General features: G+C 31.8%; 4 protein-coding genes across 7 annotated transcripts; all 4 read left to right on the forward strand.

Moving 5' to 3' along the window:
• The first annotated feature begins 2,242 nt into the window (after positions 1-2,242).
• Positions 2,243-6,785, forward strand: LOC114736104 (protein DETOXIFICATION 14-like). 2 transcript variants are annotated; one of them, XM_028923879.1, is made up of 7 exons: positions 2,243-2,347; positions 4,756-5,048; positions 5,163-5,707; positions 5,808-5,897; positions 6,004-6,060; positions 6,208-6,446; positions 6,541-6,785. In XM_028923879.1, the coding sequence occupies exons 2-7, from the start codon at positions 4,797-4,799 to the stop codon at positions 6,783-6,785; spliced, it is 1,428 nt and encodes a 475-aa protein (XP_028779712.1). In that variant the 5' UTR covers positions 2,243-2,347; positions 4,756-4,796. The 2 variants fall into 2 exon arrangements, with proteins under 2 accessions (XP_028779712.1, XP_028779719.1); XM_028923886.1 differs by lacking the exon at positions 2,243-2,347 and adding an exon at positions 3,989-4,014.
• Positions 6,786-17,979: 11,194 nt separating this feature from the next.
• Positions 17,980-23,153, forward strand: LOC114736084 (protein DETOXIFICATION 14-like). Of its 3 annotated transcripts, none has more exons than XM_028923866.1 (9): positions 17,980-18,064; positions 18,181-18,231; positions 20,604-20,883; positions 21,016-21,560; positions 21,661-21,747; positions 21,921-21,977; positions 22,122-22,360; positions 22,468-22,673; positions 22,802-23,153. In XM_028923866.1, the coding sequence occupies exons 3-9, from the start codon at positions 20,635-20,637 to the stop codon at positions 22,865-22,867; spliced, it is 1,449 nt and encodes a 482-aa protein (XP_028779699.1). In that variant the 5' UTR covers positions 17,980-18,064; positions 18,181-18,231; positions 20,604-20,634; the 3' UTR covers positions 22,868-23,153. The 3 variants fall into 3 exon arrangements, with proteins under 3 accessions (XP_028779699.1, XP_028779695.1, XP_028779703.1); XM_028923862.1 differs by lacking the exons at positions 17,980-18,064; positions 18,181-18,231 and adding exons at positions 19,963-20,060; positions 20,211-20,385; XM_028923870.1 differs by lacking the exons at positions 17,980-18,064; positions 18,181-18,231 and adding exons at positions 19,963-20,060; positions 20,211-20,385 and having other exon boundaries at positions 20,607-20,883.
• A 13,446-nt stretch (positions 23,154-36,599) lies between these two features.
• Positions 36,600-39,603, forward strand: LOC114736053 (protein DETOXIFICATION 14-like). Its single transcript, XM_028923836.1, has 8 exons — positions 36,600-36,620; positions 37,264-37,572; positions 37,695-38,239; positions 38,340-38,429; positions 38,550-38,606; positions 38,779-39,017; positions 39,134-39,339; positions 39,517-39,603. The coding sequence occupies exons 1-8, from the start codon at positions 36,600-36,602 to the stop codon at positions 39,601-39,603; spliced, it is 1,554 nt and encodes a 517-aa protein (XP_028779669.1).
• A 10,013-nt stretch (positions 39,604-49,616) lies between these two features.
• Positions 49,617-52,813, forward strand: LOC114736075 (protein DETOXIFICATION 14-like). Its single transcript, XM_028923855.1, has 7 exons — positions 49,617-50,015; positions 50,143-50,687; positions 50,801-50,890; positions 51,251-51,307; positions 51,425-51,663; positions 52,091-52,296; positions 52,434-52,813. Exons 1-7 carry the CDS (start codon positions 49,677-49,679, stop codon positions 52,500-52,502), a joined length of 1,545 nt encoding a protein of 514 aa, XP_028779688.1. The 5' UTR covers positions 49,617-49,676; the 3' UTR covers positions 52,503-52,813.
• The last annotated feature ends 9,521 nt before the right edge of the window (positions 52,814-62,334 follow it).

Below are 62,334 nucleotides of genomic sequence, written 5' to 3' on the forward strand. Positions count from 1 at the left end.
AATATATATTAAATAGGGGTAAGGTTGAAAAGTTAATAGATTTTAAGATAGAGTTAATAAAGTTTAAAATTTTTCTTCATTTTAGAGTAAGATAAAAAAGAGTTTAAAAAAAAAAGCCATGTAAGTTCATAAACTTTATTTGTTGACAATCCTTTTGATATTTAGGTTAAGACACTCACTACTTAATAAATAATCATGGGTTAAAGTATAATTTTGATCTTGATCTTATTTTTCAGATGCAATGTTGTCTATAATCTTTTTAGTTGTGCAATTTTACTCCTCATGGGTAAAACTGCACCCAAAAAAAAATAACAGAATCAAAATTGCACCACTAAAAAGATCAGAGGTAAATTTGCATATGAGAAATAACATCAATGTTAAGATTGCATTTTAATCCAATAATCATTTAATCAAAACATCACAGCTCATTACACCTTGCTCTCTTATTTTGCCTCCTGCCCCTCCTTCATTTGTCATTGGCCCTCCTTAGCTAATATCTGCAAGGAAGACAAGCTTGTTGAAGCAATTACAAAATTGTTTTTAAAAATTAAATTTTTCATTTTGCCTATCATCATATACTAGGTATCATTATTAAATTCTTTTATATTACATTTGAATGTAAACGGAGGGCATTTCTGAATCAACCCATTACATATTGGACAAAACAATAGATACAAAAACTTATATCAAGGACTTGTATTTTATTCTCACTCAATATATAGGAGTAGTTCAAAAAGTTAAGACATGTATTTAAGTCCTCATCACAATGGTAAATATCATTATACTTATCATTGTACTAAGATCTATTCCGTTCAAGTTAATTCTGATAGTCTTTATTTAATTTTTTTTATAATTTTTAAATTACGTATACATTGAAATATTATTTTAAAAGAATAAAAAATAAAATTCAATTTGAACCATTTAGATTAGGCGTAGATCATTTGTAGTGGTGATGGATTCTTCATACTCATCAGTCTATTTAGCGCTTAAAGCCCTATTAATGACATAAATAAGGATCGAGGGTTATATTCGTATCATTGTAAATAATATTATTACCGGAAGGAATAATTCTTACCACTTTTTAATTAACTGGAAGACAGCTAGGCAGTTAATTATTAATTATTAGTTGTGCTAACAAAGGCGCCAGCGACAAACGAATATCACAGCATTAATTGAGACAATCAGCGCAAATTTAGGATGTTTCTTGTCAGATAAATGAATTGAGGGCCATCGCAATATAATCCTTTTGATTGCTCCTTTTATCGGATTTAAAACTTACTTCTAATATGGTTTATACGAACTAAAAAAATTTAAAATTTTATTAATTCTTATTTAAATTTAAAATTTTTTTATCTCTATTTAATATACATTATATTTTATAAGAACAAAGTCAATATAATAATAAATAAAAGATAAAATTATACATTTATATAAAAAAATTTTCTCTACCCTATAAATATGGCTAAAAAACTTTTTTTTCTCTCTACCTTATAAATAAAATTAGAAGAATATATATTTCAAGTGAATATGCCATAATTGAGCAATCCTCATGATCTGCCTAATTACTTATTATTATCATTTGGAAACCCGATCAAGCACGTGATCCTATGGCCTATGGATGAAAGAAGGGCATTGGTAGTAATGGACACATATATAAATATAGATATATATATATATATATAGATTTATAGAGAGAGAGAGAGAGAATACTGCAGAACCTATCCCAACCAGCGTCAGCACAAAATAAATAATTGTGCATCATGCATTATTTGTAAGGCTCAAGAATTAAAAGTCATTCTTGTCTTTTCAAAGTTTGTTTTTAATATCGCATTAAAATTGTTAAAAAAAGTAATATTACTGTTTTCATTTGAAAAAGCTAATGTTAACTAAAAAAATTAACATTAACTGAATGTCAATATTATTAATGGAAATGATAATATTATTTTTTTAATACTTTTGAACAATATTTACAAAAAATTAAATATCCATATTTCTGTATACTTTTAAGATTGGAAAGGGAAAAAAGAATAAAAAACCTTAACCCCATTTATAATTCTATTGTCGTGGACTCGTGGTATGGGATTAACAATGTGGCTTTACTATTGGTCAGATTTATGAATGCGGCAGTCGGGTCCCACCAAGCGGCCGACTTACACAGCATCTGTTAGTTTCATTATTATATAAATATGACCTTCCCATCTGTTCGTCTTCCTCACTCTCCTTCGTCTTTCTCTGATTCTCTAAATCCATTTTTGTTTTTCCTCAAAGCTGCCGTGGTTGCTGCTTCAAAGAATCTGGGATCATCTTCAAGATTACGTTATATCGGATTCAGAAGCTTGTTACTGTGGTAAGTCATGATTCTTCAGATTTAGAAACTATTCTGTCTTTCTTCAGAAATTTTCCTGCATTAAAGTAGAGCTTTACACGACCAGCAACTTGAAAAAAAATTAACTCATAACTTACAAGATCATAAATTTGAATCTCACTGCTGATATGAGAATTTTATTGGTAGACAATTTGTAAATATTTTTACAAATACTTTTTTAGTCTGAAGATATACCCTAATCATAGTAAACCTATGAGGCTCAACTCACCTAAAATTTCTTTTCACAAAGAAAAAAAAAACAGAGCTTTGAATGTGAATGGTTCTAGATCATGCATCTTATACGTACTTCAATATATATATTACCTTCTACTCTTGATGTATAAGATTTACTTAACTAATTTTAAAAAAATAAAAAAAATAGTTAAGTTATTGGTTTTTCTAAATTATTTCTTAAATCATTTGCATTGAAACTATTATTTGATAAAAACTCTCCTAATATATATATAATTAATAAGAATACTTTGGAAAACATAAAAATGAATTGATATTTTATATATATGATCAAATTCAATTTTTAACATAAAAATGAAGCTTTGAGCATGAAGCAGATCATTAGTGCGTCGGGTCCTCATTTGGTTGCATCGGATCCTCTCATCCAACTACATACATACACGTATATGGCATCATTCTATTCATATGTCCTGTCATCTACTTTTTTTTTTTTTTAACTTCATAGTTTTAATATATATTACCTGCTATTATTAGAATAGACCAGCTACCGTATGAAGGCCAAAAATAAATAAGAGTAAGCTTAATTCATTCTCCGTTTAATAAGTGGGACCCACCCATTTGAATGAGTACTGACTATTGACTAATAATAGGTAAACTAGGTTAGGTCCTCCCACCCACAACACAACGCCAATCATCGGCATTTTTACTAAAATACTTTATATAAAAACAGTAAAAAAAATTAAATACTATTTGATGAAAAATATTTATAAGGATACTACATTAAAAATCATTATTCGTAAGAACGAGTATAAGTTTACAAATCTGACACATTATTTTAATAAAAAAATCAAACTCGTTCTGAGCTTGAACGAGTTTTGCTGCACGGCGGTCTCTCCATATGACAAGATGGTCAGTTGAGTAAGAGAAGGAAGGACTTGGATTCTCTCCACTACCTTCTCATCCTTTTCCTCTCCATTACCCTTCTTTTCTCTTCACAACCATTGGATCAAAATTTTAATCGTCCAGATTTAACATCTTATAAAAATAATGTTATTAAAAAAATAAATAAATAAATTTAAACTGTTAAAATCTGGTCTGAAGAGTTTACAATTGTAATAAAAAAATTAAAAAAAATTGTTCTATAATAACAGTCTATAGTTATGAACTGTTCAGATTAGATTTTAACAGTTTAAATTTATTTATCTATTTTTTATCATAATATTTATTTTTATAAAATGTTATAAAATATTAAATCTGAACCATTAGAGTTTTGATCTAATGGTTGTGAAGAGAAAATGAGGGTGGTGGAGGGGAAGAGGATAGGAAGGGTAGTGGAGGAATCCAATTCCAAAAAGGAGATGGAATGGGGGGAAAATTGCACAGTATAGCTTTTTCTTCTCTCTCTCTCTCTCTCTCACATATTCAAACAATTATATGAGCAAGTGCCAGGTGACTAGGTGAGCGTACGGGTCAAGCTTTTTTTTCCCTCACTGCCTTTTACACTGTAACTAATGATAGGTGTTTGATTTTTATGGGGAGTATAAGTGTATCTACATATATGCCTATGAACAATAATTAAATTAAAGTTAAAATTAAATATAAATACTTGATTTTGACCTTCTTTTTGCTAATAATCTTATGAATCAATGTAAATACTTGGTTAATATTCGTGTTAAATGTAAATTACTTGTAAAGAGAAGCTTTCATCATAAATGCAACTCATTTGTAGTATATTCAATGTTTATTTTTTAATTTTATTTTATTTAAGTTTTTGAAACATCATTCTCTTTATTTTAATAATTTTCTTATTATCTTTAACATAAGACACAAATAAGGGTATAAGGTGTGTCACTATGGTCTCTAATATAAGTTATTTGTAACATATTATGACATAAACAGGAAAAATATGTGTCAGTATTTGTGTCTAGGATGGGATCGAATTTGTGTCTAAGATAAAATAGACATTAAAATTATTAAAATAAACATTAAAAATAGAAAGTTAAAGACGCACAAATGCATGCATGCACACATATGTGTCTACTTCTCTGAAAATAATTCCCATGCCCAGGTTTATCCCATAGCTAGATCCGTCTCTTCCCGGAAAATTAAAGTTGTTTTATATTTATTTATGTCATTTAAGAGTGATTATATATTTCACAAATTAAAAGCCTTAATTGATATCTCTCTTGCTGTTTAAGGTTCGCAAAATAGTGCCTTCGAGTGAGATAGAGGAAGGAGAATGGAAAGAAGTCTCTTAGAGAAAAACACAGACTTGGAGCACGAAGAGGATCATCTACCTATAACATGGCGTGTGTTTTCAAAAGAAGTGAAAGCAGTTTGCTCTGTGGCAGGCCCTATGGTGGCTGTGAATTCTTCAACCTTCTTTCTGCAAACCATCGCTTTGATGATGGTGGGTCACTTGGGAAAACTTGCTCAATCTAGCACCGGTGTTGCCATTTCACTTTGTGCTGTCACTGGCTTTAGTGTCATAGTAAGTCTCCCACTTGCTGTTTTACAAATACAAAATTGCATTTTGTATTGTGGGGTTTTATAATTTTGCTTGATAGATAGCTAAAAATTGCATTTTGTATTGTGTGATTCCTAGTTTGGATTGGCTTCTGCACTTGAAACGTTATGTGGTCAAGCCTACGGAGCAAAGCAATATAAGAAGTTTGGTGTTCAAATTCAAACTGGCATCTTCTGTCTTATTCTATGTTGTCTTCCTCTCTGTGTCTTATGGCTTAACTTGGGGAAGCTACTGGTTTTACTTGGTCAAGACCCTTTAATTGCAAATGAAGCAGGCGAATTTGCAGTTTGTTTGATTCCTGCCCTCTTTGGGTATGCAATACTTCAAGCACTAGTTCGATACTATCTTATGCAGAGCTTGATCTCTCCTCTTGTTCTCTCTTCTTCATTTATCATATGCTTCCACGTAGCTTGCTGTTGGGCATTAGTTTTTAAATCAGGAATGGGTCGCTTTGGAGGAGCTTTTGCCATTGGTATTTCATACTGGTTGAATGTGATCTTACTTGCTTTGTATATGAAATTCTCTGATTCTTGTGCAAAGACTCGGGTTCCAATTTCCATGGAGCTTTTCCAAGGCCTTGGAGAGTTCTTTCGCTTTGCTATTCCCTCGGCTATAATGGCTTGGTATTCATCTTCCCCACTTAATAATATGTCTTTCTCTGTATTTTATATTATGCCTTAGATAATGTTATTGATATAGATACTTGATGATTGATTATTTCAGCCTCCAATGGTGGTCATATGAGGTGACTACACTGCTCGCTGGTCTTTTACGTCCAAACCCAGAGCTTGAAACTTCAATTTTAGCCGTGTGGTATATGCTTTTTCTAAATTTTTCAGTCTCCTAAATCTGTCAGAAGTATTAAAATAATGATACAATACTATGAATTCCTTATACTCATTTTGTATTTGGTGAACAGTGTTTCAATGAATGTTACAATCTATTCGATACCAGAATCAATTGGTTCAGCAGCAAGGTTCGTATCACATAACATTCATCAATGCTTATTAGACTTTCTCTTCATAAAGTCTCTCTCTCTCTCTCTCTCTCTCTCTCTCTCTCTGTGCCTGACATAAAGTCTCTCTCATTATATTGCTGACTTTTTGTGATTGGTATTATTCAGTGCGAGAGTTTCAAATGCATTAGGAGCGGGAAGTCCACAGGTGGCAAGATTGTCTGCCTTGTGTTCGAGGATTCTGGCAACCTGTGAGGCTCTTATAGTGAGCTCAATCATTTTTGCAAGTCGGAATGTTTTAGGTCATGTTTTTAGCAATGAGGCAGATGTGATCCACTATGTCACAGACATTGCTCCTCTTTTAGTTTTGTCTTCTTTTATGGACTCCTTACAAGGCACCCTTACAGGTAAAATCTTTCATTCCAATACCGTTCAAAACACAAGTACGTACGTTCTTATTGCATTCAAACTTCACATAAATCTAATTCTCGTCGAAAATAGGGATTGCCAGGGGAAGTGGGTGGCAGCATATAGGGGCATATGTGAATTTCGGAGCTTATTATGTTATTGGCATTCCACTAGCTGCAATCTTGGGTTTCTGGTTAGACATGAGAGCAAAAGGCCTTTGGCTTGGAATAACGACTGGTACAATCTGCCAAGTGATTGTGCTAATGATCATATTAAGTTGTACAGATTGGATGAAAGAGGTTTGTTCTTCACTACTTTTTAAAATACCTCTCCAATAATTGATGACCATCTTCACTTTTGATCAGGTTTTGCAACAAGTTTTCGACATTTATGAATAGTGCTTGTATTTTGAGTTGTTCTCATTGTGGGAGAGTTTGAATTTTGCAGGCCAGAAGGGCTAGGGAGAGGATGTTGCAGAAAACTTTGGCAGAAGAAGAAAATGTTTTGGTTTGAGCAAACACCAGAGTGTATTTTTGGAACGACGTGGTCATACCTATCAATTTGTTTTGCATTTTTGCGCATATATATAGCTTTTATTTGTCCTTTACTTTTGGGCTAAATAAAAGGAAAATCATTCTTTTACATTGGATATTTGATATGAGGCCATTAAGAAAAGAAAGAAGAGGAGTTAAAGTTGGCTAAATGACGTAATATTTACGATGATCGCCTTCACGAGCACGCGTGATCTTTGTTGGATCACTTGTTTTGATGATAACAAAATTGTGGGTTTAGGTTTGTTTTGCATAATTAATTGAGAAGAAGAAGAAGAAGCATGAAGACTGCAAGGACCTTATAATTAAATATTAAGTGATTTTATATTTTTCTTAGGGTCTCTTGTAAAGTTGAGAGCTTTGTTTTTGGAAATGCATGATCGTCTTAAAATGTTTTGAAAATCTGAAAGTCAGGTACTTTGTGCGGAAAAAGAATCTATAAAATATTCATTTCTGCCCTCTAGAATTTTAATTCCCTATCCATATATAATGCATGAAGCCTTAGCATTGTGTTTTAATTAGCGATTGAGCTCTTAAATGTCTTGTCAGCGATATGTTAGTCCTACAGCCAAACATATTTTATTATACTACTACATCTAGAATAAGAACTAGATTGCTAAGTTATACATATGAAAAAATTAATTAAATTAGTTATTTGTAATAAATAGATAATATCTTCTCCAAAATATTCATATTAATCATGTGTATTATTAAAATGAAAATCCTTTAAGATATGTAACATCATGGGGACTAATTTGAAAAGAAATAAATAAATATAAGAGACAAAATAGATTGAGATACTCCTCTGATTCTTCATACAAAACCTAATTTGAGAGTTGATGTTAGCCCTATATATAAAAGATTTATTTCACATATTTACCAATTTTTTTCTAAGTTAACCTTATTGATATTCTCTTAATAATAATCAAATAGGAGAGGTAGGAAAGGAATCAAGGAAGAAGTTTAGGGTGCTTTAAAAGAAATATATCATATTAACTTATTTAACTGATATTTTTAATCTTCTCAAATTAGTTAACAAGATCTTACATTAAGAGCTAGAGTAGTATTATATTTATAATCAAACTGAATCTCTAATTAGCTCTTATAATTAGAATTAAATGAAGTATTATTGATTCAATTGAGTCACAACCATATCTTCCGTAAAAGGCTTCTACACATTAGACTTGTATGTCTGATCATTGTACGGTACCAATGATCATGATCGTTCCCAGCTTTATTGCCCCGTTTCTACAGGGTGACGCGCGCCCCCCACTCATTTCTTTAACCATAGATAAAAATAAATATTCTTCTTACTCTTAATATAAGATCTACTCCTTCCGTTCTTTATTATAAGAGACATTTGATACTTATAGCATGTTCCTATATATAAGAGACACTTAAAAGTTGTCTCTACTTTTTCGTGTTGATTTCCTATTTTACCCATATTTATTTTCTCCAACTCACACACTCTCTCCCTCCCACTTCTCTTTCTTTTAATAATTTAATTGTTCTTTCTCATACTCTCTCTTCTTATTAATGAGGGCATTTTTGGGAAAAGAATTATACTTTTTACACATTGATTGTTCTTAACTAATTTTAACTATTTTTTTTATTAACGTAATTTGGTTATTTGTCTCTTACAATAAGAAATGGAGGGAGTAATTTTTAAGTTGGTTTTAATCCTAAATATAAAATTCATTTTTTATATTTATCAATTTTTTTAAATTACTCTTATGGATACTCTTTAACCATAATCAAGTAGAAGATGGAGAGGAGATATTAAGAAAATGATTATGGTGTTTTAAAAAAAATGTGTCATTTTTCTTATAATTAATTAACTTACTTAACTTCCTTAATCTAATCAAATTAGTTAAATGGATCTTATATTAAAGACCAGAGGAGTAGTTTATTTAAAATTTGATTCCAATCTTTCACAACCGTAGACTATTTAGAACTAAATTTTAAAAATAAAAAATAAAAAATATACTTTATAAAATAATTAATAATAGTTCACAGTTATCATTTGCGAACCATAATCAAACTTCTTTTTTTTTTATGCGAGAATTTTAGACAGGGGTTCAAGCTTAACCCAAGTTAATAGGAGAGTGTTTGAATAGCTCCTTCGAGATAATACTAATGTCGGGCAGGATCAACTTACATTATACTTTCGGGTGTTAACTTAGACATCCTTATTCTAGAATGCCTCCCAAGGTGTCATAATGGGAAATCGAACACCCACTTTTTTAGATGAGAGGGTGTGGTTCCTACCGCTGAACACACGACAATGAGTACCATGATCAAATTTTAATGATGGGTCAAAGTTTGGTTTTGTCTTAAACATTTTTGCCTAGAAAACATGGTATCTGGAAGTTTTTTGAGTTTAATGTTATCTAAAAATATTAAAACCAAAATAATGTCACTTTGCTCTAAAGTTAGAGATGATCAAGCAGACCGGTCCGCTGAGGGTTAGAACTCATACATGTTGTAGAACTCATGCGTGTTGCTCCTATAAGGATCCTTTCCTAATGAATTAACATTTAGCCAGCCCACCTTCTTGAGGGATGGGTTTGCGGATTAACTTGCCAACCTCCATTTTTTTTATTATATATTTTTAAATTAAATTACAAATTTTTATAAACTAAAATCTTCTTATATTATATTTTCATATAATTACGTAATTAAACTAATCTCAAAACTTAAAATATAAACATATAATTTATTTTTAATAGTTATTTTATTAGTATAAAAATGATAAAACAATAAAAAAATAAGAAATCAAATTTAGTGAAAATGATAAAAAAAATTTCTTAGTAAAATTAAAATAAAAATTGAAAAAAAAAAAAAGAAGCAGGCCAACCTGCAAGTTAAATTGGAACATATGTTCTACTTCCCCTTTTAAATTGAAATTCAATACAAGGCAATTCATATTATACTTTTCCTTGTTACATAAAACAAATTGCCCGGCTTCTTCTCCTCCCTTGTGCCTTCCATATCCACTATTTTGTCCACGGATCACCATATAGGCGCCTAATCTCTCCAAGCTAAGCAAAGATTGACAAAGTAGGGACAATTTTTGCCTCTGACCTTTCTACTTAGTGGATGAACCTGTCAATAAACAAATGAACAAGTTATTTCATCTATACCCATTATTTAATAATAACAAAAAGCAGAAGAATCTGAAATCAATTTTTTACTTATACATACGCATCCCACGTGGCTGCATCACCAATCACACAACTTGTGTGAGTATCCCATCTAAATCCATGTGCGTTGACGCCTCACAACATTCCACACACCAGCTCCCAGTCTTGACGATGCTTCCTCATGCAAGGATGTATATGTGTCCTTCCCTTTAACCGATAGTCTGGAAGCCTTTCTTCCATCTTATTACGGTATACAAAATAAATATATAAAAAAATCTGTCTTGTTTTGTGAAAAAATATTTAAAAAAAAAACTTTTCCATCTTGCCAAGCACATCTCCAATAACCATGACTATAAGTTGACCCATCTATAAACTTTTCACTTAATCGCATGCCCCAGAGTATATCAACAAGAACTTTAATCTCCTGACCACCCCACATGCGCGTTCTGTTTCCTGTGACATTCACATCTATTCGTACAACAACCGATTGGGAAAAAAGAAAGGTTCATTTCTCAAAAATTACCTCTCGTCGCCGTCACATTGTTTATGGTGGCTGCTGTTTGAACATGTTTGTCGTTGCTCCCTGCTCGTTCCGTCATTTTCCTCCTTCGTTCGCCTCTTTCTTTGGGCACCAACAACAAACATCTTCCTCCTTTTGTTATTTATTAATTCCATTCATTAAAAGGGTAAAATGGTCTTTCTCTAGCATTTTCTTACCCACTTTCATTCTACCAAATATTAAATTTTTCATCCCATTCTTTTCCGTTTCAACTTTTTTTTCTCTACCAAACAAGTTCTAAGGGTCCGCTGGCGCAACAGCCAGCTGCCTTGGCACATGACCCAAACGCAGACACTCCCATGCACTCACTCCGCTGCACTTCACGGTTCACCCGCATCCCTTCATGTGGACGGAGCAAGCGTGATATGCATGGGGCCCAGATCAGAACAAGGTTATTACGCAAATTTATCCCTAATTTTATTTTTCATGACCATTTACTTTTTTAATGATACAATTTTATTCTTAATCTTTTAAGTATATTTTAATTTATTTTTTAAAATTTTATATATGTTTTTTAAAACTTTTCATTGCGTGTATAAGAGGATGTTGTAATTATTTTCCACTACATAGGATTAACATAGACATTTTAAAAAAAGAAAACTTCATATTTTTTATGAATAAATAACTTTAGTAATTTATCAAATAAAGTACATATTTACCTAATTGGTAAATCTAGATTGAATGAAGTATATTCAAGATAAGACCAATACATAATAAATTAGGCGTAATTATACGAATTTTTTTTAAATTTAGAAATATATTTAGTCAAGTGCTGAATTTCTTTCCGTCAGAAAATGTTCAAGTTTTATAAATTATTTCCAGTAATTTAATTTTAAAAAGTAACCTGCACTCTTCATTTTTTTCTGTAAAAATGAATAATACTTATTATGTTGAATTTAGTTTTATAAATGGAATGAAAAAAAGTGTATGTGACAAAAAACTTTGTCTTATCAATCTTTATTTGAGTTGTATTTATGGAGAATTGCAATAGAGTTTTATTGAAAAAAATAACTATTAAAAAGTTTTAATAACAAGTAAGTTATTATTTTTTATTCTAAAACTTATCATTACAAATTACTTAATTGTATTGAGACCTTATAGCAATTATATCATTTCTTTATGATCTTATTATAGTTCTTCTATTTTAAAAAATGATGTCTTATAATTAAAAATAGAAACAAGGCGGTGTATGTATATCAATTTTTTTTTTTAAAAAAAATGTGAATGGAAAGAAATACAAAAGAAAATTGCGGGTCCCAGTTACAAATGTTCTTTTGTCTTGCTTCACCTAAAGGCTGCTGGCTAGGTCCCCGTTTGCCAATGAAGGGCCTGTTTGGGTATCCCAAAACCGTGGTTTCAGAAGCACTTTTCCGCAAAACGAGATAATCTCCTCCACATATTTACTTCGTAATCCGTAAAAGCACTTCTGAAACCATGGTTTGGTTTCTATTCAAACACACCCGAAATCCTTCGGCTATGATAGAGACAGCTGGCGGGCCCCACCTCCGATTTTGTTTCCTTCCTCTGACACACCATGCGGCGGCAGAATTAGCTAGACTGCACCGTTTGCACGTGCCCTTAATTTAAAAAAAAAACCAAAAAATCTCGATTACAAAATTAACCTAACTATGAAATAATCAAAAGGGAAAATTGCAAATGAAAACCTCCAATATATAAAATTGTGATTTCAACTCTCAATTTGAAAAATAGTAAATAAGGATCCGGTTCCACTTTTGTAAATATGAAATCTTAGTGAAATATCTGAAATGCCTCTAAGCCAAATGACAAGTTAATTATGAGAAATGACAAGTTCACTTTAACGAATGACAACTTCAGTAGACCAAATCACAACTTGACTGAGAGTATGTGAAATGACAGGTTGACTATGTGAAATGACAAGTTCACTTTAGCGAATGACAATTTTAATAGACCAAATCATAATTTGGCCGAGAGGCATTTCAGACATTTCACCCCATTTCATATTTGCAAAAGTGGGACCCGGTTCTTATTTGCTATTTTTTAAATTTAGGATTCCAAATCACAATTTTACATATTGAGAGTCTTTATTTGCAATTTTTTCTAATCAAAATGCCCCTTTAGTGGAGGTGAAAAAAAATAAAACGTGAAATCCCAATGTGATGTAAAATTATATATTGTAGTCTGACTAATTCATGTCAATTGAAGCAAGTCATCACGCTTTAATTAAGCCAAATATATTTTCTACTTTTAGAAACCTCAAATCTCATAATTAAATAGCTATAATCATGCTTTCTATGATGAACAATATCCACTTCTTAAATAAACCACATGGTATGATCACGTGACATCTGAAAATTGAAATTGAAATGATAAGGAATTTGACTAATTGAACTTGAGTCCTAAACAATGGGTAACTCTATTAAGAAAAATATAATATTGTCTTTCTTTACAAATGTCTTGCGTTTAAATAGTCATATTCCTTTCCATTATGATCAATGCGTATGGCAAAACAAAATGCTTAAATCTCAAAAAGTCTTGTAAAAAGTGTTTGGGATCCCAATATCACAATCATGTGTAAGACTATTTATAAATTATTTAAAGCAAATTACTAACCCAGCAATATTTTTTCGCGGCGTGAGATCCTGAGCAGCAATTCCCCCCTCTGATCCCCAAAATAGATGTTCCAATTCCTTACCTAGATAACTAATTTTTTAATATTTAAAAAAATAACTAAATTAGTTATTTGTGGTAAATTGATACTGTTTTCCCTAAAATACTTTTATTAATCATGTGTATTTGAATAGTAACTCTTTAACATATGCAATCACTATGAAGATTATTAGTTAAGGGCAAAATGTAGACATATTGAAGATAAAGTAGATTAAGATTATATATATATAGTTAAAATCAAATTGAATTTTCAACTAACTATTATATTAAATTAAAAACCAGAAGTAGTATTTTACTTTCCTAATTCTTAGTATAAGATTTATTTAATTATTAATTTTGAAACAAAATTAATAAATATGATGAATAAAATAAATTAAAGCTTGATATTCCTACATTTTAAAATTGGAGGAGTATAAGCGTTTTAAGAATATTTTAGTAAATTCAACAAGCCGAAGGATATGGTAAGTAAGAAAGGTTTTCTGAATGAGAGGCTCTTATGGGAAATCTGCTGCTCACGCCAAAAGCGCACTTTCCTTCCCTGCCCGCTCGGGCTGGCTGGCTGGCTGGCTGTCCTGCCCGCACATAAATCGCTCACATGGCTTACCAGAATTCCAAACGCACACTTCTCACTCACATTTCACACACACCTTCTTCTCCAACGCACCCCCACTGGCGCCACTGGTATACTCTTTTTCTCAGTAATTTCTCCTACCGGTATATATGCACAGGACGAATGTTTGTCTGTGTGTATATGTATATTTGAGTAACTCGACTTTGTTTTTGCCATCTATCTAGGTTTCTCATTCTTGCCGTGGCATCTTTTTAGGTCCTGTTTCGTACGAAGCATTGAAAACAAGAGATTGAGATTAGGATTGCAATTAAAAAAATTATTAAAACAGTACTTAGCATGAGTAATTGTTTGCTATATGGGATTAGGCAAACCCATAAAGGTGGGATTGAGGAATACCACTTCCCCTCATAGTATTCTCCAATCCCACATACATTGCTTTAGCTAATCACATATATCAAACAATCTCTTATACTAAACACTCTCTTAATAGATTTTCTCAATTGTAATCTCAATCCCAATCTATCATTTTTGTTGCTTCTTACCAAACACAACCTTAGGCCATGTTTGGTAGGAGGGATTGAATGAAAACATCATTTTTTTAAAAATGATTTTTTTAATTAGTTTCCACTGCAGAGGATTAAAATAGACATCTTAAAAACACATCATTTTTTCTAAATGAATAATTTAACTAATTTATTGAATAAAGTACATGTTAACGTGATTGGTACATCTAGGATTGAATGAAGTATGTTCAAGAATCAAGATGAGACCAATACATAATAAAGTGGGTGTAATTATAGGAATTTTTTTAAAAAAAATTTAGAAATATGTCAATTTATATTTATTCCAGTGTTGAATTTCTTTCCGTCAGCAAATGCTCAAGTTTTTGTAAATTATTTGAAGTAATTTAATTTTAAAAAATAACATGCACTCTTCAGTTCTTCTATAAAAATGGATAATTGCTTATTATGTTGAATTTAGTTTTATAAATGGACTGAAGAAAGTGTATGCAACAAAAAGCTTTGTCCTATCAATTTTTATTTGGGATCTCCCCAGAAAGAATTGTAATAGAATCCCATTTCATTGCAAGCTAATCAATAATTATTATTGAGGCTTTATGGTAATTATGTTTTTTTTGAGATTTAAATACAAAAGAAAATTGTGGGTCCCAGTTACAGATGTTCTCTTGTCTTGCTTCACGTAAAGGCTGCTGGCCAGGTCCCAGTTTGCCAATGAAATCCTTCGGTTATGAGAGATACAGGTCGCGGGCCCCACCTCCGGTTTTGTTTTCTTCCTCTCACGCACCATGCAGCGGCAGAATTAGCCAGACCTCACCATTTGCACGAGCCCTTAATTTTTGGGGGGCCGGGGGGGAACCCGAAAAATCTCGATTACAAAATTAACCTAATTATGAAATAATCAAAATGCCCGAGTTTTTAATGGGAGTGAAAAAAAATAAAACATGAAATCCCAATATGATGCAAAATTATACTACTTCCTGTCTTAATTATAAGAACTAGTTGACTAATTTTAGAAGATTAAAGAAATAAGTTAAATTAGTTATTTGTAATAAATAAGTATTTTTTAAAATATTCTTGCTAATCAAGTGTATTGGTTAGAACTAATATTATTAAAAGAATTACTTTAGAAAAAAAATATATAAATATAAGAGACAAAATAAATTGAGATATTATATTTAAGACCAAAATAAAAAAAAAGATATTATATTAAGAATAGTTCGTATATTGAAGTCTGACTAATTCATATTAATTGAAGCAAGTCATCAGCCAAAGATTTCCCTGGTAAAAAAAGAAGAAGCAAAAAGATATTTTCTACCTTTAGAAATCTCAAATCTCATAATTAAATAGCTATAATCATCCTTTCTATTATGAACAATATCCATTTCTAAAATAAACCGGATGGTATGATCACGTGAAATCTGAAAATTGAAATGATATGGAATTTTGACTAATCGAACTTGAATCCTAAACAATGGGTAACTCTATTGAAAATAAAATAAAATATTGTCTTTCTTTACAAATGTCTTGCGTTTAAATAGTCATATTCCTTTCCATTATGATCAATGCTTATGGCCAAAAATATGCTTAAATCTCAAAAAGTCTTGTAAAATGTGTTTGGGATCCCAATATTACAATCATGTGCAAGACTGTTTATAAATTATTTAAAACAAATTACAAACCCAGCAATATTTTTTCGTGGTGTGAGATCCCAAAATAGATGTTCCAATTTCTTACCTAGATAATAATTTTTAAATATTAAAAAATTAATTAAATTAGTTATTTGTAATAAATAGATGTTATTTTTCTTAAAATACTACCATTAATCATGTGTATTTGAATAGTAACTTCTTAACATATATGACTCGTTTGGTATAATGAAAGAGTTTTTGATGGAAGTGGAAGTGGAAGTAGAAGTGGAAGTGGAAATGAAAGTGGGTTCTAAAACATGTTTGGTATGAGAGTGGAAGTGGGGTATAATTTTTAATTAAAATATATATTTATATTGTAAAAATACTAAAATACCCTCAATAGGGGAAAAAAAAATCCACTCCCACAGTCACGACCATCCACTCGCGCATGACCACCGGTGTTCACTAGAAAGAAATCGTTCATTGCTGGTGATAGTTCATCAACCATTAAACGATTAATCCAAACTCAATCATCAATCCAAGCAATATATAAATCAAATCCAAATACAAATATCAGCCATCAACACAAAAAAATTTCTGATCACTGTCATTCATTATTCGTCTTCACCCAAAACAGCGATGCCCCAAGACCGCCGTCAACCTCCACAACCTCTGGCAGCCATGGAGGATGATTACAAGAAACTGAACCCCATAAACAAGAAATCAAACCAAATCAAGCAATAGAAAAGGAAATCAGATACTAGAATAAAAAATAGTCTTCTTCTTCCTTACGCTTTCCAGTTCAACCAACGAAGATAATGATAAAATTTTTCCATGGTCCAAGCTGAACCTGAACCAGAAACAACCATTTCCAGACCTCCGCAACTAGATCTAACTTTCCACAAGATCTAATTTCAACTCAAGCAAGAAAAAAAATCCCGCCAATGAATGTCATCACCTATCCGAGAATGAAATTGAAATCGAAGTACTTGGAAGTTTCTTCTCATTGCATCCTTCTCTGATTTAAAATCAAAATCAAAGCACTTGGAAGCTTGGAGGTTGCCGCGAATGAGCACCGTTACCGTCGCGAATGAGCATCGTTACCGTCATAGGTGAAGGTCGTAGCCACTGCAAGTGAATGTTGTTACCTCACCATTGCCATCGCGGATGAAGGTTGTCGCCAGGGAACCTTGAAAGTGGAATCTCAAAGGTTGTTCGGCTGAAAGCTTCAAGGGTAAAAAGGGAAAATAAAATGGGTTCCATGGAAGTGTAGTCAGTTCCCCGGGTTGGGCCTGGAACTGAGTTCCATCATTTTTGATGGAAGTGGGTTCCCTGAAGAAGTGGGTTCCATGGTACCAAACAAGCAAAAATCATGATTCCACTTCCACTTCCAATTCTTCAGATTCCAGCACACCAAACGGGGCAATACAGTCACCACAAGGATTATTAGTCAAGGGCAAAATGTAGAAATATAAAAGATAAAGTAGATTAAGAGTTTATATATACATAGTTAGAATCGAATTGAATTTTCAACTAACTCTTATATTAAAGATTAGAGGTAGTATTTTACTTTTCTAATCCTTACTGTAAGATTTATTTAATTATTAATTCTGAAACAAAATTAATAAATATGATAGATAAAATGAATTAAAATTTCATATTCCTGCATTTTAAAATCGGAGGAGCATAGGCCTTTTAAGAATATTTTAGTAAATTTAACAAGTCGAAGGATGAAAATCATCAGTGTCAATTATCTGTAATGGTAAGTGAGAAATGCTTTCTGAATGGGAGGATCTTATTGGAAATCTGCTGCGCAGTGCGCACGCCAAAAGCGCACTTTCCTTCCCTGCCCGGTGGGGCGGGCTGGCTGGCTGGCTGGCTCTATCCTGCCCTCACATAAATCGCTCACATGGCTCACCAGACTTGCAAACACACACTTCACACTCACATTTCACACACACCTTCTTCCCCAAGACACCCACACTGGCGCCACTGGTATGCTCTTTTTCTCAGTAATTTCTCCCCCACACATATATGCACAGTACGAATGTTTGTCAGGGTGTGTATATGTATATTTGAGTAACTCGACTTTGTTTCTACCATCTATCTAGGTTTCTCGTTCTTGCCGCGGCTTCTTGTTAGAGTAGTCGCAAGCATTGCAGGTACTATTTCTTCCTCAATCCGCCTTCGGTTCTTCGTTTAGTTCCCCCCTTTTCTTCCCCATTCTGATCTACTTGAGCCATTTTCCACTTGCATACATTTGTTAATTTTTGATGTGATGCATAATCTTAATGTGCTTGATGTATTAGTTGGCGATTTTTCTTCAGTTTTTTTATTAATTGTGTGTGATGGCTGAATTTGGGGTTCCGCCGTGAAGACTGAAGACAGTTGAAAACGAAGAGTAAAGGGGCTTTTACTATCATGCCCTTTATTATTCCATCCCATTTTGCTCAAACTTTTAATAAGTTCGTGAAGTCCAAATCTATGAATCGACCTGCATGTGCAACTGTGCAGCATTAATCACAGCTCAGCCAACTAAAAAAAATGTTGAGGATTTGTTCGACAAACGCGTACCCAAATCCTTGTCAGAAATATCCTTACGCGCGCGCGCGCGCGCGCGCACACACATGATACTATTAATAATTTGGATGAGAGGGTGATTTATATAATTCGTCCACCTATCTCTTTCTGTGTAGTTGAAGCAGAGTATTGCAGAACTGTTGCTTCACGTCCACGTAGTATTAATTTAATGCTGTGATTTGTCACTAGCATCATGTGGCCACCAGTTCTTACAGCTTCGCTGTTGCTGGGTCATGCCAGGGATGGGCATTAACGGTACAAGTTTGTTCGATGATAAACACTAAAAAATGGAACGGATCAGAATTGAACAGAAATAGTCTTTTCCCGATCTGATTTGATTTGTTTGTTGGACTGGTCAATTGAATCTAATGTTTTTTTTTAATACATTCTCATAATTAAATATTTTAAATTTCACAGAAATCCAGATGGAAATACTATTACTGTTTGGCATATCCTAGAGTACTGTATGATATGATCCCAAAATAATACAAAGTGGCAGATTGTGATAAAACCCCGTTTCTTCTTCAAACAAAACCATTTCCTTTTGACGAGACCCTGGCTTGGCACTAATCTGGCACTTCTACATTTTACATTTAGCTTTAGCTTTAACTTCAGTTGCTGGCAATAATTTCATTTTTGGCTCTCTTACTTTTTTCTTTATCTTTCAATCAGTCACTAAAAAGAAACAAACTTTCAATGATTCAATCAAAACAACCCAAATCATCAACTTGTAGCACCTTCCCTTATTGAGTTGAGACCGTTCATTACGCATGATTCTCACCCATCTTCTTTCATTGTCCTATTGACGCGTTTGCCCTCCCTTTTTTGCCTCCTGCCTCGCCTTCATTCGTCAACGGTCCTCTCATCCTAAAGAAGATAATCATGGCGGTGACAACCCTGGTTCCCCACTAAATTGGTCTAAAACAGAGCCAAATATACTGAAAATAGTTAAAAAGATTAAAAAATTTGGTTAGCTACAACACATGCTATATCCTCATTAGATTAAGAAGCATGTGGTCAATCTACGAAAAATATGTGGTTAATCTATCAATTGTATATGATGTTATTACTGGAAAAAGTTCTTGCCATTTTCTGCAAGTGGAAGACAGGGAGGCTAGTTATTAGAGGGGGCCTGAAACAAACGAATAATACAACATAAATAGAGGGAAACAGCGCAAGTTAAGGAATCGTTCCAGTGAAGTATGTTTTTGTTTCCCCGTCAGATGAATGAATTGAAATTTGAAACATTAGTTTCATCTGATGATACTGTTATTGACGAGGGTAGTAATGTTACCAGAGTATCATGTGAATACTTTACATGTGAGTGCATCTCGAGGAATCGCCCATGATCTATGACAAAATCGTATACAGTCCTTTCGGAAACTCAAACACATGATACCTTAAGTGGAAGGTACATATCTATATATTAATTTAAGAACCTATTGCAATTAACTTTGGATGAGGATCAAAAGAAACAAGACACATGTCTAATTATATTTAATTCTGTTGTTGGGATAGTACTAAAAAATGTGCCTCCTGGTTAACATTATGAATGCAGCAGATCCCCACCTACCCTGGATCTTTTTAGCTTCTCTATATAACTCCTTCCCATCTATTCTGCTCCCTCGCTCTCGTCTTTCTCTCTCATTCGGTAAATTCAGTTTCAAAGCTTCCCTGCTGCTTCTAAGGATTTGGGATCATCTTCAAGATCACACATTCTCAGAAGCTTAGTGGTGGTAAGTCATCTTTTAGATTTAGAAACTATGCGTCTTTCTCCTCCCTGTCTCACACTGTCGAATCTGAAAGTTTCTTGCATTAAAGCACGGCTTCGAATGCGAACACTAGAGCATGCATCCTTGTTTTCATAACCATTTACTGCAATCTTTATGTATATACTGACACACACATGTTGGATCCTCCAAATTTGATCTCTTGCCGTTCTGTGTTGGGACAGGAGTGCCTGTGAGCAAGACAGAAGAACAAAAATGGAAAAGGCTCTATTAGATAAGAACATAGAGGTGGCAAACGAAGAGGATTTACACATAACATGGCGTGTGTTTGCTAAAGAAGTCAAAGAGGTTTGTTGTGTTGCAGGGCCTATGGTGACTGTGAATGCTTCGACCTTCTTTCTGCAAACCATCACTCTGATGATGGTGGGTCACTTGGGTAAACTTGCTCAATCCAGCACTGGGATTGCCATCTCTCTCTGTGCAGTCACTGGCTTCAGCGTCATTGTAAGTCACCTATTGTTTTACACGTACAGAACTTTCCGGATTAACAGCTTCATCTTGTATCGTGGGGTTTATACCTTTGTTTAATGACTAATAACTGGATTTTATATCTTGCATTTTGTACTTCCTTAACAGTTCGGAATGGCTACTGCACTTGAAACTTTATGCGGGCAAGCCTATGGGGCCAAGCAATATAAGAAGTTTGGTGTTCAAATATACACCGGCATCTTCTGTCTTCTTTTATGTTGTCTTCCTCTCTGCGTGTTGTGGCTTAACTTGGGTAAGCTATTGGTTTTGCTTGGTCAAGACCCTATAATTGCACATGAAGCTGGCAAATTTGCAGTTTGCTTGATTCCTTCTCTCTTTGGTTACGCAATACTTCAAGCTCTGGTTCGATACTATCTTATGCAGAGTTTGATCATTCCTCTTCTACTCTCTTCTTCATTTACTATCTGCTTCCACATAGCTTTCTGTTGGACAATGGTTTTTAAATCTGGTATGGGTCGCTTTGGAGGAGCCTTTGCTATTGGTGCTTCATATTGGTTGAATGTGATCTTACTTGCGTTATATATGAAATTCTCCGGTTCATGTGCAAAGACTCGGGTTCCAATTTCCATGGAACTTTTCCAAGGCACTGGAGAGTTCTTTCGCTTTGCTATTCCCTCTGCTATAATGGCATGGTATTCTTCTTTCCCACACAATAGGGTTGCTTATAAATTTCATATTACATCATGAATGGTATGATATGTTGATATTGATGTTGATGATTGAATATTTCAGCCTCCAATGGTGGTCATACGAGTTAACTACTTTGCTTGCTGGTCTTCTACCAAACCCACAGCTTGAAACTTCAATCTTAGCCGTATGGTATATTCTTTTTTCTAAATATTTCAACTTCTATAATCTATATAAAAATAGTTCCTTTAGTCACATAATGATCACATGTTATGAGTTCCCTATACCTTTATGTTCACTGTACCTACCACTACAACAATACATCGCTAACTGATTCTTTGTACAAATTTGAATTTTACGTCCAGTGTATCAATGAACATTACAATCTATTCGATACCAGAATCAATTGGCTCCGCAGCAAGGTATGCATCGCAAAACACCCATAATTAATAGCTCCTTTAATACGAAATTAAGTCGCACTATTCATACTTAAAGCGTAGTGACTTTTTAGATTCATAATCAATTCTTTCTCATTGGTAACTCTTGTGATGGTTTGTGTTATTTAGTGCACGAGTTTCAAATGCATTAGGAGCCGGGTGTCCGCAAGCAGCACGGGTGTCTGCCTTATGTTCAAGGATTCTGGCAACTTGTGAGGCTCTAATAGTGAGCTCAATTGTCTTTGCGAGTCGGAATGTTTTGGGTAATGTTTTTAGCAATGAGCCAGATGTATTGGAATATGTCACAAAAATAGCTCCTCTGTTAGTTGTATCTGTCTTTGTGGACTCCTTACAAGGGACCCTTACAGGTAAAATCTTTCATTCTGATACTATTCACAAACAAAACATTATTCTTATTGTATACTAGAGATTAGATTTTTCGTGTGCCATGAAATCTAATCCTCTTCCAAAATAGGGATTGCCAGGGGAAGTGGATGGCAGCACATTGGGGCATATGTGAATTTCGGAACTTATTATATTGTTGGCATTCCACTTGCTGCAATATTGGGTTTCTGGGTAGACATGAGAGGAATAGGCCTTTGGATTGGAATAACAACTGGTACACTTTGCCAAGTGATCGTGCTATTGATCATAATAAGCTGTACGGATTGGATGAAGGAGGTTTGTTCTTTACTTTCAAGAATACCATGTCAATTCATCTTGAAATTTGATGCCCGGTCTTTTTACTTCTAAACCTTTTTGTAGTGCTTATTCGAAATGTGCTATTATGGGAGAGTTTGAATTTGCAGGCAAGGCGGGCTAGGGAGAGGACATTGCAAAGAGCTTTGGCAGAAGAACAAAGTGTTTTCGTGTGAGCAATCGGAGTGTAGTACTTATACTTGTTGGGCCAATTATCAACCTCTTTGTGCAAAGTGAGAGATATATGGACAATAATAAAGATTGGGGGGATGCACCAAAAATAAAAAAATAAAGATTTTTTGGGGGGGGGGGGGTTCATGCTTTCATACCAACGATGCTTAAAATGTCTCCATCAAGCTGTAAGGTTGAAACTTGAATCCAAGGCCCCAAGCACTAGTGTCATTTGGGCAATGCAGCTAGATCTATCAACATCAATTCGCATTGGTTTTTTTCTTGATCAAATAGTTTTTTCCTTCCTTTTACTTGATTACTTTCCGTATAAAAGTAATGTTTGAGTTAAAAATTCGTTTTAGATTGAAAAAATTCTTTTCTTTTCTTTTCTTTTTTCCGCCTTTTTACATTGAATTGTTGGTATCAATAAAAAGAAAGGAAGGAGTTAAAGCGGCTATATGACCCATATACACCAATAAAAACTGGAACGATATAAGAAAATTAGCATGACCACAATGATGACACTAGAGGCTGGAAAACTCGTTGGGTTCCTTTCACTTCCTTGCTCATTTAACATTTATTGCTTTGCTTCCCTTCTTCTATGCATATGGTCCTTCATCTCAGTGGTAACTTGACCAGTTTGAAAATAGGATATTTGTCATTTTTAACTAGAGCCAGGGCCTGAAACAATGTCTATATATAAGAAGGGTTTATGAATTTGAGCCCATATGGAACAAGCCCAGAAGGGAGACGGCCCCATAATGGCCAGGTTTTCTTATCCCGTTGTGCCTGCTATTGATGACATGCACAAACGTGGCAAAATTGCAAGATCACCTATAAATTATGCAAATTGACTTATAATTTCTTAAGTACTTCCATTTAATCTTTCGGGGTGGGATCAAGAACGACAATTCTTTCCACTTAAAATCTCATAACAAGTGAATGATAAGTTCCAGCAAAGAAGATGGCACTAAAATGCATGCTACTAATTTTCCATTAAGAGTTTTGGTAATTATAATTTTTTTCTTAGAATCTCATAACGATTTCCTTCTATTTTTAATGAGCTGAATTTACTTTTTGCTTAGTCATAATTCTTCTTTAAATGTCTTTAAATTATTAGACATCACATAACTTATTTAAGTGTGTATTTTTTTGTTTAAAAAAAAATGTAGACCTTGCTCTTGCAAGCTTAAGGTTTCCTGGATCGCTTATTATTTAAAACTTCAAAGTATGGACAGCCTCAATGAGAAATATTTCTAATTACTTCCTCCATCATCTCCTAAAATTTAAGTATCTTTTTCAAGCTTTTCTTACGCCAGAATATAAATCCTTTTTAATGATATTGGGAGTATTTTCTTTTTCTTTTTCTTTTTTGGGGGAAAATTTACCCTTACCCAGAATTTAACCTGAGCTCTGAGAAATGGCTAGCATTCCATAGATTTATGAAGAATAATATTTAAAAAAACGTAATTTTAAAATTAAAATAATGATTTAAACTACATTTCACAATAGAACAACCTAAAAGCTATGTTCTTCCAACATATTAGAAAAACACCAATATTTCAAAATTCCATTCAATTACCTAGCATTCTTTGGCATTTTGCCAATTCGGAACTTCTTTTTGGGTCTTTTAAACTTAAAGGTTATTTCTCCATCATTTTCGCTACTAATTTTGTCTAAAACAAAAAAATCAACTTTAGTTTTATTTAAACTTCAGATTTTCTACTAAAAAAATTAAAATAATGATAATATTAAAAATTAATTAGTAATTCACCAAAAAAATTTAACTTATCCTGTTCTATTTATAGGATAGAAAGAAGAATTTTTTTAGTCCTATTTGTAAGTCATATAATTAAATTTACGATATAAATGTACAATTTTACTATTTATTTATTATTATGTTGACCTTGATCTCATGAAAATTGAGTATAGTGTATATCTTTTTTTTTGGGCCAAAGAAGTATAATATGTATTAAATAGGGATAAAACTAAAAAGGATAAAATATACTTTTAGTCTTTTAACTTTACGTAAAATTTCATTTTGGTCCCTTAACTTTAAAAAGTAAACTTTTAGTTCTCTAACTCTAAAACTGTTAACAAAAACTGATGATATTGAATTCTTGAATACTAATAAAATATTACTAAATGCTAACATATTAACTTTAATATTTAAAACAACCATAATTGTTATAAAAAATCATTATTTAAGATTAACAATTTTGGGGTTAAAGTATAATTTTTAAAGTTAAAAGACTAAAATAAAACCTTGTGTAAAATTAAAAGACTAAAAATATACTTTATTAACCAGCTAAACAACTATTAAGTTTTAAGACATAGTTAATACTCTTCTGATCCTAAATATAAGATCAATTTTATAATATAAATTATATTATAAAATAAATTTTATATTTAAGACAGGAGTACGTAAAATTTAATATTTAATAAACTGACTTATAAACCGCCCCCCTCTCTCCGTGTGCGTGCGGCTCCTGGAGTCCTGGGTGTCTCCATTCCGCCTTCATTTATTGTTGTCATGAGCCACGCACACGTACCCCACACTAGCGCCCTTCCCAAGCCCTAAAACAGGTTAAAAAGTGAATCATTTATACAGGAAAGTTTTAAGCCTATATACTCCCCTGAGAATGATTTATAAATATATAAAAAAAAATTAATAAAAATAAAATTAAAAAACTTATGTGAGAATATATTATAAATGACTTATATTATAAGTAATTTATATTAAGAAATCTAAGTGGGAGTATTTTGTTTTAATATAGTATAACAGTATCCATCTAAGACCTTTCACTGTCCTTGTTCTGTTGGTTGTTTGCAATATGATAGAGACTGGAGAGAGATATCCAAATTTGGAAATTCTTCAATCACTCTCTCCCTAGAATTCATTTCTTATTTACTTCTTGAAGTGATGAGTTCCCTTCTCCACTCTTATATAAAAAAATGATCAAAATGTACTATTTATTATTTATTTATATTTTAATAATTTTTAAAATTGTAGTAATAAGTCGTGATCATGTTGCACCGTCAGATTGGGATTTTCAGATTTAGTTTCACTTAGATTTTTGATTGGTTTGATTGGGCTGATTAGCTTGCCGTAGTTATTAATTAAAACCTAATGACAAGGTTTAATCTAATTGTGTCCACGTCCAGATGCTAGTTTGGATTGTCATATAGCTTGGCCCAAACTCCAGAATGTTTAGTTTTGTGAGAGAGGCTAGGGAAACACTTTTAGGAAGCTCTCATCATCAAATAGTATCTCCCCATCATTTGCATTCTCCTTTTCATACATGGATATACTTATATAAGAAAACATATAAATAATAGTTCCTGAATAGTTTGAATACAAGGGGTAGCTTAGATATGATACAACTCATCATCCAACCTTTTCATTAACTCGGCTGGACAGTTACATCCAACCTTTTCATTAACTCGGCTGGACAGTTACCTTATGTTTGAATAGGGAGAAAATTAGGGAAGTAGTAAATTTTTGTAATTACATTTTTTTCCCTTCTCTTATATTTTCCTCCCACTTACCCCACCAAGCATAGCCTTGATTAGATAGCAAAGTTCAAAATAATCTGTTCGCTCTAGGCTTAATTGAATTTACCATTATTGAGTTAACTTTTTAAAGATCAAATCCCAGCCTATTTGGAATGACTTGTAAACAGTTCTTTAATTATGATTTTCAGAATATAAGATAAATATGTGAAATGAGTTTTGTCTTGATTTATATAAAATATATTTATAAGTACCTATGAATGTGATAGTCTAAAAGCACTGATGAGGACCTTATAAAAGATATTTCTCTTCATTACTCATTAGGTCCCTCCAAATTTGCATGAGGTCCCCACCCTCGTTCATGCATGCGCCTGGTTCCCATCCTTCCAAGCTTGCGGCCTCCTCAGCCTTCTCACACATAAAATGAGTTTACGTGTTCATCACTCTTGCTGAGCGCATCCAGATTAAATTTGAATATTGAATTTTTCTATATTTATCTTTTAAAAATTATTTTAATGTGTATAAAATCTAAAATAATGATATTCTAAAAGTTATTTTTAAAAGATTATTTTTATTTAAAAATTGCTACTTCTCATCTTTAATATAAAACCTAATTTGACTTTTATTTTAGCCTTAAATATAAAATTCTAATGCATTTTATCTCTTATATTTATGTATTTTTTTTGTTTTTTCTAAGACAATCCTTCCAATAATAATAGTTTTAATCAATAAATTTGATTAGCAAAGATATTTTAGGAAATATAATTCTTAATTATTACAAATAACTAATTTAATTTATTTTTTTAATCTATTCAAATTAGTTTTTAGGACCGGAGGTAGTATTAACTAAAAGTTTTAATTGTAAAACGTTAAAAGTGTATCTGAAAGTGTAGATATGATTATAGTGCCGACCACCATGACTTATAAAATGAGTTTAATGTGATAAACGTAACACACACCTACCACTATAAAAAAACAGACTTTAGGCGACGACTTTCGGCGGCGACACCAAAAAGTCGCCGCTGAAACTAAGACCTTCAGCGGCGACGAAAATGTCGCCGCTGAAAGTGGACCTTCAGCAGCGACTTTTTTTTGTCGCCGCCGAAAGTGGACTTTCAGCGGCGACTTTTTTTGTCGTCACTGAAAGTTCGCCATTAAAACCAAGACTTTCAGCGGCGACAAAAGTGTCGCCGCTGAAAGTGGATCTTTAGCGGCGACTTTTTTAGTCGCCGCCGAAAGTTCGCTATTGAAACCAAGACTTTCAACGGCGACATTTTTGTCGCCGCTGAAAGTGGACCTTCAGCGGCGACCTTTTTGTCGTCGCCGAAAGTGGACTTTCAGCGGCGACTTTTTTAGTCGCCGTTGAAAGTTCGCCATTAAAACCAAGACTTTCAGCGGCGACAAAAGTGTCGCCGCCGAAAGTGGACTTTCAGCGGCGACTTTTTTTGTCGCCGCTGAAAGTATAATATAATAATATATATATTTTATTTTACAATATTAATAAACAAATTCAATTTGGCTCAGCGGCAAGAAGGTTGGACACGAAAGGAGGCGGTCACGAGTTCGATCCTGGAAGAAGACACATTTAAGGTGGAAATATTTAGACGATGACGCGGCGATGAGGAGTGATGTGGCAATGACGTGGAGGTGGCTAGTGATGATGTGGCGGTCACACTTTCGGCGGCGACATTTGTCGCCGCCGAAAGTGTTTTCTGCGGCGACTTTTTTGTCGCCGCTGAAAGTGTTTTCGGCGGCGACAAATATTTTCTAAAAGTCGCCGCTGAAAGTATCTTTTAACGGCGACCTTTTTAGTCGCCACTAAAAGTTTTCAGCCACGGCTGCTACGGCAACGACTTTTCAGCGGTAACTTGTCTCCGCAAAAAACTTTCGGCGGCGACTTTTGTACTTTCAGCGGCGACTTTTGTCGCCGCTGAAAGTCAATTTTTTTGTAGTGCACGCACACATGTTCCTCCCAACACGGGCCACTGTTGCGTGCCCTTTTCATTAATTATCCTCTCTTTCATACACACACACACAACGCGAAAGTCTAATGGAGCCGTACGTTTTCCACCGGCAATTTTGTCCTGTCTAATGGATTCTTAAATGCTTGAATAATGTTGCTAGTTTTAACTACCGTCTTCTTCCTCATTAGTGTCTGATGGAATCATAGTACTCGCTCCGTTCCTTATTATAAGAGACATTTGATGCTTATGGCATGTTCCTATATATAAGAGACACTTAAAAGTTGTCTCTATTTTTTTGTATTGATTTTCTATTTTATCCTTATTTATTTTGTCTCCAACTAATACTCTCTCTCCCTCCCACTTCTCTTTCTTTTAATAATTTAATTGTTCTGTCTCATACTCTTTCTCCTTATTAATGAAGGCATTGTTGGAAAAAATATTATACTTTTTACACATTAATTGTCCTCAACTAATTTTAACTGTTTTTTTATCAACGTAATTTGGTTATTTGTCTCTTATAATAAGGAATGGAGGGAGTATTTGGCAAGTTCTTTGAAAACCTGACCTATTATTAAATGGGTTGTGACACTAGTTTAAAGATTAGTGTTTACCTATAGTTAAGCATGTTAGATTTAAGGTTTTGATGATAACAAATTAAGAAATTTGTGTTTTAGTAAGTTGATCGATCACTTGATCGATCAAGGGTTTATCGATCACTTGATAGATAAAGTTTCTGTATAAACAAATAACTTAGCAGAAATGTTAATCGATAACTTGATAGATAAATCAATTTGTATGTGATGATCGATCAATTGATCGATTATTGTTGACACTGTTTTGTATAGAAGTCTGCAGAAAATTATCGATCAATTGATCGATAATCTAATGATCAAATGACTAACAGATAATGGGACACAATTTATGGTAAGTATTTATCAATCACGTGATCGATAAATAAGTCATCTGAAGAGACAGATAAATGGTAAAGCTTCCTTCTCTCGTTATATTTTGTTTTAATAATCATTTATCAATCACTTTATCTCGATCACAACTTTATCGATAACTTGTTCTATCATTGCATAATAACTTATCTGTTTATCGATATTTTCCTTCTGTTTAAGTGTTTTGAAGAATACTTTATCGATCACTTGATCGAACATTGATATATCGATGAAATGATCAATCATCTAACTTTCTGAATATTCTATTTTCACATAACATGATCGATCAAACATGTTCTTGGCATTTCAGAACTAAGTTTCTCAACTATAATTTTATCGATCACTTGATCGCTCAATCTTTGACCGATCACTTACTCGATCATCTTAAGATTTGTGCTCTTTGTACAAATCTTTGTTAAACCTCCTTTTATTGATCAAATTTTCTATCATCCATTTATCGATAAAGTATTCAATCAAAGTGCCTTGAAAATCAAATTCTCTCTTGCTTAACTTTATCGATCAAACTTTTTTCGATCAATTATTTGATCAATGGTCCAACTCTTTCAATAACAAGAAGCTACGGTGAAATTCAAAAATCTTCTGAATATTTCTCTTCAAGCTTTTCTTAGCCTTACTGTTCATCTTAATTCTCTATTTTAAGGGATTCAAAATCATAAGTGACCTTGAGCCTTTTTTTTATATGATCTTACTCAAGTCACTCTTCTCATTTATCGATCACTTGATTGATCATAAGTTAATCCATAACTTGATCGATAAATATAGTTATCCGTTTCAAAATCTTTCATCTTAATTAATCGATAACATAATCGATAAACCAATAATCGATCATGACTTCGATCAAAGATGTTCAGTTCATAGTTATTGGATCTGATGTTTGAATGATTCCCTTCTCATCTACCATATGAATATTATTATCATTTGATCAGTTATCTTCCTAAATTTCATTTTGAAGGAAAAACTCATTAGATTGAAGTATTGATACAGAATACGAAGCAAGCTCAACAGTTATTTAAGTAGCCTGTAACCTACCATGTCAGAAGTATTAATAGCGAATACCATTGCAACTGGGAAAACACGCAACCGAACTCTCAACGGCTAGAAGCTCTTCTATCTAATGGTTATTAAACTTTTATAACTATAAAAGACGCGAAAAAGTATTAAATGCAGGATTGAATATACGAGCTAACTTCTGCGAGAACTCTTACTCTTGCATTCAATACTTTGTTTTCTCCTTTACTGAGCTTCAGTGTTTCATAGTTATTTACTCTATGAGAGAGACCAATACACCATCTTTAATTACTTTCTGAGTGTAACTCAAGAGTGTGGACTCTTGAGTGGGTTTGTAACTTTACGGGTAGTAAGGGGGAGTGATTGAGAAAATCAATTACTGTACTGAGGCACCAAGAGCCCGGTTAATCTTGGATCATAGTGAAAATCTTAGAGGTGTTCTGAGGACTGGACGTAGGTCAAGTGGTTAAGACAGAACCGGTATAAATATGGTGTCTTTGATCTGTGGTGAAATCTTTCTAACCCTAAGCTCTCTGTTTTTATTAAGTTTGTTGTTTCAATTCGGTTAAAATTTTTATAACTCACCCAATTCACCCCCTTCTTGGGTGAGACTACCACTAATAAAACAAAGATCAACTCAATCACAATTCAAATTTAGAGAAATATTCATACATAACCATTAAATTAAAGAATAGTAGTTAGGTAAAAAAAACATTAATTCAGGAGTGAATTACATTAAATAATGTCATTTCAAACTTAGCAAGAGGAAACAAAATAATTTTTTTGATTCTATTTATAAGTAACTTTTAACATGCTCACACAGATTAAGAAAAATCTTAAATTTCATTCATTTTCATTTAAAATTCAACAACTTTCCAACTCTAGCCCTATTTAATATACATTATACCTTATGTAAACAAAGTCAACACAATAATAAATAGAGGATAAAATTGTATATTTATATAAAAAATTTCTCTCAGTGTCTTATAAATAGGATAAAAAAAATATATTCTCTATCTGTCTTATAAATAGGACTAGAGGAGAATAAAATATAACCTGATAGATCTATTAAATACCCTTAACCAGAAATATTAAAAATCTAATTCACCAGTTTAATTAATGATATGAACAATCCATGCAGCTCAATAATTGAGTTTTAATATACCACCTTATTTGGGTTTAAAAGTCGGTGTGAAAAGAGTTGAGAGAGAGAGAGAGAGAGAGAGAGAGAGAGAGAGAGAGAGTTTGGAATCTGTAGTCTAATAAATCAATTCATTGAGAGCCATGTGAAGTTCAGTGGCAGTCCAACACTGCAAAGTCATATAATGACGGCTTTGTTTGTTAGACAGGGCATACCTAAATCATTGTCCGTAGGGTTCCTTATGAGAATACCATTATTATTTTTGTTTTTATAAGCTGGGTAACATTATTATTTATGACTCATCAATCTATCGCTTTCTGCTCAGTTGAAGCAGTATATATGGCAGATCTCCGAGCTGTTTCTGGTGCTACTATTAATTTATTAATACTGTGACTTGTCATTAAAATTACACCCTTGCAGTGGCAGGTGCATGCATGCAAGTGATGGAAAAACACTAATATTAAGGATCAAAGTAAAGAGCCAAACTTAAATAAAATAGATTTTAAATGATGGAGTTTTATTAGTATTAGGTTTTGGTTGGTTGGGAATAATCAAGTGGTGGGTTGGTAAATCCTCACATGGACTTTGTCTTTACTTCAAATGACCAAACTCATTTCCTTGTGATAAGAGATAAGACCCTTCAACTAAAGAAAAGTGTTAAGTTGTCATGACTTTTATAATACGCCTATAAGGATCAGCTTTAATTAGCTTTAGCTGATCACAGAGCTGCTCGCTCCCTCCATCAAAGCTGGAGAACATAACTTCACCTTTGACCTTTTATGTTGTGTGTTTGGTTTGAAGGAAAAGATTGTAAAGCAAAGGAAACGGGAGAAAAGGGGGAAAGTTTGGCATAATTTAGAATCATTTCTTGCCTCATTCATGGAAACATTTTGAGCCAAATTCTCCTTCCTAACAAGGCCTATGGAAAAACCTGTGGGGTATATCAACATGTCCCCATAATTGTGGAAGCACATTCCATGCTCATCACATTGATGAGTATGAAGTGTTAATCTTAATTGAGACAATTCAAATTGGTTTTGTATGATTTATATTAAATTTGACTTTTTTTTAATATATTTCAATTAAATTTTTATTTTAATAGATATAGAATTCAGAATGAAGATAATTTTATAACTAACACTTCTTTTTAAAATAAATTCATCATTAAAAAATTACATATTAAAAATTTTAAATGTAAACTAGTCATATTAAATTTTGAATGGTCTAGAGACTGTATCACAGCGTCACACGGTACTCATTATGATGAGCAGTAAATGAAGGTCCTAACATATTTGTTTCCTATATTTATTTATTTATTTTCAAAGTAATCCTCACGGTGATTACACATATTAAAGGGTTTTTATTCTAATGTGCATGATTAATAAAATAAATATTTATTATAAATAATTAACTTGTCTAATTTTTTAATTAATATTTATAAATTAGTTATCTAAATCTTATATTTAGTATCAAGTACTTCTATTATTTTTCTGCTAAACCTTCTAAGATAACATTGTGTTTGGATTAAGGAATATCAATATTTGAATTTGGATCTGGGCCAAATCTATTACGTATTTACGTGGTTAGACAAAAATTTTATGGATTTGGATTTATAATCGAAATCGAGGGTAACTTTTATTGCTGCAAAGTCTTTGGAATCTCAAATCCCTACTCTAACCTAGTTATCTTTTTAACTGAACTCCAGCCTAGTTATTTTAAGTGCACACTCTAACCTAGTTATTTTAAGTGCACACCCTTAGAATTTCAAAGTATTTGAACTTGAAATTTTTATACTATCCAGAAAAAATATTTTAAATCTGACGTTTTAAATCTAAAATCAAAATCCGTCTATCCAAACACATTCTGAGAATGTTTTAATCATTTTCACCGTATTCATTTCTATTTCCTTTACACTTCCATCATACCAAACATTACTTTTGATGCATACAACATACTTCATTCCATCGCAAACACAAGAACTAATAAAAAAATTTATTTTAGTTATAAATATAAGATCTTAATCTACTTTTAATTACACATATTGTGGGGTTTTTCATTAACGGTAGTAGTTTTCAATATAAATTATCAAAAGGGAATATTGTAGATAAATCAGTCCACTTTTTTTAATAAATAATTGAATTAATTTTGTTTTAATTTTTTCAAATTAGTTATCCGTACTTTACATTTAGAAACATGGGGAGTATGGTTTCCTCATTTCACTTTCACTTTCACTCTCACTCCAATTTTCATTTCATATTCCCATTCTTATTTCTTTATATAGCCATTCTAATAAAATACCAAACACCAGTACAGTTAATTACTTTTTCCTTCCTCCTTTCTATATTTAGTTTCAATCACTCACCACTTAAGAATTAATCGATCAATACGAACAACCCAACTCATTTGCTTTATGAACCTTCCCATGTGATTCTTTCTTCTCTTCTTCCATTAGCCTTCGACACGTTGCTTTCTTGTTTTGCTTTTGCCAAGCTACTGCCCTTTCTTCATCTGCCAATGGCCCTCCCTTCCCTTTTCTCTCTTACAACGACCCCCTGCTCCCTCCAAATTAAACAAATCTGTTAATGGTCAAAAAGTTAAAAGAATATATGGTGTATCCAAGCAAGAACGACATCTAGTTAATATTACAGTTTTATGAAAAGTTCAATTTTACACAATGTATATGATTTATAGGCATCATGCTCTGTCTTCTATCATTTTACGTGATGTTACTTTCCAAGTGGAAGACAGCCAGGCCAGCTACCGGAAGACCAAAAAGAATAAAGCGCAGTAGGGTGACAAAATAGATACACCTACAAAAAGAAAGTGAAAAACGAGAGCAGAAAAACTCAACAGTTAAGGCGAGAAATAACTAAGAACAAGATTGTGAAACTCATAAATTTAAACAAACTCGTGATAAGAACTTAGATTCATATTATGAACTCGAATCATAAACTCATAAAAATTTATGAATTTATTTTTTTTCAATAAATAGTTATTAAAAGCATGGGATTAAATGATTACTATGCAAAACATGGCAACGATTTGGTTTAAGTATATTTCAAATTCAAGTCATTGAAATTTTTTTTAATAAAAATAAATTACATTGTAAATAAAAAAAATAAAATATTCAACATGCAAACTTAATAGGAGAGTCCTATAAAAAGATTCCTTTTAAAAATAAAGAAATATCATGAAAAAATATTAAATTCTTTAAACTAAATTCATTAATATTCATATTTTATTATACTCAACATAGAAATTTCTATTAAATTTAAAGATTGTATTAATATTAATATTAGCTTTTATTGTTTTTTTAATTTCTATTGTTTTTGGGAACCGGGTCTTCTTACACATTCTGTAAATTAAATTCTATTTAATACATGTTTGACTCACTCAACTCATAAAAATGATAAACTTGGAGAGTTAACTTGTGAGTTTAGCTAAATTTACAGCAAACACAAGTTTATAAGTACAGATTGACACGATTTTTTGAGGTAGAAACATCAAAATGTTAAACTTGGAGAGTCACTTTGTGAGTTTGATAATAGTGACTGAGGGAGACACCCCTTATTTATAACATTAGAATGACTATATTTATATATATTAAAAACGCGTAATTTCTCATATTTTAAGAAACTCTCTCTAGACATACTCTAGACGCCAGAGAGGGCAATAATCAAATTCCTTATTTAATTTAAATTTTTATAATGAAAAAATTCTAATTAAAACAACCCGACTCATCAAGGACACCAGCTAGTTGTTAAATAAGTATGTTAAAAGAAAGGAAGCAGAAGCAAACGAATATTATTACAGCATTAATATATAGAAACAGCGCAAAATTAGGGACTGTTTCAGTGAAGGATGTTTTTAATCTGATGATCTCGTTGATCGATGAAACTAGGAATGTTATCAGAGAATATCATGTGAGTGTGATTTGAGCAATCTCCGGTGATCTGCCGAATTATACTTTATTAGTTTATATATTCCATCCATTTATTAAAATATAAACAACTCATCCTAAAAGGTTAGGTTTACTCATACTTTTTCCCCTCCTTTTCAAAAGGTTAAAGGGATATTTCATATACAAAAGTAATGTGAACAATGATAAAATTAAGAAACACATGGCTTATTTTTAATTGTCTGATTAGATCTCTATTGACCTTAAAACTACATTTCTTCGCGCCATTACATGTGTGTGTGTGTGTGTGTCTTTCCCATCTGTTCATCTTCATCTCCCTCATCACTCTCTAAACTCATTTTCAGAGCTGCCGAGCTGCTTCAAAGGATTGGCTAGGGATCATTATCTTCAAGATCACGCTATCGATCAGAAGCTTATTTGTGGTAATTTCATATTCTTCACATTTAGAAAACTTTGCGTCTCTCTTATCCCTTTCTCCCACTATGGAATCAGAAAGTTTCTTGCGTTAGATTACAGCTTTGAACTTCAACACTAGGACATGCATTCTTAGCTTGCTTATATATAACCATATCAGGAAGTGAAACGGCATGCGCTGTGGGTGTGAGCGACTTTATTTCTTTGGGAAAATTAAATATACTAATAAGTCATGAGAAATTCAACTGTTTTTACAAGTTTAACTTGTAAATGATGACTTGTAAATATTGAAATTTCACTTGTAAACATAAATTATTAAATTTGATTAATTTGTAAATGGAGCAAGTCAAATTATAATTATATAAGTTCGTTTTGTAAAATATAAAAGATAAAGGTGTAATTTTATTTATGATCTTTTTCTTAGGTGGCATCCAATATCTCGAATTTTTCAATTGTATAATTTTACGCATGATTGTTTTGGTGCAATTTTACTCTGATCTATTATGGATAAAATTACACCATTAAATAGATTAGGGTGCTGAATGCATTTAAGAAATAAGATCAAGGGTAAAAAATTATAACTTCACCTAATATAAAAATTTTGGATCTACTTATATTTAATTTTTTATGTGGGACCTACAAATATTTTTCTTTATTTATTCTTTGAAACATGAGTTGCTTATTGATTTATTAACCCTTTTATTTAATTTATAACCCCCCACCCAAAAAAGACCAAAAATTCTCCACGTTTAAACTTTTGCTAAACTATCCAGTTTGACCCTAATTTCATTTGCACGGGTGTGTCTATATCCCAAAATGCGTGCTGTTAGACTCTTCGTACTCCGTCCATGGAGCAGATTGTCCATGCAAGCAATCAAAATCTCTTGTATTGATGATCTCTAAATGTTATTGTACCCTTTTGATGATGCTTCTTATAAGTGAATTTTTAGATGTTCTATTAGAACTATGGTTCATTACTCCAACCATAAATATTTAATAAATTTTTAGCTTTACCTAGGTAATAAAAGGGAACTAGCGACAAAAAATTACTGACATGCCTTGTAATTAGGTTAAAAAATTTCTTCAATCTGTGTTATAAATAAGACCAACATAGTGCATCAAACCACCTCATCCAACTAAACATGGCATTATTTAAACAGTACCCTATTGTAGTTGCATAGTTTTAATATATTACCTACTCGGTCGTGTATTCAAATACGTTTTCTATAAAATGTTTCAATTTAATTTATTTATATACAAAGTTAAAAATATATTAATTTGTTACACCAGCTTTTGAAAATTAGTCATCGTTCTGATATGGTTCAATAATCAGTCATTTTCGCAATGACAACGCAAGGGCGTATTTTACAGCTTGATTGACAAAAATTAAATTTTAGAGGCTAAATTGATAATTGAGGAAAACTAAAAGCACCCCAAAAGTTTTATTATCTTAATCATTAATATGTTAACACTTTTATAGTATTTCAACATTGAAGATCTTATTATAGGAGTGCTTGTGAGCGAGCCAGAGGAAGAAAAATGGAAAAGGGACTCTTGGAGAAAAACAAAGCTGGTGAATGAAGAGGATCATCTATCCATAACATGGCGTGTGTTTGCTCAAGAAGTGAAAGCAGTTTGTTGTGTAGCAGGGCCTATGGTGGCTGTGAATGCGTCAACCTTCTTTCTGCAAACCATCGCTTTGATGATGGCGGGTCACTTGGGAAAACTTGCTCAATCTAGCACTGGTGTTGCCATTTCACTTTGTGCTGTCACTGGCTTTAGCGTCATCGTAAGTCACTTATTGTTTTACTTAAGAGTAACAACTTTATCTTGTATTGTGGGGTTTTGTACTTTTGATTGATATCTAATATTTGCATTTTGGATTTTGTAATTTGTACTTTTATATAACAGTTTGGATTGGCTTCTGCACTTGAAACATTATGTGGGCAAGCCTATGGAGCTAAACAATATAAGAAGTTTGGTGTTCAAATTCAAACTGGCATCTTTTGTCTTATTTTATGTTGTCTTCCTCTGTGTGTCTTGTGGCTAAACTTGGGGAAGCTGCTGGTTTTACTTGGTCAAGATCCTTTAATTGCACATGAAGCAGGCGAATTTGCAGTTTGTTTGATTCCTGCGCTCTTTGGGTATGCAATACTTCAAGCCCTAGTTCGATACTATCTTATGCAGAGCTTGATCACCCCTCTTGTTCTCTCTTCTTCATTTATCATCTGCTTCCACATAGTTTTCTGTTGGACAATGGTTTTTAAATCTGGAATGGGTCGTTTTGGCGGAGCGTTTGCCATTGGTATTTCATATTGGTTGAATGTGATCTTGCTTGCGTTATATATGAAATTCTCTGATTCTTGTGCAAAGACTCGGACTCCTATATCTATGGAGCTTTTCCAAGGCATTGGAGAGTTCTTTCGCTTCGCTATTCCTTCAGCTATAATGGCTTGGTACTTTTCTGGCTAATCCAAATAACAATTATGACTTCCTATATATTTTACATTATACCTCGAATATTGATATACTGATAACGATGACTAAATATTTCAGCCTCCAATGGTGGTCATATGAAGTGACGACATTGCTCGCTGGTCTTCTAAGGCCAAACCCAGAGCTTGAAACTTCAATCTTAGCTGTTTGGTATTTATGCTTTTTCTAAACTTTTCGGTTTCTAAAATCCATCATAAGTAGTTTTGATTGCACTCCAATAATGATTTAATGCTAACTATTTCTCTATACAAATTTGAATCTTATGACCAGTGTATCAATGAATGTTACAATCTATTCCATACCAGAATCAATTGGTTCAGCAGCCAGGTTTGCATCACATAACATCGATCAGTCAATCTATTTATATGTTTTCATTTATAAATGTTATCTCCAATCCTATGGATATAATGATTTATATATAAATAGTGTGGCTTCTTAGATGTTCACTTAAATCAATTCTTTCTCATGCGTGATTCTTGTGGACGATATTATTATTCAGCACAAGAGTTTCAAATGCATTAGGAGCTGCAAGTCCAGAATCGGCGCGAGTATCTGCTTTATGTTCTAGGATTCTAGCAACGTGTGAGGCTCTTTTAGTGAGCTCAATCGTTTTTGTGAGCCGTAATGTTTTGGGTAATGTTTTTAGCAGTGAGCCTGAAGTGATACATTACGTGAAAGACATAGCTCCTCTGTTAGTCATGTCTGTTTTTGTGGACTCCTTACAAGGTACCCTTACAGGTATACATAAAATATTTCATTCTAATACTATATTCCGATCCCAACAAAAGTATATTCTTATTATAATCAAACTCAGATTTTGTTGTTCTTGGAAATCTTGTTTCTTGGCTAAATAGGAATTGCTAGGGGAAGTGGGTGGCAGCACATAGGGGCATATGTGAATTTTGGATCTTATTATGTGGTTGGCATTCCACTGGCTGCAATATTGGGTTTCTGGGTAGGCATGAGAGGAAAAGGCCTTTGGCTTGGAATAACGACTGGTACAATCTGCCAAGTGATTGTGCTATTGATCATAATCGGTCATACAGATTGGATAAAAGAGGTTTGTTTTCTTCATGATTATATTACTTTCAAAAGAATACATCAATTTATCTTGAAATTTGAAGCTTAATTGACCTTTTATTTTTGAGCAATTAAGATTCTGAAGCAACTTTTGAACTTTTAAATAGTGCTTATTTGAAATGTTCTCATTGTGAAAGAGCTTGAATATAATTTGCAGGCAAGACAGGCTAGGGAGAGGACATTGCAGAGAACATTGGAGGAAGAAGAAGAGGAAAATGGTTTGATTTCGGCAACAAGAGTGTAGTACTTAATTTTAAGGCCATTTAATTGGGGTAAAGTGAGATATTTGGAGATTATATGAAAATGGCGGATGAAGCTTTAGAACTACAGTGGGTGGGATTGAAAGTTGAATCCAAGGCCACATGCACAAGCTTCAATGGAATAATATACTGTTGTTAACATACTTGTCAAAATCAATTTTCCATTATTTTCTTTTCTTTCTCGTACAAATTTTACTTGCGTTTTTATTTTTGGGATAAAATGTGTTGGTTAGATAAGAAAATCATTTCTTTTGTATAGGATGTTTTGAGTGATGTAGAGCCTGTTTGGAATATTTTATAAATAATTTTTTAATCATGATTTATGAAATATAAAATAAATATGTGAGAGAAGTTTTGTTTCAACTTACGTGATATATGTTTATAAGTATTTTTGAACACAGTTTCAAACAGGCCCATAATTAAGCAAATGAGTTAAAGTGGTCAAATTACATGAATACCCTTCATTGACATACTTAAGTAAAGTTTTTAAAATTATGGGCACTATTTTAATAACTACAGTACTACAAGAAAAGGAAGAATGATGCCTTAAATTCGACAGTTATATGGAAAATGTGGATAAAAGTTGAGTCGGAGAAGCCATTTTTTATGGTTGTTAAGTGAACTGTTGAATAGATTATTTGTTGATAATAACATCTGTGACTTTTAACCGTTATATATGTCCAAACAGGCCTATAATTTTAAAAAAGAAACCATAGAATATGTAACATCCTCACTTTTGAATATTGATTAAATAAGTCAGGCCAAACGGTGAAAAAAAATGAGAAGTTTAGGACAAAAAGTATGAACAAGACTAAATATTGAGCCAAAAGTATAATTATTGAAAATGCCAAGAAAATTAAGCAAATTCAAGAAAAATAGGAAAAATGTTCTTATGATATTTTTGAGGCCTAAGTAAATTATCTAAGGTGAAAATGTCTAAGAAAGGTATATTTGGCTAAAAACCTATTTTGGGTGAAATTTTAAGGAAACAAAAAAGAAAATAATTATTAAAATTATCTAAAGGACTAAAAACATTAAGAAAAATCTATGAAATATTATTTTGGAAGATTAGAAAGTTTATGAAGAAATTTATTTACGAGAAATAGTTAAAAATAATTTTAAAACTAATTTTTGAGAATTAAGAGCCTATTTTCCTAAAAGTTGAAGGAAAAATGGTTAGAGGATATCATTTGGCAGAAAAATTTTAAGAAAATAATTATATGAGCCAAGAAAGCTAATTAAGGTAAAAAAAATTCATATAAAATGCCTCAGATTAATTTTTCCAAATTAAGCACAGATTTGAATACTGATGGAGAGGAGTAAAATAGTAGTTTTAGTGTACAAGTCCAAAACTGAATTTGGGTCCAGACCAAAGTAAGAGGATCTATGAATCCTCAGTTGGATCCAAGAGGAGTGTGAGAAAAAGCCTCGAAAGGTTTTTCACCGTTACCCCTCATCTACGCAAAACTGCACCGTTTTGAGTGGCGCTGCCCCCCTCCTCCTTTTCCCCCCCCCCCCTCAGTTATTCCAGTATTTTAAATTAATTTTAAGTGCACTTAATATTTTAAAATATTTTTAATAGCACTCAGTATCTAAACTAATTTTAATACATCCAATACCTTATATTATTTTTTTCAGTAACATCCAATATCTTCAAATTAGTTTACGAAATATTTCAAGATGAAGCTAGCAAGATATTGGGTGCTATTGGAAAAACATTTTAGAATGTTAACTATACCAAAAATTATTGTAGTATACTGAATACAATTAGAAAAAAATTCTAGAGTAATAGATGTTTGGGTTGGGGAAAAAAAAGTGTGTTCAGCACTTGTCTTTACACCTAAAACGATATAGTTTGAGAAAATGACATTGAGGTCTCACGGAACACAAAATACAGCAAAAAGGCCTCAAAAAACTTGATAATAAATTTGAAGTCCTAAAGGGACCTGACTGTAATTCAATGAAGTTTAAAAAAACATCTCTGTCCCTAGTAAGATGCAACCCAAAGCTGCTAAAAGTTGCTCTATTCCAAATTGAAAATCGACACTTTATTAGCAAAAGACAAGAGGAAAAATGAACCCAAACTTCATCTTGTTTCTTCCCCATTCCCATTAGGAAATCTTGCCCACGCCACTCGCATCAACTATTAGCAAAAATTGCTTGTGTTTTTGGTTGTGTGTGTTTTGATCACTTAAGTTTGGGATTTATGACGGAATGATAGGGTGATTATGGGTTCAGGTATATTGTGGGTGGACTAAGAGTGAGCTCATTCTATTTTGGCATGATTCAATGGGAATTGATGAAAAAGATAAAGATTGGTGTGGATAGAATCTATTACTGGGAAATAGAAAAATGTGCTATCAATATAGGTTGCGATAGTTGTTAATATATCTGTTTGAATTGTTAATGATAATTGTGTCATGTAGGTTTATATTAATTGGTTTTATTATATTTTAAACATAAACCATAACCTTCTATGCCATTGACTTATTGGTGAAGATTACAAAAGGAGGAGAAAGAGATAATGAAGAAAGGTAAGCAACCACATGAGGCAAAAAAAGAAAAAGGGCAAAAAAAAAAAGAAGCAATTTTGAATCTAAACAAATGACGGATAGAGAGAATTTTTTGTAAATGGAAGTAATAGGTATTTATTTTGTAAATGTCACAATCAAGGAATAAAAAACCGGACCGGATAATGAACCGCTCGAGATACTGGTTTAAGGGTTAATGGGTCAGATCGGGGTTAGACCGTATCAAACCGGTAATAATTAAAATAAATGTCCACGTATATAAAATTCTTTTACTTCTTTTTTTATTTTTTTCCTTTCTTTTTCTTTCACTTCACCCAATAAAATTTTCCTCTCTCTCCCTCTTTTTTCTCTCTCCCACGCGTACTCCTTGCTCCACTTTTGCATTTTTCTGTCACGCATCACTGAACAAGCAGACCAGCAGAGTGGAATAGGCGGTGGAGCAGAGCATCTTGCCTCTTTGAACACGCATAGTCATTTCTCTGTTCGTCCTCTCAAATTACTTCCTACCTTTCTCACTTCTTTCTTTCTCAAATGGAGAACCAGCGAGCAATGGCACCATTTGTTCTCTCTGCACTTTATTCGTTCATTCACTCTCTCTATTTTCTTTCTACTTGCCTTCTAGTCTTTCACAAGTATGCTTCAAAGCGACACAAAGTAAGTTCTGTCTTCCTTCACCTCAATGATCTACTCTACTTCTACCACTTGTCTCTGTAGTGTTCATGGTCTCCACAAACGGCGAGACATCCGGCGAATGGTGAAAACAAGAAAGAAGTGGGGAAAAAGCCAACCGGCCAACCCAGTCAAGCCAGCAGTTTGTTCAGTTTTTGCTAGTTTATTACGGTTCATTCTGAGTTGTTTCGGTTTAATTGGAGACCGGTTTTTAAACTAAACCAGACCGGACCTCAGACTGGTTCACCGGTTTTCCGGTTGAATCGTCCGGTCCGATCTGATTTTTTTCTCCTTGGTCACAATACACGCCAATGGTTAGTTTGATATTGGACACATGCAACTGCATTTTTTTTTGGCAATGTGTTGTGAAATTAGTGTAATTACATGTATATGAGCTGTAAATAAAAGCTGGTTATTTTTTACTCTGATATGCAATAAGTTGTCATCATTTGCACCCTTCAATGTTAATATACATTTCTTCACTTGTCACTCATGACACTATTAGTTGTCAATTTATGTGCTGATATAAGTTTGAAAAAATGTGATTTTAAATTACATAATGTCGTATAACCTCATATAATATCATCAATTCCTCTAAAGTAATACATTTTGGTTATAATGTGATATATAATTGTTATTAACAGATATAAAATTATGAAATCACTTGTCACTAATGACACATTCAATTGTTTTTTTTTTTCACATGACATATTCAATTATTAATGGTAGCACTTTAACTTGTTAATTGTTGCACTATTACTTGCTAATTTATCAGCTGATGTTATTTTTTTTTTTAAAGAAGTAATTTCAAGTTATATAATGTCTAGACTGATACATGAGTTTTTTTGTTGGCCTAAGTTACTTTATTTGCTATGATTTACAATAAGAACCACCTGATCCTTACATATTGAATTTTGTTTACAGTAATTCTTATGGTGTTCATGTCCTGTCGTTGTTATATTGTTTATTTCTTTAAAATAAAAGGTAGAACAATTCTCAAAATCACATATATTAATAAGGAAATTGCCAAGTTATAATGCAAACATTAACAATTGACGCAATGAACACTTATTCAAATTTGAAATTCAATTATATTTCACTTAAAATAGAAATATTATATCATCTTATATCACATTATAATCAAAATGTATTATTGAAATTTATGTTAATTAAATGACAGTTTTTTTTCAAAACTTAAATAGATTCATATGAGCACATAAATTAACAAGTCACAATGATGTTATTGACAAGTCACAGTGTTACCATTAACAAGTGAATGTGTCATTAATGATAAGTGATTTCATAATTTTTTATTAGTGATAATTGACTTTTAATAACAATTCTTTATCACATTTATAACTAAAATGTATTAATTTAGAGGAATTGATGACATTATATGACGTCATATGATATTATGTAACTTAAAATCACATTTTTCCAAATTCATATCAGCACATAAATTGACAACTGATAGTGCCATGAATGACAAGAGAAGAAAAGTGTATTAACAATAAAGAGTATAGATAATGACAACTGATTATACATCAGAATGTAACATGTCAGTGTGTAGCCAACTTGAATTTACAGCTTCATATACATGTAATTACACTAATTTCACAACTTATTGAAAAAAAACATACAATTAAACGTATCAAATGTCAAACTATCTGTTGGTGTGTATTGGGACTTTTACAAAAAATTCCTATCACTTCTGTTTACAAAATATTCTCTCTAGTCATCATTTATTTGGGTTCAAAATGGTTTTTCTTTTTTCCCTTTTTCTTCTTTTGCCTCATGTGGTTGCTCATCCTTCCTCATTGCCTCTTCCTCCTCTTTTTGTAACCTCCACCAATGAGTTAAGGGCATAGAAGGTCATGGTCTGTGTTAAAAACATTACAAAACCAGTTAAATGTAAACTTGCAAGACACAATAATTATTAACAACTTAAGTAGCTATACTGACAACTATCGCAGCCTATATTAATAATAGAGTTTTATATTTCGTAGTAAGGGGTTTCTATCCACACCAATATTCATCTTTTTCATAAATTCTCACTGAATCATGCCAAAATAGAGCAAAGTCCACCCTCAATCCACCCACAATATATCTAAAAATAGAACATCCAGAATCATCCTACCCATCCATCATAAATCCCTAACTTAAATGACCAATACATACAAAACTAAAAACATAAGTGATTTTAACAATGGTTGATGCGAGTGGAGTGGGCAAGATTTTTAGATGAGAATGGGAAAGGAACAAGATGAAGTTTAGGTTCGTTTTTCCTCATCTTCTATTGATAGGTGCCGATTTTCAGTTTGGAACAAAGCAACTTTTAGCAAGTTTGGTAGCATCTTATTAGGGGGTAGAAATGTCTTTTCATACTTCACTAAATTGCACTCATGTCCCTTTTGGGGCTTTAGATTCATTATCGAGTTTTCTGGAACTTTTTTTTTTTGTGATTTGTGTGCCATGGGACCTCAATACCATTTTTCCATATAGTCTTGGCTGGAAAAGGGGAAGATGATGAGAAGAGAAGAGGAGGGAAGCCGCACCTATTTATTTTCTCTCCTTTTCCCTTTGCTCCCCAATTAAACAAAGTACTTTTTTTTTTCAGTATAATTCAGAATATCCTCAACTCGCTTTGGACTTGAGATTGATTTTTGCCAGGCCAGGAGTGTAAAGATTAAAGTTCTCTCAACAAATGCTCCTCTCGAGATTTAAACTTGTGTCTTTCTCTTTACGTGAGTGAGACCGCTTACTATCTCAACTAACATCTCATTGGTAATAAAGTACTCCTTTATTATCCTTTTATTTTCCTTCCGGTCGCGCCATTAAAATCCCATCTCTTTCCCTCTTGTCCTGTGAACCAAGCAGATATTAAGGCTATTTTCATATGTGTTTGTGCTTGTACTTTTTTTGACCAGGTTTGCGTTTGTACTTTCGATGACACATTTCTTTCACTACATCAAAAACTTGGGCTCAGACATTGTGGACCTCATAATATGCTTTTGGGGGATAAAGCACGAAACATCAGCCCATGTGGGCTGTGGCCCGTCTTCTCTTTTATTTGCGTTTTTTTCCCCTTTCATTAAGAAGTTATATATTATACATCTCTAATTCTCTATCTCATAAACTATGATTTTAAAAGTAACTTTACAGCATACAAAATAAATACGTGAAGGAAGTTTTATCATGATTTGTATAAAAATACTTTTTGTGCTTACCAAACACCTAAGTGTTAGAAATACAAACACAATAATATTGTGAATTGGTGAAATTCAAGTACGAAATTGAAGAAGCAACTTTTCTTTTACTTTTTTTTCTTCTTTTACAATAATTCACACACCTATTATATGGGATTTGAACTTATAATCTCAAACTTAAAAAATATTTAATGTTTTTAGGCCATTTTTGCAGAATATCTATTTTTTTTCCTAGCAATAAGAAAATGGTCATTAATTTATCAAAAAGAAACATGATACAATCAAGTTTCAAATCAATTTTTTTATAAGCACAGATTTTTAAAAACTAAGCATTTTTTTAATATTTATTGTATTTAAAAACTTATATTAAAAAGTATTAGATGATAAATCTTCTATAATACCAATTATATTTTTAAGTAAAAATTTAATATGTCCAATATCTTTTTTAGTGATAAACAATATAATGAATATTAAATAATAACAAGTATTTTAAAAAAAATATATGTCCTGTTTAGATTTAAATATATCAACAATGTATGTGAATATTATATGGTTGTGTGTGAAGTGGGTGTGCATAGGCGAGGACTCTTTTTTTTTTTTAATGGAATAAAAGGATGCATAAAAAATGTATAGAGACTAGCTAAATCCAGGACTGAAATCCTTAAAAAAAGAAAAAAAAAACTCTGTATTTCGCAAGAAAATATTTATAATAATAGCTTGAATATCCATTTGATCACCCAAAAAAAAAAAAAAAATCAGCGCCCTGGTGAACTTTCATACTGACTTTTTTACAGTGAGGCCAACCCTTCTTATTGCGTTAATTCTTTTTTGTTTTGTTTTTTCAGGCTAATAGGGCGGCCTCAATTATTGAATCACCTAAAACTAAGAAGGGAATTCAAAAGACGAAGGAGAAATAAAAAGCCCTTACCCACCAAATGTACACAAAGCAAACTATAATCTCCACTGATATTGGGATTATTGTTCTCATATATCAACTTTAATTTAGAATTTAGATTTGTGCAAGCAATGCCTTTGACTTAATTTCCCGAAATCTTTAATTTGCATGCATACATTTGGGAAAAATATGTAAGTATAGTACTCTTCTTCTGTTAATATAAGAACTAATTAACTAATTGAGTAGAATTAAGATGTTAGCTAGTTAAATTAGTTAATATGATATATTTTTCCTTTCTAAAACACCCTAATTATCTTTTTGAATTCCGTTACTCCTCTCCTACTTGATTATTGTTAGGGATATTGATAAGGTTAGTTTAGAAAAAAATATAAAATATATAAAATAAGTCTTATATATAGAATCAATATCAACCTTTCTAGTTAGGTTCTACATTAAGAAAGGAAGGAATAATATAGTATTTGAGGGTAAGACTAATTAAGAGTGTATATTTTAATATGTTTTTTGAAAGTTAAATGTTTATAGTATTTTTCGTTTTTATATAAATCATATTTAAAATACATTAATTTAATATAATCCATTCAACTATAATTCAACCACGATCAAACTAACCCCCAATTAATGTCTTACACGATATAAAGTACTCATCTGGTACTTTGTTGTTTGAGCTGATGCTCATCCGGTAATTAATGTAGGAATTAACTAGAGAGTTAATGTTGGTCTTAACTAGGGGTGGAACAGGCCAAGCGGCCTGTCAAGGGCCTATAGCCTGGCCTGGCCTGTTTCCAAAAAGACAGGCTCAGGCCTGTTTCAAGCCTGTTTAGTTAAACAGGCCAGGCTTCGGCTTTTTTAAAAAGCCTATTAAGCCTGTTAGGCCGGCCTGGGCCTGTCAGGAATTATAATCATAATATATGAAAAAATTAATAATGCTATTATTGTTAATGTACTCTTTTAATTTATTTTTTTTTTAATTTAATATTAGTTAATAGCTTAATCTTTTTTAGATTTTGAAGTTTAGATGACAAGTGAAGATAAAAATATAATTTAAAATAATAATATTAATAAATAATGTGATTTTAAATCTAAAAAATTAAAGAAAATAGGAAAGAAAATTTTGTTCCAGAATGATAATTAACTAACTTACGTATTATGTTAATTTAAGTATGATACCCTCTTTATTCATTATAAAATTAGTATTTTTTTCCTCTTTATTTATTTGTCTTAATTTTAATTTTTTGTGTGTACTTAACAAGTCTTATTCCAAAATTTTAACATATAATTACAAAGTTTTTTCAATAATATTCTTATAAATTATAATTAAGATTTAAAATAGTACTTATGATACTGAAATTTAAATAAAGACAAGACTAAAAATTAAATTATTATGTACGTTTTTTTTTATCTTAGCTTTTTTTTAAAATTAATTATTATAATTTGAATTTTTTAAAAATACAGGCTTTTAAAAGGCTTCAGGCCAGGCCAGGCCAGGCCAGGCTCAGGCTGAAAGTAAGCCTGTAACAGGCCATAGGCCAGGCTCAGGCCAATAGGTTCCAAAACAGCCTGGCCTGTTAAGAGCAAAGCCTGGCCTGGCTTGGCCTGTTTTCCACCCCTGTCTTAACTGTAAGAACTATTTCACATGTTTATCAATTTTTTCAAGTTAACTCTATTGATTTTTTTTTTTTTAATAATAATCAGGTAAGAGAGGGAAGAAGAAAATTAAGAAAAATACTTAGGTATTAAAAAAAAACATATCATATTAATTAATTTAACTAATATCTTATTCTACTCAAATTAGTTAATTAGGTATACATTAAGAATGGGAGAAGTAACTTTTATGCATGTAACAAATGAGAATTAACTTAACAAGGATTTGACTCTCCGCCGCAGAAAAAAATTAAACTAAACCACATAAAAGATAAAAGGAAATAATTAAATTAAGAAAAGAATACTTCATTTACTACAGAATCTCATGTGAAGGGGCCACCTTACCCAGTAGGCTCCTCCACTTCCTTACCCATTCCCACGTTTTATATATAGTTATATACAGAATGGGTGTCAGAATTGTAATTGCTTATGAATGACTGTTTTTATTCACTTCTAAAAACAGAATAACACTAAACTAAGATGGTAAGCAGTTTTACCCTTTAAAAGAAAGAATACAAGTTAGATTTTGAAAAATATATTTGTTGAGAGAGCTTAACCTTAATATCCTCAACTCAACAGAGATTAGGCTTCAGCCCAAAAATGATTTAGGAATACTCTGAGCTTACCAAAAAAAAATCACACTTAGCTTTACATGTTTGTCTTTTTTTTTTTCAATTATTATTAGAAAAAACAGATAAATTATTATAAAGATTGAGCATTTTATCTTTTTGAAATTTAAAATATATATTGATCTACTTTATCGTCTAAGTTATAAATTAAACAAAAGTAATTATTATATATAATGAAACCTTAAATAACCAAAACACACATGTATATATATGTGGGTATATCATGATTCAAAAACTTGGCCCCTTTAGTTTCCATGCTGGGTCCGCCCTTGTCTGAAGGGGGAACACTATTTCGCCTGCGCAAAAATCTATACACGAGGATGGGCCTACCACCGCCCCATGGCTCATAACATATTTTGCCTATAAATAGGACACTAGATTGATTTTGCAAAATGTGTAGAACATCTTCATCAGGAGAAACCATTCTCTTCTATTGTCTTCTTCTAAGTAAAAACCACCAAACATATGAATCAGAACCCAGAATTGATGTCTCCTGCCATTCTAAGTACGGAGAGGAGTGCCCGTAAGGAAGACAAAGAAGGGAATATGGAAAATGATCGTCAAGAGAAGGCCATGGAGGTGGTGAATGAAGAAGAAGAGGATCGTCTTCGCCTAACATGGCGTATGTTCGCTAAAGAAGTGAAAGAAGTTATCTGTGTGGCAGGGCCCATGGTGGCTGTGAACTACTCAACCTTCTTTCTGCAAACTATTGCTTTGATGATGGTGGGTCACTTGGGAAAACTTGCCCAATCTAGTACTGGTGTTGCCATTTCTCTTTGTGCTGTCACTGGCTTTAGTGTCATAGTAAGTCTCCCACTACTAGCTGTTTTACAATTACAAAATCTTATCTTGCATTGTGGGGTTTAAACTTTTGATTGAAAACTAATAATTCCATTTTGTATTTTGGGTTTTGTATACCTTTCCCGAACAGTTTGGGTTGGCTTCTGCATTGGAAACACTATGTGGGCAAGCCTACGGAGCTAAGCAATATAAGAAGTTTGGTGTTCAGATTCAAACTGGCATCTTCTGTCTTCTTTTATGTTGTATTCCTCTATCTATGCTATGGCTTAACTTAGGGAGGGTATTGGTTGTGCTCGGTCAAGACCCTTTAATTGCACATGAAGCTGGAAAATTTGCAGTTTGCTTAATTCCTGCTCTCTTTGGTTACGCAATACTTCAAGCCTTGGTTCGATTCTATCTTATGCAGAGCATGATCACTCCTCTTGTGATCTCTTCTTCATTAAACTATCACCTTCCATGTAGTTTTTGTTGGACGCTGGTTTTTAAATCTGGAATGGGTCGCTTTGGAGGAGCTTTTGCCATTGGTATTTCATATTGGTTGAATGTGATGTTACTTGCGTTATATATGAAATTCTCTGATTCTTGTGCAAAGACTCGGGTTCCAATTTCCATGGAGCTTTTCCGTGGGATTAGAGATTTCTTTCGCCTCGCTATTCCTTCAGCTGTAATGGCTTGGTATGATCTTCTCCCTAACTTAATAAAAAGAGCTTCCTTTACATATTTTTTATGTTATAACTTGGAGATTGATATATTCATTCATATTGTTATTAATAATTTGAATGTTTCAGCCTTCAGTGGTGGTCGTATGAGGTGACTACACTGCTCGCTGGTCTCCTACGACCAAACCCACAGCTTGAAACTTCAATATTAGCCGTATGGTATATGCCTTTTCTATTCATGTTTTTTTTTTTGTTTTTAACCATTATATACATTAATCGACAACAATAATATGCAACTAGCACAAAACAATTATTTTCATGATCCAAAATTAAAATTTTCAATTGATAACCTTTAAGTTAAAAAATTATTTTTTAAAAAAATTAATAGTTGAGATACTTTTTGTTTTTTTGGGATTCTATACTCATTAAATAAAAAAAACAAAAGTACAAAAAAAAATAGATCTAGATAATCCAGTTTGATGACTGCCATAGTACTCATCAATGAACACTGAAACTGGCTCCACAATAATAATATTCCTCCAATCTAATTATGTATACAAATTTGAATTCTGTGAGCAGTGTGTCAATGAACGTCACTATTTATTCAATACCAGAATCAGTTGGCTCAGCAGCAAGGTTTGCATCATACTTCATGATTTATGAATAGTGTGGCTTTTTAAATTCTCAATTATTATTGAATATAATATTTTTCTCATTGGCGAATATTATTATTGTGTCTGGTATTATTTATAGCACAAGAGTTTCAAATGCATTGGGAGCTGGAAATGCACAGGCAGCACGTGTGGCTGCCTTATGTTCAAGGATTCTATCAGCTTGTGAGGCACTTATAGTGAGCTCAATTGTTCTCTCAAGCCGGAATGTTTTAGGACATGTCTTCAGCAACGAGCCTGAAGTGATAGGCTATGTATCAGACATAGCTCCTTTGTTAGCTCTGTCTGTCTTTGCAGACTCCTTACAAGGTGCCCTTACAGGTAAAAATCTTTCATCCATTATTATATATACTCCCTCCAGTTTCTTTTTATCAGATCTAAATTTATGAATTGTTTTGATTCTTTTTATAAGATATAATTTGAGGTTGTCCAGGTGCCCTTACAGGTTGTCCTTTTTTCATACATTTTTTTTTCATCTTTCTTTTTCATTATTTTGCCCTCTCGCTTACCCCCTTATAAATAAGAGTATATTTGGGGAGAAACAGTTGCATTCCTTATATATTTATTATTTTTAACTATTATCAACATATTTTTTGAATCATGCAATTTGATTAATTGAATTTTATAAAAAGGATAGGAGGTGGTATAAGACAAAACTAAATTTTTATTGATTATATATATATCCCAACTCAAATGTTTTTTTTTTTTGGTGGGTATTATGTAATCTAATACTCTTCTCGCAACATAGGGATTGCTAGGGGAAGTGGGTGGCAACGCATAGGAGCATATGTAAATTTTGGAGCTTATTATGTTGTTGGCATTCCACTTTCTGCAATATTGGGTTTCTTGGTACGCTTGAGAGGGAAAGGCCTTTGGCTTGGAATAACAAGTGGTACAATTTGCCAAGTGATTATACTATTGGTCATAATAAGTTGCACAGATTGGGAAAAAGAGGTTTGTTTTCTCCACTTTCTATAATATCATTTCAATCATCCTCATCTTGAAACTTTATGCAGCAACTTTTGAACATTATTTCTGTAGTGCTTAATCATTTGAAATGATCTCATGAGGAAAGGGTCTGAAATTTACAGGCAAAAAAAGCTAGGGAGAGGACACTGAAGAGATGTTTGCCAGAAGATCATGAAAACGTATCGATTTGAACAACCAAAGTGCATATGCTTTATAGCTATGCCAATTAGCATCTTCTTTGGGCAAAGATAGGAAATAATAAAGCATACCATAACGCAGTTAAATGTATTATACTTGTCCATTTGCACTTGTTTCTCTAAACTGTAGTATGATTTAGTCGGTTTTGTCCTTTCAATTTGTGAATTATGAATGATGCAACTTCTTAAAGATTTTATATTTTGTATTGACAATAACATACTGATTTTGATTGTTGATGTATTGATTATGTGTCATGTATATACGTTATTACACTATAAGTTTTCAGTTCGCTTTCATTCACTAACAAATGTATGTTTGCAGTCCATAATCTTATTAGTTTTATTTAAATCATTTAAAGTCTATATTTCTTTATAATCATGTAACGTCTGAAGTATATATTTATAGTTGCCACACTTAGATAAAACAACTAATAAATTATCAAGGATAAAGTTGCATCCAGCATCTTGATGTTATTTTTCAATAGAGCATCCTTTTTTTTTTTTTAATGGTGCACTCAGTAACTTGATATATTTTTTTTGTCACATCTAACATCTTCTAATATTATTTTTTAATTATGTCTAATACCTTAATCTTATTTACGATTTAGAATACTAGATGTATCATAAATAAGAATAAGGTATTGAAATCACCAGGAAAATTACTTTACCTAATAATCAAAAATATGCTTTTAGAATTTTTAAGGGAGAATATCATTGAAGGTTCCCATCAGCAATATAATGGCATTTAAGGATTAAAGGAATCTAAAACAAATATATTAGGAGTATATGCAACAGTAACAACCATAGATTAACATGCTAAAATTTAGGTTGTCAACTGCAGAATTTATGCTTGTTATTTTTTTAATACATACAACTTCTCAATATTAAAAGACCAAAAAAGTGCATTTATTGTCTTTATTAGAAAGAGAAGATGTTTTTAAAGTTTACGGTGTTTACTAACGCAGCTAATTTTTTCAGTGCTGACTATATATAAATATATATATATATATGTATATATATTATAGGAACAATCCTTCAAAACCTATTCACCTAACTAAATTTTCCATCTATGATTAACATTTACATGACAGACATATCAATTAATCAAAACCATAAATCACCTTTTTTTAGAGTATTTCACAATTTTCATTGCGATACAATATCAGAATTTGAAAGATAGCAAGATTGGAGGAAGATATTAACGAAAAACTTCTTCCTTTTTGGATAAAAGAACCAAGGGAACCAGAAAACTCAAACATTTGCTCTTTGTTTTAATCTAAATACAAAAGATCCGACAAATAAAAAATCCTAGATCAATTTATGGTATTCTAACTCAAAGCCTAATTAAATTACATTATGATTATCCTATAAAAGATAGAATAAAACGAAAATAAATTACATCTTAGATAAATAAAATAATCCAAAAAAATTAATCTAAGTCCCACTCCAAATAAAATTTAAAGTAGAATGTTAAATAAATTAGAAATGCTAAATGTTTAAAAGAAAAATTGCTTAAAAGTTTCCCCATTGTAAAATTTATTACCCAAAACTATTTGGAATTTGTTTAATGATCCAAGTGTAACCTATTTTCAGCGGATGCGGCTTTTTCGCAATTATGTGCAAACTAAAAACATTTGTATATAGTTAACAATATGTTGCATACAATGAAAGGAGAGTTACACAAGACAAATTGCATTTTCCTAAGAACTTATCTCCTCAGACACCTTTGGCCAGTGGATTTTGTAATGGGGATTTTTTTAGCAATTTTTCCATTTCTAAATATTAACTCTGGTTTCTAATATAAGAGCTACTTGACTAATTTGAGTAGATTAAGAAAGTTTGTTAGTTTAGCTATTTTTATCAAATATGTGTTGTCTTTTCTATAATACTCTTGCTAATCATATGTATTAGTTAGAACTACCACTTGATAGAATTTTTAATTTGTATAATTATTACAATGACTACTTTAAAAAAATGAACAACATGAAAGACAAAATAAATTGAAATATTATATTTAAAATCAAATTAAAAGTAAAGCTAGTTCTTAATAAAATTAATCCCCTGCCATTATCGCCTCACTGTCTCCACCAACCTATATATAAGGCTGAAAGTTGAAGCCAAGGCCAGAAGCACCAGCATCATTTGAACAGTGCAGTCAAACTTCTCGACATTGATTTGCATAATGCTTTTTTCTTTCTCTTTTTCTTTTTATGCATTTGGGAATTTTCGTATATATCCAAAAAGTTTGTGCTAATCGATATAAAATAAAGTTGTAGAGACCTTTTGTTACTTGCTTTTATTTTTTAAGTGGCTGACAGTCCAGTCTAGTGCTATTTTTTTTTAATTATTGTGCAAATAACTTTTTTGAACCATGAGTCAGCAGCATGCTTTTTTAGTCTGGGTCAATTTTTTTTAAGAAAAGTATTTTAAAAAATTAGTTCTTTTATATAGTTTTGTTGTCATGTTATTTTGTGGCAGATTCTGCATACACGCACACATGACAGAGATTTAAAGTTGAGGGGGGCATCCTTATTTTGGAGGGTATTTAACCACTACTGTACTAATTAATTGAGATAAATGCGACTTGATAGGTCAAATTACTTTTCTTTTTTAAAAAAACAAAAAGATAGGCCAAATTACTTTTAATTATCGAGTTGGTTGGATGTAAACAGTTAACATTTCCTGTATTAGAAAGGCAAATTATTAGGAAAAGATAATGATCTGAGGTCAAAATAAAAAAATAAAAGGGCAAAGATAGTGAAAATGGCTTATCAAATTTATAGTCAAGTTGCTGATATGATAGCTACCGTCAAAGTTGGGAGCAGTTGCCCAACACCGAGGCATTATTGGACTATTTTTGAGAGAAATAAAAAAAATATATAGAAGAGAGAGTTGAATGAAGGATGATTTTTGTGGTAATTTTTTTAATTAAGAAAGAAATTGAAGAAATTAGATTGGTCAAATGACATGAATTCACTTGGTTAAATACCCATATTGAATGTTCGAAACCATGGGCAAGAATCTTACAAAAAGAAGTTTAAAATTATTAAATTCTAAATTAAGTTTGATTTTCACACTTTAATAGGTTTTTACAATACTTGATTTATAAATAACAACACATTTTTTTAGAGGAATTCCTTAATTGGGGTTAATAATTTCAAACTTTTTTTTATGCGGATTCTCCCCATTATTTCAATATAAAAAGCTAATATTTTTGTAAAAAAGACATTCATTATATAAAATAATATTAATTTTCAAAAAATTAAAAAATACTCCATCTGGCTCCAGTCCTATACAGAAGAGAGTTTTTGAGATGAACTTATTCTATTTACAAGGTACACTTAAAGGATATCTCAATTGTTTTTGTTTTTATTTTTGTCGGTATTAATAACATGTTATATCACTGTCAATCATTTCATTCATTCTCTCTCTAAATAAAAATATTTTTGAAAATTAAAATATATTTTTTACATATTTATCATTTTTAATAAATTTTAACTAGTTTTTTATGTATGTAATTTGTATTATATATAATTAGAGGGAGGGAAATAGTTTAAACCAAGAAGAGAAAAAGTGTTCAAAATGTTTAATAACATAGGGCAAAATTATCAATAATTTTTTTAGGCGATAGGAAGCAACATTCATCTACATGCATGAACGAGATCTACTACTTTTCTTACAAAGAGGCAGAAATCATCAATACTTTAGTAACTTAAAATAATGTATGCCGAATATTTCAAGATAAAAAATTCCCTCTTTAGATCTCCCTTTATTAAACTTAATTAACCCTCTTGACCTATATATACCACCATGCAAAGTGAGTTGGATTTTCTTGAGTGCAAACGCGAGTTGGACTTTCACCACTGCCATATTAAAGGATTAACAATATCTCTTTGCCATATTGGTATTGTCGGGATTATATAAATGCCGTGCCACATACGAAACTTTTCTTGTTTAATAAGAAAAATGACATTATTCATTGGCCTGGGCATTGGCATGTACTATATAGTTAAAGCTTTGCCTCACTAATCAGAATCATTTACCTTAAACAGTTGTTATTTTCTATGTTAATTATGCATGATGCACTCAACCCCTCTTATTACTTGCGGTTAAATTGATTGTTTCTCTATTCATGAACACTATTATAATTAGCTAGTTCTTCAAGGATAAAATACACAATTTTTCTGAACCTTGGATCATGGACAAGCAATCTTCTCTTAACCTTTAAAACTTAACCATAAACCTCTAGGAGCTTTTAATTAGGTGAAAATGATTAAAAAAATGCTTGTTGAATTTTAAAATGATAAATAAGTGAATTTGACAGATTTTGACATGTAAAAACCATGACAAGAATAGTAAGCATGACCTATTTATCTTTTTAAAATTTAATACTACCTCTGGTCCTTAATATAAGACCCTGTTTGATTTTTATTTTGATTCTAAATATAAGACCCCAATCCATTTTGTCTCTCATATTTATGCATTTTTTTTCAAGATAGTCCTTCTAATAATTATAATTCTAGCCAATATAGTTGATTAGTAAGAATATTTTAGGAAAGAAAACACCTATTTGTTACAAATAACTAACTTAACTTCTTTCTTTAATCTCCTCAAATTAGTCAACTGGGTCATATAATTAGGACCGGAGGTAGTAAATTTTTTTCTGTGATTTTTTCTTTTAATTAAGTACATGCAACAACCCCAACTATCAATTATCTATTCCTTTAAATTTTATTTTTATATGCATATGTAACCCGTCAAATTTTGATTGATATTTAAATATAATCCCCATAAATTTCATATTGTGTGCAGATAAGTAATATACAAAACTAATCATATGAGAGTTATCTGCATAAATATAAAAATTTAGAGAGGTTTGTTGTAAAATTTTATAAATTATAGAGATTATCTGTACATGATCCAAAGTTTAGATAAATTATCCATAATTTAACTGTCATTTCTCTAAATAAGAAAGGACACATCATATTGAAGGTTGGTTCATTTGAGCATTTTCAGTCATTATATTGAGGCATTTTCTAATTCTTAATGAGCCTATCACTCAACTCACCTAACTTATCTTCTTGTGAAAAATTAAAGTAAAACACATCAACCTCTCCTCTATTTAATGTAAATTATAGAGATCTTTCCTTTATTTTGGAAACAGACCTCCCTTAAAATCAAAATATATGTTGCATAAATTTTCTTTCTAGTTTTGAGATTCAACTATAATTCTATCCATCCAATCATTAGTTGACTATTAAATTGTAGGGTTAGCCTATTATTTTGATCAAAATACCCCTTCTTAACACAAATATTACTTCATAATTACCATTTAATCATATATGGTATATCTTGTTTCAAATTAAAAAATAGTTTTAATACATATTTTAATACTTTCTGTTATACTATTAAATCTATTGCCATATTATAAATTTAATTAATTTTATAGGTACGAATTTTTATTTTGAAATAAATTTAAATGTTTAATCTAATTTATTTATTAAAACTTACTTGTGATATAATTTTTTTAAATATATATTAGCAGAAATTTTTTTGTAATTGCGTATAAGTATTTTCAATTAAATTATAAAGTTATGTGTTAATTTAGTAAATTTAGTAAAAATATTAAATAAATAATTAATAAATATTAATATTAAAAAATAAACTAGAGATTTAATACAATGAAGGGTAAAATAGTAAGCAAGATTTATTCTAATATGTTTTTAATTAAAAATATATTTAAAGAATTTTTTTAGAATATTCTTTGACAGTATTAATGATTTGGACTAAAATGTATGTTATCAAAATAAAAAAAATATTCATGTAATTAAGACAAGACAGAAGGGTGGTCAAAGTATTTTACCCAAAAAAATAAGATGCAGCCAATTCTTCAATCAGTTTTTGCTTTCTGTGAAAGATGCTGAGATGAGGTACGTTCAGCCAATATGATGTCGTGGATAAAGCTTTTGAGGAGACTTAGTGGACTCTAATCGTGCTATCTTACTAATCAACCATTATCGTAATTAAATTATAATAAAACAAACCGTGATATGAATGTTGAAAAAGTACTACTAAGTGCATTTCTTAAAATAAAATATAATTTGTTTTAAAATAAAAAAGTAGAATTATCTTTTCAAATGTTCTAATGCCGTGCATTAAGTGCATTTGTTTTATTAATTATTTTAAATAAAATATCATTTGTTCGGAAAAAAAAATACATTTGACAAATTTGGGATATTTGACTGAGCTTATAAAACAAATAAAATAAAAATATATTTCTAATTATTTTTAAAAAGATATTTTAAATTGTTTGTTATTATTTTAATTTGTCTAAAGATTAAATCATTTTGATGGACAGCATGAAAATCAATATGGTATTAAAACAAAAGAAGCATGCATGCATGTAGTTGTTCCTTTTGCTAAATATAAATTGATATGTGTGTATGGCTCCTTTTTCTAAAAAAAGAGAAATGCTAATTTGCCTTCCAAAATGAATCAATGCAACGAGGTATTGATAGTTAAATAGCATGTCGATTTAGATTTTTTTTTTTTCCTTTTTGAGACAAAAGCATGACCCTAATGTGTCTCATGCAAGGTTTTTCAAACGCACTGGCACTTGGTCGGTAAAGATGTTTGCGAATTGATATTTAATTTTCAAAATAGGCCTTAGCTTCTTGTTGAAAAAGTTGAACGGAACATTTATAATTCTAATCCCCAAGCTAAGTGCTTAAATCCATATAGTCCTTTTGAGACTTTATTAGACCAATTAGTTTGTATAAAATGTTAGTGACAAAATAATTTCTAAGGATTGAAAGCCATAATGGGAGATTATATGTGTGTGTGTGTGTGCGCGCGCGTGTGGCCTCGAACCAGAGTGCTTTTGCTAAAGCAAAGGAGATTGATCTGATATCGGACAACATTCTAATAGCCTCTCAATTTTACACAAGTTCCAACGGTGCATGGTTCCTATCTAGTTATAGGAAAGCATATAAATTAACAATAAGATGATCTTGCATATCCAGAAGATTTCTGATTCTGCTGTAATCCTCATTGGGAAGGTCTTCAACAACATCATGTACCAAGATTTTATTTTTTGGATCATTTGTTCCTCTCATGTTTGTGGTTAAGACCTTTTTGGTTCATTTCTCCAACGACGGTTAAAAAGTAAGTAATGAATTAGTGGGAGAACGACTGATGATTGTGTGGCTTACAAGGTGGCTTGCACATCTTAGAAAAGATGAAGTTTAGGGGAATTACTTTGGTCTTGGTGTTTAGGATTATCTAAAATCACTTTAAAAAGTGTTTTTACTCAAACCAATACAAAACTCTTTTTATATACTTATTTTATATATCGTAAAATCATAGTTTGTTTCCTCCCACACAGTTATATATCATTAGGGACAGAAGAGATACGCAATTATATGCACAGGAAAGATGTCTTTGATCATTAGGAAGCTTTTGGTTATTTATTTTGGAGAGGATTTGCTATAACACAAAATCCTAGTGGTTATACGAGTAGGATAATTAACTTTCTACTATGGTACAAATCTTTTTCCAAGAGGGGTAATAGCCGCTTTATTAAACTTGAAGCAATGGTTTATCATTCTACTTAATTATCTTTTCTTTTGGTAATAGTGTATGTGTTGAGCATGAGATCTTCACAACCACGGATGTGGCATCTTTAAACATCCTTTTGTACGTAGATCATATAAATTTAGTCTGTTCAAAGAGGGAGAGGACATGCTTAGTACAGTCACATCAGACACTCAGCGAACACCATGGTGAAATTATTTTATAAGATCCCAATCCACTTTATTTTTAATATTTATACATTTTGCCCTTAAGTAATCCTTGTAGTGATTGCATATGCTAAGGACTCACTGTCAATGGGTAATTCAAATACAAATGATTAATAAGAGTATTTGAAAAAAGACATTATTCATTTACTACAAATAATTTAGCTAACTTTCTTAATCTCACCAAGTTATTTGACTAGATCTTATATATATTAAGGACTGGAGGTAGTATGTATATCATATATGTTCTCTTTAGCATTGTACTATCTCCGATCCTTAATATAAAAGCTAGTTTGACTATCAATTTGATCTTAAATATAAGATCTTAATCCACTTTGTCTTTCATATTTATTTATTTTTTTCAAAATAGCCCTTGCAGTAGTTGCACATGTTAATGATTTGATCAAATGGTAATTCTAGCTAATACACATGATTTGCAATGTTATTTTAAGAAAGATAACTCATATTGATTACAAATAACTTATTTAACGAACTTTTTTAATCTACCCAAATTAATCAACTAACTCTTATATTAAGGATCAAAGATAATATTGTATAATGTATGTTTGTGTTTCAATTACTGTCGGCTGTTAATTGTGGTTTTACATTTTGACTCAGCTATGTATAAATTGCTAATTATATATATAAGATCCTCATATGTCTTTCCTCTTCTAGTTTTTTTCAAAGAATAATTCCTAGTGGTTCAGTGGAAATTAAATCACTTCAAGGGACCACTTCGCATGTCTTTCTCCTTCTAGTTTTTTCAAAGAAAGAAATCATGCCTAGCTTTTGTTATTGCTTTTGTGGTCTACAAGGATTTGGCTCGAAGAGGACGACACGTGGTGCCGTCTGCGAATCAAACTGATGTCTATGTCTATTATTATGGGTTTTTTTTTTTTTAACCATCAAAGAGCGAGACTCCGATCCCTCACGAAATTAAAAATCAAATTGTTGGTTTCTGACTAGATTGATTGTCGTTAAATATATATATATTTTCATGGAAACAAACTTTTTACTTTTTATTCTTTCTTATGTGCCAAAGCCTCTGTTTTCTTTTCCTAGCATAGAGTGATTGAATCTATGTACGTTAAAGAGGACCCCAGATGGAAGGAAAAAAATGAGAAATATTTTAAGATTATCTGGATAGATCATTATTATGTGCATAAGTGATGAAATTTAAATGTCCAATAATTTGTTTCAGTGATGATGGCGGGCATCGTTTATGTCAAGGAGAGTTGATAAAAATATGGGAAATTTAAATGTTACATTATATTATCTGGCTTAATGGATGAGAAGATCTAGAGACAGAACAATTACAATACAGATACTATTATGCCCTTATTAAATCTAACATTCTTCCTCTGTTTATAAAATAAAATAGTTACATTATTGATGGAGCAATATCTTATTAGTTTTCCACTTATTTTCAGGGTTTATTTTGAATTATTTGAAATTATCATCATTTTATGATTTATTTGGATTTATCAGTATTTTAGGATTTTTCATTATTAGGATTAGTTGTTGTTATTATTATTATTATTACCATAAGTACAACGTTATGTTTCATTTTGACGGCAAGCTAGATATTAGAATATAGATTATAGTTACTTTTCTCTCTCGGCTTTCCTTCTCTACTTCTCTTTTCTCTACTTCTCTTTTTTGTCTAATTTCTTTCTTGTCCTTTCTCGTTCTACATCAATTTTAATATCAGTGTCTCAATCTTGTCCCTTGTTTTATGGATTTCAACATTTTTCACCTACATGATTCTTAAATAGTTCTATTTTTTTTATAACATAATTCTATTATTTATTATAAATATTTTTTATATTAATTCTTTATTCAAAAAATTATCAGACTAACTTTATTCGCTAGCGCAAAAATGGCCTTTAACACTGGTTTTATACTAGGACAGATACAACCAGGATAGAAAATCATTATTTTAGATCGTTTGGGTCACAACTGGTGGTGTAAATGGTCGTAATTTTTTTTTTTTGGGAAATAATTATGATCTGTAATCTCGTGATTACAAA

The sequence above is a fragment of the Neltuma alba genome, unplaced genomic scaffold (assembly GCF_004799145.2).
Source record: "Neltuma alba isolate B1F8T4 unplaced genomic scaffold, ASM479914v2 tig00002720_pilon, whole genome shotgun sequence".
In the NCBI taxonomy this organism is placed as follows: Eukaryota; Viridiplantae; Streptophyta; class Magnoliopsida; order Fabales; family Fabaceae; genus Neltuma; species Neltuma alba.

Excerpts from the sequence above, each read along its gene's own strand:
- LOC114736104 (XM_028923879.1), top strand. The coding sequence starts at position 4,797 with ATGGAAAGAAGTCTCTTAGAGAAAAACACAGACTTGGAGCACGAAGAG. Across the intron at positions 5,049-5,162 it reads TCACTGGCTTTAGTGTCATA|TTTGGATTGGCTTCTGCACT; the intron begins GTAAGTCTCCCA and ends TGTGATTCCTAG. Across the intron at positions 5,708-5,807 it reads CCCTCGGCTATAATGGCTTG|CCTCCAATGGTGGTCATATG; the intron begins GTATTCATCTTC and ends TGATTATTTCAG.
- LOC114736053 (XM_028923836.1), top strand. The coding sequence starts at position 36,600 with ATGCGTGCTGTTAGACTCTTC. Across the intron at positions 38,607-38,778 it reads TCAATTGGTTCAGCAGCCAG|CACAAGAGTTTCAAATGCAT; the intron begins GTTTGCATCACA and ends ATTATTATTCAG. Across the intron at positions 39,018-39,133 it reads CTTACAAGGTACCCTTACAG|GAATTGCTAGGGGAAGTGGG; the intron begins GTATACATAAAA and ends TTGGCTAAATAG.
- LOC114736084 (XM_028923866.1), top strand. The coding sequence starts at position 20,635 with ATGGAAAAGGCTCTATTAGATAAGAACATAGAGGTGGCAAACGAAGAG. Across the intron at positions 21,978-22,121 it reads TCAATTGGCTCCGCAGCAAG|TGCACGAGTTTCAAATGCAT; the intron begins GTATGCATCGCA and ends TGTGTTATTTAG. Across the intron at positions 22,361-22,467 it reads CTTACAAGGGACCCTTACAG|GGATTGCCAGGGGAAGTGGA; the intron begins GTAAAATCTTTC and ends CTTCCAAAATAG.
- LOC114736075 (XM_028923855.1), top strand. The coding sequence starts at position 49,677 with ATGAATCAGAACCCAGAATTGATGTCTCCTGCCATTCTAAGTACGGAG. Across the intron at positions 50,016-50,142 it reads TCACTGGCTTTAGTGTCATA|TTTGGGTTGGCTTCTGCATT; the intron begins GTAAGTCTCCCA and ends TTTCCCGAACAG. Across the intron at positions 51,664-52,090 it reads CTTACAAGGTGCCCTTACAG|GGATTGCTAGGGGAAGTGGG; the intron begins GTAAAAATCTTT and ends CTCGCAACATAG.